This window comes from Somniosus microcephalus, unplaced genomic scaffold (assembly GCF_052327205.1).
Source record: "Somniosus microcephalus isolate GS21.2 unplaced genomic scaffold, FLI_Smic_1.0 unresolved_chr2, whole genome shotgun sequence".
In the NCBI taxonomy this organism is placed as follows: domain Eukaryota; kingdom Metazoa; phylum Chordata; class Chondrichthyes; order Squaliformes; family Somniosidae; genus Somniosus; species Somniosus microcephalus.
Window position 1 is genome coordinate 38,005,759 of NW_028225180.1, and position 72,089 is coordinate 38,077,847.

At 47.3% G+C, this 72,089-nt stretch overlaps 1 protein-coding gene and 1 pseudogene across 1 annotated transcript; one reads left to right on the plus strand and one right to left on the minus strand.

The window, feature by feature from the left end:
• Positions 1–35,806: 35,806 nt before the first annotated feature.
• Positions 35,807–45,860, plus strand: LOC147092536 (putative G protein-coupled receptor 139). The gene is made up of 2 exons (XM_085975735.1): positions 35,807–35,910; positions 42,265–45,860. Exons 1-2 carry the CDS (start codon positions 35,844–35,846, stop codon positions 43,173–43,175), a joined length of 978 nt encoding a protein of 325 aa, XP_085831861.1. The 5' UTR covers positions 35,807–35,843; the 3' UTR covers positions 43,176–45,860.
• A 2,504-nt stretch (positions 45,861–48,364) lies between these two features.
• On the minus strand, positions 48,365–61,411 carry LOC147092537 (uncharacterized; annotated as a pseudogene).
• Between the last annotated feature and the right edge of the window lie 10,678 nt (positions 61,412–72,089).

Genomic DNA, 72,089 nt, shown 5'->3' on the forward strand with positions numbered 1-72,089 from the left:
GGAAATGTCTCAGGGTGAAACAGACGCAGGGGAATTGACCCAGCTGAAAAGGGACAATGGGGAAATGAACCAGTTTTAAAGATCCAGTGGAAAAGACGGAGGGAAATTTGTCCCAGTGGAAAAGTCAAAAGGAAAATGTTCCAGGAGAAAGTACCCAGCGGAAAAGAGACACAGGAGAAAATAAATCATGGGTAAATGAACCATTGGAAAAGATCCAGGGGATAACACTCAGGTTAAGAGACTCAGGGAACAAGACACAGGGAAAAGACACACAGGGGAAAAGACCCAGGTGTAAATTTCCAGAGCAAAATAGATCCATTGGAAACGAGACCATGGGGAAATGTCCATGGGGAAAAGAGACCCAGTGGTCTATTAAGGAGACAGTAACAGGACATTTGGATAATCATAATTTAATAGGACAAAGTCAGCATGGTTTTATGAAGGGGAAGTCATGTTTGACAAATTTGCTGGAGTTCTTTGAGGAAGTAACGTATAGGGTGGATAAAGGGGAACCAGTGGACGTAGTGTATTTCGACTTCCAAAAGGCATTTGACAAGGTGCCACACAAAAGATTATTGCTTAAAATAAAAAATCACGGGATTGGGGGTAATATTCTGGCATGGATAGAGGATTGGCTATCTAACAGAAGGCAGAGAGTTGGGATAAATGGTTCATTCTCAGACTGGCAATCAGTAACTAGTGGTGTTCCGCAGGGGTCAGTGCTGGGTCCCCAACTCTTTACAATCTATATTAACGATTTGGAGGAGGGGACCGAGTGTAACATATCAAGTTTGCAGATGATACTAAGATGGGAGGGAAAGTAGTGAGTGAGGAGGACATAAAAAACCTGCAAGGGGACATCGACATGCTAAGTAAGTGGGCAGAGGTTTGGCAGATGGAATACAATACTGGAAAGTGTGAGGTTATGCACTTTGGCAGGAAAAATCGTAGAGCAAGTTATTATCTTAATGGCAAGAAACTGGAAAGTACTGAAGTACAAAGGGATCTGGGGGTCCTGGTGCACGAAACTCAAAAGGTTAGTATGCAGGTGCAGCAAGTGATTAAGAAGGGCAATGGAATGTTGGCTTTCATTGCTAGGGGGATAGAATATAAAAATAGGGAGGTATTGCTTCAGTTGTACAAGGTATTGGTGAGACCGCACCTGGAATACTGCGTACAGTTTTGGTGTCCATACTTAAGAAAGGACATACTTGCTCTCGAGTCAGTACAAAGAAGGTTCACTCGGTTAATCCCGGGGATGAGGGGATGGACATATGAGGAGAGGTTGAGTAGATTGGGACTCTACTCATTGGAGTTCAGAAGAATGAGAGGCGATCTTATTGAAACATATAAGATTGTGAAGGGGTTGGATCGGGTGGATGCGGGGAAGATGTTCCCGATGATGAGTGAAATTAGAACTAGGGGCATAGTCTTAGAATAAGGGGCTGCTCTTTCAAAACTGAGATGAGGAGGAACTACTTCACTCAGAGGGTGGTAGGTCCATGGAATATGCTGCCCCAAAAAGCTGTAGAAGTTACATCATTACATAAATTTAAAACAGTTTCCTAGAAGTAAAGGGAATTAAGGGTTACGGGGAGCGGGCAGGAATTTGGACATGAGTCTCGGTTCGGATCGGTCATGGCCCTGTGGGTAGCGGAGCGGGCCCAGGGGCTGTGTAGCCTGATCCTGCTCCTATTTCGTGTGTCTAATTCTGTTAGATTCAGGAGATGGTTCTGTGATAGTGGATTGGCGGTTAGGATCAGATCAGCCATGATCTTATTGAATGGCGGAGCAGGCTTGAGGGGCCGATTGGCCTACTCCTGCTCCTATTTCTTATGTTCTTATGTTCTTAAAAGATACCCAGGTGAAAAGTCCCAGTCGAAAAATCCCAGGTGAAATGGTCCAGTGGAAATGTCCCATGGGGAACGGTCCAGGGGGAAATTCCCAGAGGATAGAGACACATGGGAAAAATCACAGGTTAAAAGTACCAAGCAAAGAGTTCCAGGGTAAAGTCCCAGGGGAATGAGCCCACTGGAAAATCCAATGGTAAAAGGCACAGGGGAAAAGACCTACAGGGAATAACCCAGGGGTGCAGTCCCGGTGGCAAGGAAGCCAGGGGAGAAGCCCCAGAGGAAGAAACCCAGAGGAAAAGACCCAGTGTGAATGAGACCCACTTGAAATGACACATTGTTAAAGTCACATGTAAAAGTCCCAGGGGAAAGAGACCCAGGGGAAAAGTCCCAGGGGAATTTCCCAGCGGAAAGGTCCCAAAGTAAACAGTCCCAGGTGATGACAAATGGGAAAGAATCAGGGGAATAAACTGGGGGAAAAGACCCAGGGGAAAAGCCCCAGGGGAAAAGCCACAGTGTAAATGACCCAGAGGAGAGAGACCCACGGGAAAACAACTAGGGGAAAAGTCGCAAGCGGAAAGACGCAGGGGAAAAGACCCAGTCGAAAAGAGTCCCAGGGGAACAGACCCAGCGGGAAACACCCATATAAAATACCCAGTGAAATGCCCCAGTCGAAAAGACACCAGCAAAAAGACTCAGGGGAAAATTCCCAGGGGAAAATCCCCAGTGGAATAAACTGAGGTGAAAAGACCCAGTGCAAAAGTCCAAGGGGAAAAGCCCAGGGGAGGTGAACCGTGTGAAATGTTACGGGGAAATACCTAGGGAATATATTCCCAGGGGGACAAATCCAAGGTAAAGTGAACAAGGGAAATGTCCCAGGGTGAACCTGTCCCAGGGGAAAGGATCCAGCGAAAAAGGGACGATGGGGAAATGAACCAGTGTTAAAGATCCAGGGGACAAGATGGAGGGAAACATTCCAGGGGGAAAGTCACAGGGGAAAAGCCCCAGAGAAAGAACACAGTGGAAAAGACACTCAGGGGAAAAGAGACCATGTGGAAATGAACAAATGGAAAAGACCCAATGGATAACACTCCTGTTAAGAGACTCAGGCAACACGATGCAGGGAAAAGACACACTGGGGAAAAGAGACCATGTGGAAATGAACAAATGGAAAAGACCAAAGGGATAACACTCCTGTTAAGAGACTCAGGCAACACGATGCAGGGAAAAGACACACTGGGGAAAAGACCCTAGAGTAAAGTCCCAGAGGAAAATAGACCCAGTGGAAAGGAAACCCTGGGGAACGGTCCATGGGGAAAAGAGACCCAGTGGAAAAGAGACCAAGGGGGAAAGTCCCAGTGGAAAAATCCCTGGTGAAATGACTCCAGGCAAATGTCCCATAGGAATGTGACCCAGGGGAAATCTTACAGGGGAAACGTAGCAGGCAAAAAGATGCAGTGAAAAGTCCCAGGAGAAGAGACCCAGGGGAACCCAAGGGAAAAACCAAGGGACAATAACCCAGGGGGAATGTCCCAGGGGCAAAATCCAATGGGAAAAGACGCAGGGGAAAAGACCCAGGGGAACAGTCCCAGCGGCAAGGAAGCCAGGTGTAAAGCCCAAGAGGAAAAGATCCAGAGATAAAGTCTCAGGAGAAAGAGAACCTGTGTGAATGAGATCCAGTGGAAAAGACCCAGGGGTAAATTCACAGGGAAAAGTCCTAGGGGAAACAGTCCCAGGGCACGACAAATGGGAATAAGCCAGGCAAATAACCCAGGGCAAAAGGCACAGGGGAATAATCCCTGGTAAAAGATCCAGGGAAAATGTTTCATGGGAAATGGTCCAGGGGAACAGTCACAGGGGAAAGATATGCCGGGGTAATGTCACAGGTTAAAAGTACCAAGCAAAGAGATGCAGGGTGAAGTCCCCAGGGAATGAGCCCGCTGGAAAATCCAATGGTAAATGATACAGGGCAAAAGACCCAGGGGGAAACACCCAGGGGTACAGTCCCAGTGGCAAGGGAACCAAGGGAAATACCCCAGTGGAAAAGACTCAGAGGAAAAGTCCGAGGAGAAAGACAACCACTGTGAATGAGACCCAGTGGAAAAGACACAGGGCTAAAGTCACATGGGGCCCAGGGGAAAACAGACACAGTGGAAAACAAGCCCATGGCAAAAGAGACCCAGGGGAAAACAAGCCCAGGGGAAAACAGACACAGTGGAAAGCAAACCCAGGGTAAAAGAGACACAGTGGAAAAGAGACCAAGTGGAAAACAAACATGGGGAAAATAGACCCAGTGGCATACAAGCCCAGTGCAAAAGAAACCAAGGGGAAATTAGATCCAGTGGAAAAAAAACAAGTTGAAAAGAAACCCAGGGAAAACAGACACAGGGGAAAACAAACCCAGGGGAAAAGAAGCTCAGTGGCAAATCCACCCTGGGGAAAAGAAACACAGGGGAAAGGAGGCCCAGGGGAAAAGAGAACCAGTGCAAAATAATACCAGGGGAAAAGTGACCCAGGGGAAAACAGAACCAGTGGAAAACAAACCCAGGGGAAATGAGACCCAGTGGGAAAGAGACCAGTGGAAAAGAGCCCAGGGGAAAAGAGCACCAGGGGAAAAGAGCACCAGGGGAAAAGAGACCGTGTGTGAAACAACCCCAGGCGAAAAGAGACCAGGGGGAATAGAGACCCAGTGGAAATCAAGCCCAGGGGGAATGAAACCCAATGGAAAACAAGCCCAGGGAGAAAGAGACCCAGGAGAAAACAAGCACAGGGTAAAAAAGACCCAGTGGAAAATAAACCCAATGGAAAAGAGACCCAGGGCAAAAGATGCCCAGAGGAAAATATTCCCAGTGGAACACAAGCCATGGGGAAAAGTGAACACATGGAAAACAAGGCCAGGGGAAGAGTGACCCAATGGAAAACAAGCCCAGGTGAAAAGAGACCCAGTGGAAAACAAGCCCAGGTGAAAAGAGACCCAGTGGAAAACAAGCTCAGTGGAAAAGAGACCCAGTGGAAAACAAGCTCAGTGGAAAAGAGACCCAGGGGAAAAGTGATCCAGTGGAAAACAAGCTCAGGGGGAAATAGACCCAAGGGGAAAGCGGCCCAGGGAAAATGAGACCTTGTGGAAAAGAGCCCCAGGGAATACTAGCCCAATGGAAAATAGACCCAGCGGGGAATAGGGACGCAGTGGAAAAGAAGCCCAGTTGGAAAGAGACCCAATGGAAAACAAGTCCAGGGAGAAAGAGACCCAGTAGAAAAATACCAAGTGGAAAATAGACACAGCAGAAAACCAACCCAGGGGAAAGGAGACCCAGTGGAAAAGAGACCCGTAGGAAATACCCCAAGGGAATAGTCTCAGGGGAATTGGCCCAGGGGTAAAGGCCCAGGGGAATAGTACCAGCTGAAAAGTCACAGGGGACAATTCCAAGGGGAGATCTCCCAGGGGAAGAGACACAGGGGGAAAGAGAGCCAGGGGAATAGTCACATGTGAAAAGTCCCACTGGAAAACTGGCTCAGTGGAAAAGAGACCCAGTGGAAAAAGAAGCCCACGGTAAAAGTGTCCCACCTGAAAACAAGCCCAGGGGAAAAGAGACCTAGGGGAAAAGAAGCCCAGGGGAAAAGAGACCAAGTGGAATACAAGGACAGGGGAAAGGAAACCCTGGGGAAAAGCGACCCAGTGGAAAACAAGCCCAAGGGAATAGAGACCCAGGGGAAAAGAGATCCAGTGGAAAACAAACCTTGGGAAAAGAGACAAAGGGGAAAAGAGACAGAGTAGAACACAGGGCCAGGGGAAAAGATACCCAGGGGAAAAGATACCCAGGGGAAAAGAGATCCAGCTGAAATGAGATCCAGGGGAAAAGTACCCCAGTGGAAAAAAAGCCTAGTGTAAAAGAGACACAGGGGAAAAGATGCCCAGGTTAAACGAGACACAATGGAAAATAGACCCAGTCGAAAACAAGCCCAGGGGAAAAGAGGCCCAGGGGAAAAGAGAGCCAGGGGAAAAGAGACCGAGTGTGAAACAACCCCAGGCGAAAGAGGCCAGGGGGAATTGAGACCCAGTGGAAAGCCCAGGGGCAATGAGATCCAATGGAAAAAAAGCCCAGGGAGAAAGAGACCCAGGGGAAAACAAGCACAGGGTAAAAAAGACCCAGTGGAAAATAAACCTAATGGAAAAGGGACCCAGGGCAAAAGATGCCCAGAGGAAAATATTCCCAGTGGAACACAAGCCATGGGGAAAAGTGAAAACGTGGAAAACAAGGCCAGGTGAAAAGAGACCCAGTGGAAAACAGGCTCAGTGGAAAAGAGACCCAGTGGAAAACAAGACAGGGGCAAAAGGGGCACAGGGGAAGAGAGGCCCGTGGGAAAAGAAACCCAGTGGAAAAAACGCCCAGGGGAAAATGATCAAGGGGAAAGAGGCCATGGGGAAAAGAAACCCAGGGGAAAAGAGACCCAGTGGAAAATAGGCCCAGGGGAAAAGAGACCCAGTGGAAAAGGGAACCAGTGGAAGGCAAGTCCAGAGGAAAAGAGACCAAGGGGAAAATTGGCCATGGGGAAAAGAGCCCCAGGGGACGATAGGCCCAGGGATAAGACACCCAGTGGAAAGCAAACCCAGTCGAAAAGAGACCCAGGCGAAAGGAGACCCAGGGGAAAAATGCCATGGGGAAAATATGCCCAGGGGAAAAGAGATCCAGTGGAAATGAGGCCCAGTGGAAAATAGTCCCAGTGGAAAATAGTCCCAGTGGAAAACAGGCCCAGGTTAAAACAAACACAGGGGAAAAGAGGCTCAGCGGAAAAGAGACCCAGGGGAAATGAGGCACAGGGGAAAGGGGACCCAGTGGAAAAGAGGCAATGTGGAAAACAACACAGGGGAAAACAAGCCCAGGGGAAAAGGGGCCCAGGTGAAAAGAGGCCCAGGGGAAAAGGGACCCAGTGGAAAAAAGGCAAAGGATAAAAGAGACACAGTGGAAAAGAGTCCCAGGGTAAAAGGGACCCGGGGAAAAGTGATCCAGTGGAAAACAAGCCCATGGGAAAATGGACCCAAGGGGAAAGAGGCCCAGGGGAATAGAGACCTAGGGGAAAGGAGCCCCAGGGAATACTAGTCCAATGGAAAATAGACCCAGTGGAAAACAAGTCCAGGGGAAAAGAGACCCAGGGGGAAAGAGATCCAGTGGAATAGAGACACAGTGGAAAAGAGTCCGAGTGTAAAACAACCCCAGGTGAAAATATACCAGGGGGAACAGAGACACAGTGGAAAATAAGCCCAGTTGGAAAGAGACCCAATGGAAAACAAGTGCAGGGAGAAAGAGACCCAGGGGAAAAAATACCAAGAGGAAAAGAGACACAGTGGAAAACAAACCCAGGGGATAAGAGAACCAGTGGAAAAGAGATCCATAGGAAATACTCCAAGGGAATAGTCTCAGCGGAACTGGTCCAGGGGTAAAGAACCAGGGGAATAGTAACAGCTGAAAAGTCACAGGGGACTATTCAAAGAGAAACTTCCCAGGGGAAGAGATACAGGGGGAAAGAGAGCCAGGGGAATAGTCACATGTTAAAAGTCCCAGTGGAAAACAAGCACAGCAGAAAAGAGACCCAGGGGAAAAATAAGCCCAGGGGAAAAGAGACCCCGTGGAAAAGGGACCCAGTGGAAAAGAGACCCAGTGGAAAAGAGGCCGAGTGTCAAACAACCCCAGGCGAAAAGAGACAAGAGGGAATAGAGAACCAGTGAAAAACAAGCCCAGGGGGAAAGAGACCCAGGGGAAACAAGCACAGGTTAAAAAAGACTCAGTGATAAATAAACCCAGTGGAAAAGAGAACCAGGGCAAAAGATGCCCGGAGTAAAATATTCCCAGTGGAACACAAGCCATGGGGAAAAGTGAACATGTGGAAAACAAGGCCAGGGGAATAGTGACCCAATGGAAAACAAGCCCAGGTGGAAAGAGACCCAGTGGAAAATAGTCCCAGTGGAAAACAGGCCCAGGTTAAAACAAACCCAGGGGAAAAGAAGCTCAGTGGGAAAGAGGCCCAGGGGAAATGAGGCGCAGGGGAAAAGGGACCCAGTGGAAAAGAGGCCATGTTGAACACAAACCAGGGGAAAACAAGCCCAGGGGAAAAGGGGCCCAGGTGAAAAGAGGCCCAGGGGAAAAGAGACCCGGTGGAAAACAAACCCAGGGGAATAGAGAACCAGGGCAAAAGAGGCCCAGGGGGAAAAGAGACACAGGGGAAAACAGACCCAGTGGAAATCAAGCCCATGGCAAAAGAGACCCAGTGGAAAACAAGCCCAGGGGAAACGTGACACAGTGGGAAACAAACCCAGGGTAAAATAGGCCCAGGGGAAAAGAGACCGAGGGGAAAATAGGCCCCGGGGAATATAGACCCAGGGGAAAAGAGTTCAAGGGGAAAATATACCCAGGGGAAAATAGACCCAGCAAAAAACAAGACCAGGGGAAAAGAGACACAGGGGAAAAGAGACCCGGTGTAAAACAAGACTGGGGGAAAAGAGACCCAGGGGAAAGAATACCAAGGGGAAAAGAGACACAGTGGAAAACAAACCCAGGGGAAAACAAACCCAGGGGAAAAGAAGCTCACTGGAAAATCGACCCAGGTGAAAAGAAACCATGGGGAAATGTGACCGAGTTTGAAATATCCCAATGGATATCAAACCCAGGGAAAAAGAGTCCCAGGGGAAAAGAGTCCAAGTTGAAAACAAGCCCAGGGGTAAAGAGACCCAGTGGAAAGCAAGCCCAGGTGAAAAGAGACCCAAGGAGAAAGAGGCCCAGGGGAAAAGTGACCTATGGGAAAAGAGCCCCAGGGGAGTACTAGCCCAATGTAAAATAGAACCAGTGGAAAACAAGCCCAGGGGAAAAGAGATCCAGTGGAAAAGGAACCCAGTGTAAAAGAGACCCAGTGGAAAAGAGACCGAGTGTAAAACAACCCCAGGTGAAAAGATGCCAGAGGGAATAGCGACGCAGTGGAACAGAAGCCCAGTTCGAAAGAGACCCAATGGATAACAAGCCCAGGGAGATAGAGGCCTAGAAATTGAGTTTGCCTCCGCCAGGGCTGTAGCGCCCGAAATTTAGCGCCAGCGTTAATTGCCGCTGCGCCCGCCAAAAATTCAGCTGCGCCGCACCCAGACGGCTGCGGGCGCTAATGGAGGGTGTCAGCGCCTCGCAATGGGCGCTGAATGCAGGATTGCGGCACTAATCCCCCGCTGTGGCACCCGATGCGGTGTGGCAGGCTGGGGTACTGCAGGCCTCCTCCTTCTGTTAAGGAGGAGCTGCCTGCAGCCGACCGCTGGCCGATGGAATCGCACGAAAAATGAGCCCGGCACCTCGGAGAAGTGCCGGGCTCGAGGCCCACACATATCTGTGCCGCGGGGGGGTGGTGGAGGAGTCCGGGGAGGGAGGTGCGGGCAGGCGGCCGCTGGGAAAGCGGCCGGCCGCCGCGCCACCTTAATGCGCCGGCGCTAAGTCCAGCAAGAAACTTTTGAAAAATCGTTGGTTGCGGCTGCCACGAGCGAGGCGGCCGCAACTGAATTTCGGCGTCCGGCCGCGTTACCACGGCAACCGGGACGCTGCGCACACCGATGACGTCATCGGTGCCGGCGCAGCGCTACCGGCTAACGCCGATGGTGGGGCCCAAATCAATTTCCGAAGCGGCTATAATTCCGGCGCAAGGCCCTCTAGTGCCTCTAATTGGGCGCTAACCCCACTCAATTTCTAGGCCAGAGACCCAGGGGAAAACAAGAACAGGGGAAAAAAGACCAAGTGGAAAAGAGACCCAGGCAAAATATGCACAGACGATAATATTCCCAGTGGAACACAAGCCATGGGGAAAAGAGTCCCGGTGGAAAACAAGGCCGGCAGAATAGTGACCCAATGGAAAACAAACCCAGGTGAATAGAGACCAAGTGGAAAACAGGCCAAGTGGAAAATAAACCAGTGGAAAACATGCCCAGAGGAAAAGAGCACCAGGGGATAATAGACCCAGTGGAAAATAGACGTGGTGGAAAACAGGCCAGGGGAAAAGAAACCCAGGGGAAAAGAGACCCAGGGAAAAGAGACCAAGTGGAGAACAAGCCCAGGGGAAAAGAGACCCAGTGGAAAACAAGCCCAGAGGAAGAGAGACCCAGTGGAAAGCAAGCTCAGCGGAAAGGAGACCCAGTGGAAAAAAGACCAGGGGAAAACAAGCCCAGGGAAAAAGAGGCCCAGGGAAAGGAGACCCAATGGAAAACTAGCCCAGGGGAAAAGGGACCCAGGGGAATAGAGGCCCAGTGGCAAAGACACCCATAGGAAATGCCTCAAGCGAATAGTCCCAGGGGAATTGGCCCAGGAGTAAAGACCCAGGGGAATAGTACCAGCTGAAAATTCACAGGGGACTATTTCAAAGGGAAACTTCCCAGGGGAAGAGACACAGGGGTGAAGAGAGCCAGGGGAATAGTCAAATGTGAAAATTCCCAGTGGAAAACAAGCTCAGTGGAAAAGAGACCCAGGGGAAAAAGAAGCCCAGGGGAAAAGAGTCCCAGGGGAAAACAAACCTTGGGAAAAGAGACCCAGGGGAAAAGAGACCCAGCGGAACACAGTCAGAGGAGAAAAGATACCCCTGGGATAAGAGATCCAGCTGAAATGAGGCCCAGGGGAAAAGTGACCCAGTGGAAAAAAAGCCCAGGGTAAAAGACACACAGGGGAAAAGAGGCCCAGGGCAAAAGAGACCCAGGGGATAAGTGACCCAGTGGAAAACAAGCCCAGAGGTCAATGGACCCAAGGGGAAAGAGGCCCAGGGGAAAGAGACCTGGGGGGAAAGAGCCCCAGGGGAGTACTAGCCCAATGGAAATTAGACCCAGTGGAAAACAAGCCCAGGGGAAAAGAGATCCAATGGAAAAGGGACCCAGTGGCAAAGAGACCCAGGGGCAAAGAGACCGAGTGTGAAACAACGCCAGGTGAAAAGACGAGGTGGAATAGAGACCCAGTGCAAAACAAGCCCAGGGGGAAAGACACCAATGGAAAACAAGCCCAGGGTGAAAGAGACCCAGGGGAATACAAGCACAGGGTAAAAAAGACCAAGTGGTCTTGACCAACACCAGTTTGCCTATCGTGCAAACAGATCAATGGAGGATGCAATCACAACTGCTCTACACTCTGCACTAAATCACTTAGATGGTAAAGAGACCTACTTCAGAATGCTGTTCATAGACTACAGCCCAGCATTCAACACTATCGTCCCCAACAAGCTGGCCACCAAACTCCACACTCTTGGCCTGAACACTTCCCTCTGCAACTGGACCCTGGACTTCCTAACAAACAGACCCCAGTCTGTCAAATTAGGTAACCACACCTCCCCCCCCGACCCTGAACATGGGGGGCCCACAAGGATGTGTGCTGAGCCCCCTCCTCTACTCCCTCTTCACCCACGACTGTGTGGCTGTTCATGGTTCCAACACCATCATCAAGTTTGCGGATGATACCATGGTAGTAGGCCAGATCACCAACAACGATGAGTCAGCCTACAGGGAGGAGGTCCAGCATCTCGTGAAGTGGTGCGCCGACAACAACTGGCCCTTAACATCAAGAAAAACAAAGAAATCATTGTGGACTTCAGGAAGTCTAAAGGCGGAAGTCACACCCCCATTCACATCAATGGGGCTGTGGTGGAAAGGGTGGACAGCTTTAAGTTCCTCGGAGTCCAAATCACGGAAGACCTCTCCTGGTCCCTCAATACCTCCTCTCTGGTGAAGAAGGCCCAGCAGCACCTGTATTTCCTAAGGAGGCTGAAGAGATGTAACCTGTCACCCCTGATCCTCTCTAACTTTTACCGCTGCACAATAGAGAGCATCCTGACGAACTGTATCACGGTATGGTATGGCAGCTGTAGCTACTATGACCAGAAAGCCCTGCAGCGGGTAGTCAAAACTGCCTAACGCTTTACCGGCACCCGGCTACCGACCATAGAGCACATATACCAGAAACGCTGTTTACGGAGGTCATGGTCCATCATCAAAGACCCTACCCACCCCAGCCACAGTCTGTTCACCCTCCTGCCATCTGGGAGACGCTACAGATGCATTCGCCCCCGTATGAACAGATTTAGGAACAGCTTCTTTCCCAGGGCTGTCATCCTACTGAACTCCACAAATAAACTCTAAAGCCTGCACATCTGCCAATGCACTTTATTATGGTTATGTTTATGTTAATGTATTACAAGCCAAATGAATGTTGAATGTTTAAATGTCTTAATCTAAATGTACACTCTCGGGAGCCGCAAGCCTACATTTCGTTGTACTGCACTTGTGCACTAACAATGACAATAAAGTGGATTATTATTATTATTATTATTATTATTAATAAACCCAGTGGACAAGAGACCCAGGGCAAAAGATGCCCAGAGGAAAATATTCCCAGTGGAAAACAAGCCACGGGGTAAAGTGACTCCGTGGAAAACAAGGCCAGGGGAATAATGAACCAATGGAATAAAAGCCCAGGTGAAAAGAGACCCAGTGGAAAACAGGCCCAGTGTGAAAGAGACCCAGTGGAAAACAGGCCCAGTGGGAAAGAGACCCAGTGGAAAACAGGCCCAGTGGGAAAGAGACCCAGTGGAAAACAGGCCCAGTGGGAAAGAGACCCAGTGGAAAACAGGCCCAGTGGGAAAGAGACCCAGTGGAAAACAGGCCCAGTGGGAAAGAGACCCAGTGGAAAACAGGCCCAGTGGGAAAGAGACCCAGTGGAAAACAGGCCCAGTGGGAAAGAGACCCAGTGGAAAACAGGCCCAGTGGGAAAGAGACCCAGTGGAAAATATTAATTTAAAATCTCACCTATGTCTTCCGGCTCTACACACAGGTTGCTTCTTTCGTCCCTAATGGGCCCTACTCTTTCCCCGGTTCTCCTCTTGCCCTTAAAAAACTTATAAAACACCTTGGGAATATCCTTTACTTTGCCTGCCAATGTTATTTCATGCCCCCTCTTTGCTCCCCTAACTTCTTTTTAAGTGCCCCCCCTGCACTTTCTATACTCCTCTAGGGCTTCCTCTGTCTTTAGTCCTTTGTATCTGCCAAAAGCCTCCAATTTTTTCCTGATCCATTCTCGTATAGCCCTTGACATCCAGGGATCCCTGGGCTTGTTGGTCCCTCCCTTGAACTTTACGGAAACATGTTGCCATTGTACTCTCTCTATTTGCTTTCTAAAAGTCTCCCACTGCTCTGATGTAGATTTTCCTACAAGTAGCTGATCCCAGTCCATTTTGGCCATATCCTGCTTTATCATATTAAAATCGGCCTTCCACCAATTTAGAACCTTTATTTCCAGTCCATCTTAGTTCTTTTCCATGACTATATTAAATCTCAACGAATTATGTCACTGCCAACAAAATGCTCTCCTACTAACACTTCAACCACTTGTCCGGCTACATTCCTTAGATTTGGATCCAGTACAGCCCCCTCTCTTGTAGGACTTTCTACATGCTGGCTCAAAAGCTCTCCTGGATGCACTTTAATAATTCTGGACCCTCTAAGCCTTTCACACTCTGACTAACCCAGTTGAAATCCACTACTAGTACTACCCTATTCTTTCTACACTTCTCTGAGATTTCCCGACATATTTGTTCCTCTATCTCCCCCTGAATGTTTGGGGACCTATAGTACAATCCCAGCAAAGTGCTCGCCCCTGTTTTGTTTTTAAGTTCTACACATATCGGCTCATTAGAGGAACCTGCTAAGATATCATCCCCCCTTTCAGCAGTAATTGACTCCTTGATTAATATTGCAACATCCCCTTCTCTTCTATACCCACCGCTGTCTCGCCTGAAGATTCTATTCCCCGGAATATTGAGCAGCCAGTCCTGTCCCTCCCTCAACCTTGTCTCTGTGATAGCAACACTATCATAATCCCATGTGTTCATCAACACCTCAATTAATCTGCCTTACTCTCATGAAGGGTTTAACAGGGTCAGTGCGAAATTGCTGTGCTTAAGAAAAACAACTGTGAAAAGGTCCGATGATTGAATTATGTGGAAGTGGTGATATGTGACCTCTGCAGTTTTGTAGATGATTGAACAATAACAGGTCAAAGGGCTCACTTGATTTATACTGGCCGTTAGGAGATAAGGGAAATCACAAGATGAGCACCTGGTGGCTCCATTGTATAAACTTTGATGTAATATAAAGAAAGGTCATGCGAAAGTATGACAAGATGAGCACCTGGTGTCTCCATTGTATAAACGTTGATGTAATATAAAGAAAGGTCATGCGAAAGTATCACAAGATGAGCACCTGGTGGCTCCATTGTATAAACTTTGATGTAATATAAAGAAAGGTCATGCGAAAGTATCACAAGATGAGCACCTGGTGGCTCCATTGTATAAACTCTGATGTAATTTGAAGAAAGGTCATGCGAAAGTAAGAATCATTGTGGTTTGGAGTCATAAATACTGAGATTTGTAAACTTTCAGAGAGACAGCCAGGGACGAGCTCCCGGAGATCTAGCTGTACTCCCTGAACAGCCGTTCGATATCTCCGCGGACTGTTTGTATTGTACTGTTAAACAATTTTGTGTTTTAAATAAACTGCTCGGCTTTTCACCATTTACAGGCTAGTGTGCAGATTAAATTCATCACGTCTCGTACCCTGGGGCACAGGAGGGATGCCTCCCTGACGTTTGGCTGGAGTACTGAGACGAATTGGACCCCAGCCACCCTTCAACCTTCCCTCGTGGACGTAGACGGCGGTCTCCTCCACATCCCTTTCACCGCTCCCATCGATCGCTAGGGGTGCTCTATCTCCCGGACACCCGTAGATGTGGGAGTTTTGGGCATCGCCCCATCTTTCTATGCTCATCTCAATCAGGGCGAATAGGATCACGATCCCTTCCATCCTAAAAGTCTTCCTGCAAAAAGATGTAAAAACATGCAGCCAGGTCCTCAAGAGATTCTCTGGCTTAATGAAGCATGGTCGGATCCCGCGACCTCGACCAAAATATGTACTCTTAACAGATTACTTCACTTAAAACTACCCATCACCTTATTTAACCTAACTTAAAAACACTCAAACTTAAGCTAAAAAAATTGAAATTTACTTAAAATTAAACTTAAACTAAAACTATATACATCCGCCGCCCATCTCCGGGCGGCCAGGCTAATTCCTAGTCAGACTGCGGCTTGCCGCTACCCCTCGGCGTGACCGCACCATCCTTCACTTTTGGTCCCTAGCAGCCCGAGCCTGCTGGCTGAGGACCTTTGTCCTTGGACCTCTCCCTGACTCGAGGGGCAGCCCTTGATAACTTGAGGGCTGGTGACCATGGCTTCCTCGGCTGGGGCGTCCGTGGGGACCTGCTGGGGGCCTTGACGGGTGGGGCTTTCTTGGCCGATGGGCCTTTTACCCCAACCGCTGCACTCTCAGGCTTGACCTCTCCCGAACCTGGGCTAGGGGCAGGTAACACTTCGCAGCCTTCTGCTGCAAGCTGAGCGTCTCTGCAACCAGGTCCCATGGCTGGGTCCGGGGCGGGGTTTCCGACCTCAGGTCCCTCCCTGTCTACACCTGGGTATGAGGCGGGGTTTTCGCCCTCAGGTCCCTCCCCCTCGTCTGGATCCCAGAAGAGTGGGGGAGTGACCCAATCGATGGGTGGGATGGCCCCTCCCTTCAAGCAAGCCACAGCGCCTGCCTGTGCAGTCTTTGAACTCGCTCCTGCTGCAGGCTGAGGATCTTTATCCTCAGCCCTTACCGCAACTGGCTGCTTTCCCCTTTCAGGTGTAAAAAGCTTACACTGGTTGATATGGAACCATTTTGTACGCCAGGGCATCTTCACGGCGTAAACCATGGGGCTGGCTTTATCTACAATACTATAGGGCTCCATGTACAATGGTTCCAAACTACCTGCTCGGGCATAGTTTCTTACCGTAACCTGATCTGCTATCTCCCACTCGTGGTGCTTTCTTGGCTCGAGCAGCAATCGGTTACTCCGATGCTGCCTTCCCATGTTCCCAGCCACCTGCTCATGGACCTGCTTCAGGTGCTCAAAGAGGTTTCAGGCATACCTGTCCTGGTTCACCTCCCTGAGTTCAACTTCCGTGAGCACCGGAGCTAGTAAATGGGTGGGGGTCCGCATAACCCTGCCAGTCATTAGCTCGTATGGGGAATACCCCGTGCTTTTAGACTGGCTGACCCAGATCCCCATCAAAACCAACGGTAGGACCTCAGCCCATTTACGGGGCGAGACCACCGTTTCCTTTCTTATCCTTTCTTTGAGGTTCCGATTCATGCATTCTACAATCCCTGATGACTGGGGGTTGTGGGCCACGTGCCATTTCCCTTCTATGCCTAACAACCTCAGGGTGTTCTGCATCACCTGTCCGCTGAAGTGACTCCCTTGGTTGGACTCCACATACTGCGGTAGTCCCCATCTCGGGAACAGTTCCCGCACCAGGGTCCTGCAGTACCCAGAGCTGTGGCAGTTCTGCAGGGAAAGGCCTCTACCCACTTGGTAAACACGTCCACCAGGACTAGGCAGTACTTATAGCCTCCCTGGGCGGTGGGCAGGGGCCCAATGTAGTCGACTAGTATCGACTGCCATGGTCCCTCTACCCTCCTGATGTGTCCCATAGGTACCTATCTTTTTTGGGTGTCAGGGTTGTTCGCAGCGCACACAAGACAGCCTGCACAGAACTCACGGACATCGTCCCTGAGTCCCGGCCACCATCCCGCCTGTTCCACCCATTGCCAGGTGGTCTCAGGCCCGCGGTGTCCCGCTCCTGGAACTTCCTGGGCCAGTTGAAGGAATTCCCTCCGGTGCTGCTGCGGCACAACCCACTGTTCCCCCCAGAACAGCATGCCCTCTTTAATGGAGAGGGTCGCGGTGCCGTATGGACCTTCTACTCCCTTTCCCTCAGCGACTGCACTTAGGACTGCTTTTAGGATGGGGTCTTGGGCTTGACCGGCTTTAGGTCCGGGGCTATCGCTACCGCTTTTACACACCCTTGGGTCCCGCCCCTACCTCTGACCGCCGCCATGGGTCTGGACCCAAATGGCTCCCAGAAAGTGCCTGTGAGGGCAACATCCTTGGCGAGCAAGTCAGCCAGCTGGTTGCCTTGGCCGCGGAGTTCTGTGGAGCAACGGGTTTTCACCTTGTGATTGCAAATCTCCCCTTCCACCCCTTTCTGCTGCCAGGATCTTTTCCAGCAGGGGTTTTACTGTGAGGGGTCTCCCGTCAGCGGAGGTGTATCTGCAGCGGGACCAGATGGGCAGGTACTCCGTACATGAATTGCACGTGAACGTGCTGTCCGAGCAAATCATGTAGGGGGTGGGGAAAATTTTGGTGTGTTAAACAACTTACACCACCGCGGACAGTTCAGCCTGCTGGGCGCTCATGGTCCTCGGGAGCTTAATCGCCAGGGCAATGTTTGCTGCTGGGTCATAAACTCCACAGCGCGTGAGACGCTCGCCAGCAGATACCATGGTGGAACCGTCTACGTAGATTTCACGGCCTGTGGGATGTATCCCGGCCCGTAAAACTATGTTTACTTCCCATACCCCTTCAATGGAACACCGATGGGCTGTTCCAGGATATACCATATTGGCTGCGAGCTTTGGCTCACAGAGAGTCTTCACCTTCAGGTCCAACTGTGAGAAGAGCAATGTCCAGCGGGCAATGCGGGCACTGCTCACTGATCCATTCTTGATCCTCCCGTCCAGAAGCATCTGGGTGGGTGTATGATGGGTGAGGAGGGTGAAGGGAGAGGTGCCTGTGAAGATCAGTGATCATTTCAGAGCCCAAAGTTTGGCCAAAAGATGCCGCTCAGAATTGAATAGCTCCTTTCCACATCTGTGAGCATCCTGGAGGAGTAGACAACGTTGCCGCAGCCGGCTGTGCCGCTCTTGGAGCAGCATAGCACTCAGGCTGTTCCCGCTGGCTGCTACCTCCACGAAATTTCTTTCTCCTCATCTATGGCCCCTAAAGCTGGCGCGGTCTGCAAGTCTTTCTTGAGCTTGACAAATGCTGCCTGAAGCCCTCATCCCAAAGCCACTCCACTCCCTTGTGTAGGAGTCAGAGCAGAGGAGCTGCGCTGCCTGCATAGTCCTCAATAAAGTCTCTACATTAACCGGTTAGCCCTAGGAACGACGTCACACCCGTTACTGTGTTAGGGACCGTTATTTCTTGTACAGCCTCCCTCCTAGCATTATCTATGGCTCTATCTCCAGTGCGCACGTTCAGACTGAGGAATTTCCCCTCCTGCTGGCCGATTTGCGCTTTCTTGAGCTTTACCTTGATGCCCTTCTGCCCTAACAGCTCCAGCAGTTTGGCCAATAACAGGCCATGCTCCTATTTCGAATCAGTGAACAGGAGCAGGTCACCCACATATTGGACCAACTGTCTGGGCTGGCTAAGTCCTTCAAACTGTTGGCCATGCACTGATGGAAAATGCTGGGGCTGTTGTGGAAGCCCTGCGGCAAACAGTTCCACGTGTACTTTTGCCCTTTAAACATAAAGGCTTTCTTGTACTGATCCTCCCTCCTTACAGGGATGGACCAAGACCCATTTGAAATATCCAGCACCATGAAAGTGTTCGCGGATGTTGGAATACTGCTAATGAGGTAGGCAACTGCTGCTACTGTGGGTGCGCAGGCTGGGATGTATCTAAAAAGCACCCGATAGTCCCTCCAGGAATTGTCCGGCTTTCTGACCGGCCATAACGGAGAATTCACGTTAGTAGCTATCGATCTCAGAACTCCCTGCTGCACTAACGAGGACATGGCTGCTTCCATGTCCGGCTCAGCTTCCCTGGGGAAGTTATACTGTTTCTGTGGTTGGGCCAAGAGGTCCCCGTCTACGCTGACCTCAAACCCCGTGACCGTCCTGCAGTCGTGCTTGTGAGTGGCAAATGTGGCCAGGTGGGCCTGCACAAATGCCTGGAACTTCGGTGGTGTGTTGCTGACCATGAGCCCGAGGTTATAATCCTCTTTGGGCTTCATGGTGCAGAGGGTCCCCTCCCCTTCCTTTCCCGGGATTACTACGACTTCTCCGTTCTTTACTCTACCTGCCCCGCAAAGGCAGATATTCGTCAAAACCACTAGGATCCCGTGACCCACGATAAAGTCGGCCCCATGAAACCTCCTCCACCCTCCACGTCCCATTTCAACAGGACATGCGTCCACTTGGAGTGGAGCAGTCCTATCCGAATGGCGAGCTGGATGGAAAATGAGCCAGCCTGTTCCCTACCCGTGACACTATAGACTGTATGGGACCCCGCTGGAGAGGGTTAGGTGATGGGGTTAGCTGAGTAGACCACGGTGCTTGATGCCCCGGCGTCTAACAGATAGATCCTCGTCACCTTCTCCACCTCCATCTCCAAAAGGGGTCTTTTCCGCTCATCATACCAGAGAGAACACAGATAAACAGGCTGCGCTGGCTCTAGTCATGGTTGCGGGTTGGATGGGGTGGATTGGTTGAGAGCACCGGTGGCAGCTGCTACTCTCTCCTGGCCAGCCAGTAAGACCTCATTTCATGACTAGAACTCTGCCGAAGGGGTCCCTGCCCCCGCCTTTTGGGCAGGGGCTGTGGGATGCTTTCCCTTGTTATCTTTCCAAGGGTTTTGGCACTCCTTCCGCCAGTGACCATCCTACCCACACCCGTAACAATTCGTCTTTGTGTTGCGGGGGTTACTCACTTTCTGGTGCCACTCCTTCCTACCCGGTCCGGGTTTTATCTCATGCACCTTCCCCTTGGTAGGGTGTGCATCGGCTCCCCTACCGTTTTTGTAAGCAAGATTGAGCTGCCTAATTACAGTCAGTTCTGTGGTCCGGGGATCTTTGGGGTCGAACCAGGCTTTTGTCTTGGGCAGGACCTGTGGCAAGCTTTTCGTCACCAGGCAACAGAGCCAATAGGCCAGGGAATCCCTGTTTAGGAACGCTCGGTCCGGCGTCCCCGGGCAAGTCTTCCGGTACAGCGGCCACAGCCGGTCCGCAAAAGCCTGCGGGGTTTCCCCTGGGAGCTGGATCGTCTTCTCCACACGGGAGAAAGGACTTCCCTCTTCCATCCCCACGGCCTCCAGAACCGCATCTCTAAGCTCCTCGTAACCGCTCTGCCCCCTGTTACACTCGTCAGTGATGGATTGGAGGAGATCACTCTCCAGGGGGAATAGCAGCATCTTGGCCTTCTCAGCGTCATCGCAGCCGTTGATGCTGGCTGTCTGCTCTATTTCCCTGAAGTGTATCAAGGGGTCTCCCTTTTCGGACAGCTTCGGGATATGGTTGACCATAACCCTACGCTGCTGGGTGTTAAAGGGTAAAATGAACTGGTTTTGCAGGTGTCGCTCTTTGTCGCCATTGGCGGGTGGGCCGAACCTCCGATGCCGTGCTGGGCACATCGGTCCCAGCTCTGACCTCTCGGGCGGGGTTTGCTCTACCTCCGCCTCCACCTCTGGCTCCACTCCGGGTTCCACCCCAGGTTCCATCACTCCTTGCTGCCAAACCTCGCTGAGATTTGGCGCTACAGGTGGTGGCCGTGAGGTCTCCTCTCTCTCAACCGGGTCGTCCCTAAGAAGTACCGGTGACGCTGGAACTGTCCTCCCGTCGTTCCCCAGAAATTCAGCCTGGCCTGGCTTTGGGCTTATGAGGCATAGCATGCCTTTTGCCTTCCAGAGGGCCCGGCTTAAATATTCTATGCTCACTCTACTGGGGCCGTGGTCTGCCTCCTCAAACCCCTGTTCACTCGTTGGCTTGCAAGCGGCTTCTACCTCCTGCACTCTCTCTTCCTGTTCCCTAATCTGCCTTGACAAGTGGGCGTTTTTCCCCCACAACCTTAACTCACCTCACTTGGCCTCGATGACTTGACACCGTAGGTATTCCAACTGGGCCTTGTGTTCTCCCACAAGCCTGCTCCGCCATTCAATGCGATCATGGCTGATCATCCAAATACAGTACCCTGTCCCCGCCTTCTCCCCATATCCCTTGATCCCTTTAGCCTTAAGTAATATATCCAACTCCTTCTTGAATATATTTAATGAATTGTCCTCTACTGCCTTGTGTGGTAGAGAATTCCACATGCTCACCACTCTCTGGCTGAAGAAATTCCACCTCATCTCTGTCCTAAATGGCTTACCCCTTATCCTTAGACTGTGAGCCCTGGTTCTGGACTCCCCGGCCATCGGGAACATCCTTCCTGCATCTAGCCTGTCTAGTCCTGTTAGAATTTTATAAGTTTCAAAGAGATCCCCTCTCATTCTTCTGAACTCCAGCGAGTATAAGCCTAATCGACCCAATCTCTCCTCACACGCCATTCCTGCCATCTCAGGTATCAGTCTGGTGAATCATCGCTGCACTCCCTCCATCGCAAGAACATCCTTCCTCAGATAAGGCTAGGCAGATATTCTCATTGAAACATATATCATTCTTACAGGGCTTCATAGGGTAGATGCAGGGAGGCTGTTTCCCCTGGCTGATGATTCGAGAACCAAGTGTCACAGTCTCAAACTAAGGGGTTGGCCATTTAGGACTGAGGTCCGCAGAAGTTTCTTCTCTCAGATGGTGATGAATATTTGGAAAACCCTACGTCACAGGGCTGTGGAGGGTATTCTTGACAGAGATCATTAGATATTTGGATTTTTAAACATTCTTTTATGAGATATGGGCGACGCTGGGAAGGCCAACATTTATTGCCCATCCCTAGTTGCCCTTGCCCTTTTCATGGTGAGCCGTCTTACTGAACTGCTGCATTCCGTGTGGTGAAGGTACTCCCACAGTGCTGTTGGGGAGGAGTCCCAGGATGTTGACCCAGCGCCGATGAAGGATCGGCGATGTACTTCTAAGTCAGGATGGTGTGCGATTTTGAGGGGAACTTGGAGGTGGTGATGCTCCCATGCGCCTGCTGCACTTGTCATTCTAGGTGGCAGATGTCTCAGGTTTGGGAGGTGCTGCCGAAGAAGCCTTGGAGAGTTCCTGCAGTGCATCTTGTAGATGGTACACATTGCAGCCACGGTACGCTGGTGGTGGAGGGAATGAATGTTTAACGTGGTGGATGAGGTGCCAATCTAGCGGTCTGCTTTATCCTGGATGGTGACGATATTCTTGAGTGTTTTTGGAGCTGCACTCATCCAGGCAAGTGGAGAGTATTCCATCACGCTCCTTACATGTGCCTTGTAGATGGTGGGACGGCTTTGGGGAGTCAGGAGGTGAGATAATTTAAGGGAATATTAAGGGAATCACGGGATATGGGGAGAGGGCAGGAAATTGTATAAGAGGTGCATGATCAGCCATGATCTTATTGAATGGCGGAGCTAGCTCGAAGGGCCAAATGGCCGAACCCTGCTCTTATTTCTTATGTTCTTATGTTTAAAACAATGCTGGAAAATGTTTCGCATTGGCCATACCTCAAAACTTCTAACCCCTTAGAAGAACTCCTTCTCGCTGATAGATAAAGCCATGCCAAGTACAAGAATTTGACCAGTTGTATTGGAGTCATGTCCTACTCTTTGAAGACGGGGCAGGGAATACGAATTGGAAAGGAAAACGCATATGCCTTACATAGAAACATAGAAGATAGGAGCCGGAGTAGGCCATTCGGCCCCGCGAGCCTGCTCCGCCATTCAATGCGATCATGGCTGATCATCCAAACTCAGTACCCTGTCCCTGCTTTCTCTGCATATCCCTTGATCCATTTAGCCTTAAGAAATATATCTAACTCCTTCTTGAATATATTTAATGTATTGGCCTCAACTGCCATCTGTGGTAGAGAATTCCACAGGTTCACCACTCTCTGGGTGAAAAATTCCTCCTCATTTCAGTCCTAAATGGCTTACTCCTTATCCTTAGACTGTGACCCCTGGCTCTGGATTCACCTGCCATCGGGATCATTCTACCTGCATCTAGTCTGTCCAGTCCTGTTAGAATTCAATGAGATCCCCTCTCATTCTTCTAAACTCCAGCCATCGCAAGCACAATCGACCCAATCTCTCCTCATAGATCAGTACTGCCATCCCAGGTTATCAGTGTGGTGAATCTTTGCTGCACTCCCTCCATGGCAAGAACATCCTTCCTCAGATAAGACGACAGGAACTGCACACAATACTCAAGGTGTGGTCTCACCAAGGCCCTGAACAACTGCAGCAAGGCATTCTTGTTGCTGTACTCGAAACCTCTCGCTACGAAGGCCAACATAACATTTGCCCTACACTCTCCCAACCCAATTCAAACTAGCCAAACAGAAGTATCTGTATGAGCAGCAGTCACCACCACGCCAGTTCAGCTGGACATAATGAACCGCATTGAAGACTAAATGTGCAGTCAATACAAATTGAAATGACTGTAATAGAAATATTATCATTATTGCGTTCCAAGGTGATGCTGGATTTGTTCGATTTTGTTGTTTTCAGAACTTCAGGAAAAGAGTCAAACCTTAGGTAGCACCGATTTGCTCTCTCAGGAAGCCCATTCATGAAAAAGACACTCTCACTGAGGATCCGTACTTTGCGATACGACAGTGATCCAGGATACAGTAACCCCAGCCCACTGTACGGAAGCCTGATCTGAACCCGCTCCAGCTGCAGTAACGGCGGTCTGCTCTGGGCTCCGCACCTCTGGGAGGATCTATTGGCCCTGGCTGGATGGCAGCGTAGATTCAGCAGGTTGCTGCGGGAGGGCTAAAAGGTTTAAGTTAGGAGGACACTGACATGAATCAGTCATTCATGAGAGAAAGACGTATGAAATAACACTGAGCGGCCTGCGGGTGGCGCTGTCCAGGGAGAGGAGTAATACTCGGGCACGGGCCCTGCTTGCGCAGGACATTCTTTAACAGGCGCTAGTGAAGGGCACAACTATACCTCCATGTTGTAAAATACTTAATTAAAGTTTTTTTTCACACTTAGACCGAGTGCCTATTAGTTTTCTTACATCAGACACGCTGTATAAAGCTGATTGATGTCCATTTTGAGCTCAGAGTGTTGAAGGGGTAACGAAGTCGTGATGCTTTAAAATGATCAAGTGCTTCGATATTGGCCGATGTGGGTGAGTAATGTAATCTAGTGGATATGTTACTGTGATTAGCAGCCCAGTAGTCCTGGATCAATAATCCAGAGAACCTGAGCTCAATTTCCAACCAGGGCAGTTTCAGAATTATAATTCAGATTGGATGTAAAAAACTGCTATCTTATGAGTGACAAAGAAGCCGTGGGATTGTCATAAAAATCCAATTGGTTCACTAATGTCCGTCAGCGAATGAATCAGCGGTCCTTACCCGGTCTGATCCTTCAAGTGACTCCAATACCAGCTCAATGCGATTGTGTCGTAACTGCCATCTGCAGTGGCCCAGTTAGCTATGCAAATGTGCCATACCTGCTACCAACAACGGTTAAAGAAGAAGACAGATCATGCCCTTCTCTAATGTAATTGAGTTGCTTTCCATTGAGATAGCGGTGCGGCATTGAGTGTCTCCTTTCCCTTTCTACTAATTGTTTTTTCCGCTCTCTCTCTCTCTTTCTATCCCCACAGACGTGAAAGCTAAAGGTGAGACCATGGACTCGGAGTCCGCAGGGATCAGGAATAGGTCCGCCCGCCCGTGGCGGGATCCGCCGACCATTTGTCCATCTGTTCCGCCACTCTCAAAGGGGCTTCCTGAAACAGCGCCCTCTTTGGAACTCACAGAGGAAAGAGAAAACGAGGCGGGCGTGCGGCGCCTGATCAGTAAATATAGACCGGTGCCCTAACCAATTACTTCAGGAAGGTGAGGGGCTTGTTCTCCCAATCGAGAGTTGTAACCTCAAGATTATCCAGAATTTTAAAAACTCACAGACCAGCAACTCCCCCACCACACACAAAGAGATAATTTGCTACACTAATCCTGAGGAACTACTGCGTCCAACTCACGAGCCTAACCGGCGAGCCCGCCAAAAAAGATCAGACACATTCTCTACTTCCTCTTCCGTCTTGCACTCCATCTGTTTTTTGACAATGTACCTTGTCCCGTCTCCCACCCCTCCTCCCCCAGCCCGCGAATTATCTCTCAACACATCTGGGTCTATCAGATATCTCTCTATGGAGCTCCCATCTCCACAAATAGTTCCACTAAATACATCTCTGACACAGGCACCTGGGGCTGGATTTTCATTGAAGATGCGGGTAGGAGGCGGGACTACAACTTTCGGGGTTGTAGTCCCGCCTCCATCGAGTTCTAGCCAACCCACGCGATTTAGACTCGATTGACCTTGTTGAGCCAGCCCAGGGGGCTCAGCAGGCCGATTAAGGGCCACCCGGCAAAAGGTGACTTCACAGAATTGAAATTTCATCTCTCAAAACCTTTTAACAGATGAAATATCAGCGTTTCACAGCTGTTTGAAGCTGTCAAACACTGACGATCTACTCCAGGTTAATTCCTTCATCTCAGGATGATTTAGAGATCTCCCCGGAACAGAAAGCTGAAAGCTGCAGATTTTGACAGCTGGCGGCCATTCTGCTTTCTGTGCCGGTGAGATGAGGGACTCCCAAGACCTGAAGGATGGAAGGCTGTAAAGGTAAGTAGAAGTTAGTAGAACTTCTTTAAACACATTACACAGACCAAACACACTTAGCTCTGCACACATGCACCCATCACTCACCTGAAAACCGGACATCTCGACCCCTCCAAGCCCTTCAGCCCGACAGCACGCCTCGCTAATTTGGCATGGTTTGGAGCCGTCAGGAATCCAACATTTCAACAATGAAAATAGAGATTAGGCTAAAAACTGGCTGTTAATCCCCTTCCCTCCTTGGGGAAGCGGGTAACCGCCTCCTTTGAAACGGGCATGGAGGTGGGTTGGGGGCCGGATGTGTTCGGGACCCCCGATTTCGAGATTTTAACCCCCCACATGCCTCCGTATTAATGGATTATCTGATCGTTCAAAAACGTGCAAACGAATCTGCTCGGCGGCCGTGATCTTGCTCAACTGGTCTCACCTCTCCAGTCAATGAACTTCTTCGGCTCTGGAAGTAATATTAAAGGAGAATAACTTTAGAAATGTTTGGATTTCATACTTTGGTCCAGGCAGGATAAGGACAGTTTCAAAACCTGGTGTTTGATTGAATTGCAGTTTGAATCTGCACTAAGCTCATGTTGTACAGCGCAGCAGTGATACCCGCCATGCTGTATGCCTCAGAGACATGGACCATGTACAGCAGGCACCTCAAAGCACTGGAGAGGTACCACCAATCCTGTCTCCGCAAGATCCTGCAAATCCATTGGCAAGATAGGTGCACCAACGTCAGTGTCCTCGCTCAGGCCAACATCCCCAGCATTGAAGCTTTGACCACGCTCAATCAGCTCCGATGGACGGGCCACATTGTCCGCATGCCTGATACGATGCTCCCAATACAAGCGCTCTGCTCGGAGCTCCGGCACGGCAACAGAGACCCAGGTGGGCAGAGGAAACGCTTCAAGGACACCCTCCTTGAATAAGTGGAACATCTCCACTGACACCTGGGAATCCCTGGCCCAAGACGGCGCAAAGTGGATGAGAAGCATCTGGTAAGGCACCAAACGCCTCGAGTCTCTTCGCCAGGAGCAAGGGGAAGCCAAGCGCAGGAAGCGCAAGGAACGCACGTCAATCCAAGCACCGCACCCACCCGCCCCTTCAAACACCGTCTGCCCCATCTGTGACAGAGACTGTAGGTCCCGCATTTGGCTCATCAGTCAACTGAGAACTCATTGTTAACGTGGAAGCAAGTCATCCTCTGTTCCTGAGGGACTGGCTAAGAAGAAGAAGACTTAAAGGGCAGCTGGCGGGCGGCCATTTTATCGCTGCTGACGGCGAGCATTGGCCACCCACCCCTTTTTTTCTTCGGTATTACAGATTACGTGCAGTGCTAGGTACCTCCACTTTACTCAGGGGATTGGGGGCCTGCAATGCCACGGTGCCTCATGCCGCCACGCATGTCGCTGTTGCACATTGCACTGTGAACTTCATGAGTAGCTCCTTAAGAAGGAAGTGGAATGCTTCCAGTGGCGCCCCACACCCTGCTTGTGGCTCTAATACTGAATTTCCGCCATAGGAGTGCTAAATGCTTCCCTGGTGCTGAAATTCCGGGGCGATCTTAGTTCCCCAAAAGGGGTGCCACCCTTTTTCAAATTTAGAGCCCTAACAGAGGCCATACCGCATTCTCTTGCCCATCACTGGAGTTTAGAAGAATGAGAGGGGATCTCATTGATACTTATAAAATTCAAACAGGACTAGATAGACTAGATGCAGGAAGGATGTTCCCGATGGTCGGGGAGTCCAGAACCGGGGGACACAGCCTAAGGATAAGGGGTAAGCCATTTAGGGCAGAGATGAGGAGGAATTTCTTCACCCAGAGAGTGGTGAACCTGTGGAATGTTCTACCACAGAAGGCAGTTGAGGCCAATTCATTAAATATATTCAAGAAGGAGTTATATATATTTCTAATGGCTAAAGGGATCAAGGGATATGGGGAGAAGGCAGGGAGAGGGTACTGAATTTGGATGATCAGCCATGAAGTAACTCAACGGCGGAGCAGATTAAAGGGACAGAATGGCCTATTGAAGTTCCTATCTCTGTTCCTTTAAACGTGGTTTGTATTCCTGTGATTTTAGAAGATAGAGGGATGATCTTATCAATGTATTAAACATTGGTAATAGGATTATTTATGTTAGATAGGGAGCAACGACATCCTCTAGTGCTGAAATAAATGACAGGGGACCTTATCCTTTCTATTAGAGCTGATCCATTCGGGGATGATATCACAAAGAACATCGTCACAAAAACAGTGGTGGAAATCTGTCTGTATCTCTCTCGGCCAAAAGGCTTTGGATACTGAGGGATGAATTATAACTTTAGAGACTGAAGTGGATGCAATTCAAGAGAACTGCCGCGGTTCCGCTCTAACCCTGGGTTTATCTCTTTTTGTTTCTTGCAGTGACGGTGTTGCTGGACCGATACACGGCCGACACGTGCTTCACGATCTCCAAGAATGCGTCCAGCATTTGCTGGGACCGAGCCCCGGAGAGCAGGCCCCTCTCCTGGAAGAAGCACTCCGGCACTTTGTCGGTGCTGGTGTGGGAGTGATTCATGTGGGGCCGCAGGTACTGGGAGGTGGGGTTGAGCGCCGGCACGGTGTGGACCGTGGGCCTGGCCAGGCAACTCGTGAGCTTGGGCTGCTGGTACAAACCCTCGCCCCAGGACGGCTACTTTACCCTGATGCTGTGGTACATCAACGCGCCAAAGCACGGGCTCCGCAAACTGAGCACCTCTATTATCATCATCGTAATGAGCAAGTTGGGAATCTACCTGGACTACGAGGAAGGGACAGTCTCCCTCTACAACCCGGAGAACTTTTCCCACTTGCACACCTCCAATGAGAGGTTCACCACCCGACTTTACCCCGTCTTCAAGCTCTGGGTCGGTTCAGTGAAGGAGGCTACATTGACCATCCTGTAGATAATTTATCGATGATCCTGCCTTCTCCAAAGTGACTATTATCCATCCTGTGGAGCTCCATCGACCATCCTGGAAGCCCCACATTGCCCATCCTGTAGAACTCCATTGACCATCTTGTAGTCATATAAACATAGAAACATAGAAGATAGGAGCAGGAGTAGGACATTCGGCCCTTCGAGCCTGCTCTGCTATTCAATGAGATCATGGCTGATCATCCAAATTTAGTACCCTGTCCCTGCCTACTGCCCATATCCCTTGATCCTTTTAGCCTTAAGAAATATATCCAACTCCTTCTTGAATATATTTAATGAATTGGCCTCCACTGCCTTCTGTGGTAGAGAATTCCACAGGTTTACCACTCTCTGGGTGAAGAAATCCCTCCTCATCTCTGTCTTAAATGGCTTACCCCTTATCCTTAGACTGTGACCCATGGTTCTGGACTCCCCCACCATCGGAAACTTCCTTCCTGCATCTAGTCTGTCTAGTCCTGTTAGAATTTTATAATTTACAATGAGATCCCCTCTCAATCTTCTAAACTTCATCGAGTATCTCTCCATCTCTCTCTCCTGCTTTCCCTCTGCAGTTCTTTCTCTCTCATCCGCTCTCTGTCTCTTTCTAACTTACTATCTCTCTCTCTCCCTTTTGCAATCTGCTTCTCTCTCTTTCTGACATTCTATCGGGCCCCATCTCAGTATATATCGCTGTCCCCCTCTCTCTCTTAGACTCTCTCTTTCTCTCTTTCTTTCTCTCTCTCACACACAGATATTTTATCTCTTCCACTTACTCCCTCCCTTCTTCTATGCCTCTCTCTTTCTCGTTCCTTCTTCGTTTCTCTTTCTCCCGTTTTCTCTTTTCCTTCTCCATCTCTCATTGTCTCTCGTTTTCTCTCGGCTTCCCACTTTCCCAGTCAGTGCGACCTATGATCGACACACTGATGGATGGAATCGGCCACCTTACCTCTTGTTCTCATATCAATTCATCGAGTTGCACTAAAAGAGAAAAGGGACAAATGGAGGTGTCGAATGTGTCTGTAATATTTAACCGTAGATTTAAAAATCTCCCATGATTTCAAAGTGCGTGTCTGTCGTTTGTTGGTGGCGCTGACCGTCAATCATTTGAAGAGGATGTCCACCCACAGACGGAAAAACTGTAATTAGGAACTCAGCCTGAAAATTTAGCAGGGTATCCTTGGCTTTATTAGTCGACGCATGGAGTACAAAAAGCAACGAAGTTATGCTAAAACTTCGTAAAAAACTGGTTAGGACACTTCTGGAGCATTGTTTACAACAGATTCCTGGGATGGCAAGACGGTCGTATGAGGAGAGATTGAATCGACTAGGCCTGTATTCACTAGAGTTTAGAAGAACGAGAGGGGATCTCGTGGAAGTGAGGAACATTCTGACAGGGCTAGACAGACTGGATGCCGGGAGGATGTTTCCCCTGGTTGCCGGGTCTAGAACGAGGGTCACAGTCTCAGGATACGGCGTGGGATATTTAGGACTGAGATGAGGAGCAATTCCTTCTCTCAGAGGGCGGTGAATCCGTGCAATTCTATACCAGAGAAGGCTGTGGAGGCGAAGTCACTGAATATAGTTAAGAAGGAGATAGATAGATTTCTGGAAACAAAAGTCATTAAGGGGTATGGGGAGAGAGCGGGAATATGGTATTAAGATAGAGGATCAGCCATGACCATACTAATGGCCGAATGATCTACTCCTGCTCCTATTTATCTATGTTTCTATGTTTCAAATTCTGTGCGCAAACATAGAAACATAGAAGACAGGAGCCGGAGTAGGCTATTTGTCCCCTCGAGCCTGCTCCGCCATTCAATGGTTCATGGCTGATCATCCAAATTCAGTACTCGGTCCCTGCTTTCTCCCCATATCCCTTGATCCCTTTAGCCTTAAGAAATATATCTAACTCCTTCTTGAATATATTTAATGAATTGGCCTCCACTGCCTTCTGTGGTAGAGAATTCCACAGGTTCACCACTCTCTGGGTGAAGAAATTCCTCCTCATCTCTCTCCTAAATGGCCTACCCATTATCTTTAGACTGTGACCCCTGGTTCTGGACTCCCCCGCCATCGGTAATATCGTTCCTGCATCTAGTCTGTCCAGTCCTGTTAGAATTGTATAAGTTTCAATGAGATCCCCTCTCATTCTTCTAAACTCCAGCGAATCTAAGCCCAATCGACCCAATCCCTCCTCATACATCATTCCTGCCATCCCAGGTATCAGTCTGGTAAACCTTCGCTGCACTCCCTCCATGGCAAGAACTTGCTTCCTCAGATAAGGCACCAAAACTGCACACTATACTCAAGATATGGTCTCACCAAGGCCCTGTACAACTACAGCAAGACATCCTTGCTCCTGTACTCGAATCCTCTCGCTACGAAGGCCAACATACCATTTGCCTTCTTCACCGCCTGCTGCACCTGCATGCTTACCTTCAGTAACTGGTGCACAAGGACACCCAGATCTCTTTGCACTTCCCCTTTTCCCAATCTATTGCCATTCAGATAATAATCTGCCTTCCTGTTTTTGACGCCAAAGTGGATAACTTCGCTTTTATCCACGCTATACTGCACCTGTCATGCATCTCCCCAATCACCCTACCTGAACAAACCATACTGGAGTTTCTCGGCATCCTCCTCACAGCACACACGCCCACCCAGCTTTGTGTCGACTGCAAACTTGGAGATATTACATCTAGTTCCATCCTCTAGATCATTAATATATATTGTGAATGGCTGGGGTCCAAGGACCGATCCCTGCGGTACCCCACTATTCACTGCCTGCCAGTCGCAGAAATAGCCGTTTATTCCAACTCTTTGCTTTCTGTCTGCCAACCAGTTCTCTATCCAAGTCAATACCTTGCCCCCATTCCCATGTGCCTTAACATTACACGCTAATCTCTTATGCGGGACCTTATCGAAAGCCTTCTGAAAGTCCAAATACACCACATCCACTGGTTCTTCGTAATCTATTTTACCAGTTACATCCTCAAAAAATTCCAGTAGATTAGTCAAGCACGATTTACCTTTTGTAAATCCATGTTGACTTTGTCCGATCCTGTCACTGTTTTCCAAGTGCTCAGCTATTACATCTTTTATAATGCATTCACTAGAGTTTAGAAAAATGAGAGGGGATCTCGTGGAAACGTGTTACATTCTGACAGAGCTGGGCAGACTGGATGCCGGGAGGGAGTTTCCCCTGGTTGCGGGGTCTAGGAAGAAGTGTGACAGTCTCAGGATAAGGGTGAGGTCATTTGGACTGAGATGAGGAGAAATGTTTTCACTCAGAGGCCGGTGAATCTGTGGAAATCTCTATACAGAAGCTTTTGAAGGCCAAGACTTAGAATTATAAAATTCTAACAGGACTAGATGCAGGAAGGAAGTTTGCGATGGTGGGGGAGCCCAGAACCAGGGGTCACAGTCTAAAGATAAGGGGTAAGCCATTTAGGACAGAGATTAGGAGGAATTTCTTACCCAGGGAGTAGTGAAGCTTTGGAACACTCTACCACAAAAGGCAGTGGAGGCCAATTCATTAATATACACAAGAAGGAGTTAAATATATTTCTTAAGACTAAAGGGATCAATGGATATGGGGAGAAGGCAGCGACAGGGTACTGAGTTTGGATGATCAGCCATGATCTCATTGAATGGCGGAGCAGGCTCGATGGGCCGAATGGCCTACTCCTGCTCCTATCTTCTATGTTTCTAAGTGACTGAATATATTTAAGAAGGTGATAGCTCGATTTCTAGACACAACAGTCATCAAGGGGTATGGGGAGAGAGCGGGAATATGCTATTGAGATAATGGATCAGCCATGATCATATTGAATGGCGGAGCAGGCTCGAAGGGCCGAATGACCTACTCCTGCTCCTATTTTCCTATACTTCTATGTTTCTAATTCTGAGCGCAACACTTGAGAGGATGCAGAAGAGACTTACTGCTAAGGTTCCATGAATGAGGGACGTCAGTTATGTTGGGAGACAGACGAATCTGTCGATGTTCTCCTATGAGCAGTGAAGGTTAAGAGGAGATTTGATAGAGGCGTTCAAAATCAGGAATGGTTTTAATAGAATAAAGAAGGAGGAACATTTTCCATTGGCGGAATTTTCGGCACCTCACTGTAAGTAACACAGAATAAATACCCAACTGCACCATGGCTCAGAATAGATACCCCACTATCTTCTTATGCAGTCCCTTGGAACCGAGGATGACATGCTTCCACATTAAAAATGAGATTGCAGGTGAAAGATGAGCCCAATGCGGGACCTACAGTCTCTGTCACAGTTGGGGCAGATGGTGGTTGAAGGGACGGGTGGGTGTGGTACTTGGGTTGACGTGCGCCCCTTGGGCTGCCTGCGCTTGCCTTTTGCTTGCTCATGGTGAGGAGACTCGAAGTGTTCGGTGCCTTCCCGGATGCTTCTCCTCCAATTTGTGCGGTCTTGGGCCAGGGATTCCCAGGTGTCGCTGGGGATGTTGTGGGTGTCCTTGAACCATTTCCTCTGCCCACCCGGGGTTCTCTTGCCTTGTCGGAGCTCCGAATAGAGCGCTTGTTTTGGGATTCTCGTATCGGGCATGCGGACAATGTGACCCATTCATCAGAGCTGATCGAGCGTTGTCAAAGCTTCGATGCTGGGTATGTTGGCCTGAGAATGAACACTGATGTTGGTGCGCCTATCCTGCCAATGGATTAGCAGGATCTTGTGGAGGCAGCGTTGGTGGTACCTCGCCAGTGCTTTGAGGTGCCTGCTGTACATGGTCCATGCCTCTGAGGCACACAGCAGGGCGGGTATCACTGCTGCTCTGTAGACCATGAGCTTAGTGCCGGGTTTGGGGTCCTGCTCTTCAAACACTCTCTTCCGCAGGCGACCGAAGGCTGCACTGGCAAACTGAAGGTGGTGTTGGACTTCTTCCTCGACGCCTGCCCTTGTTCACAGTAGGCTCCCGAGGTATGGAAAGTGGTCCACGTTGTCCAAGGCCTTTTCGTGGATTTTGAAATCGGGGGCAGCACTGTGTGGTGGGGGCAGGCTGGTAGAGCACCTTTGTCTTACGGATGTTTAGTGTAAGGCCCATGCTCTCGTACGCTTTGGTGAAGGTGCTGACGATGGTTTGGTATTCGATCTCCATCTCGCTCACCCCACTATACCATGGCAAAGCATAGATAACCACTGCACTCTGGCTCATATTAGATGGTCTACACTAGCATGAGAGCGTGTAGGTACCCCAAGGTGCCACAGTGCTGGTAGAAACTACACAATCTCATACACCATGTTAATTATACCATTTATTAATTGGGACAAGTTAGATACCCCATTGTACCATGAATCGGGACAAATACCCCACTGCACCCTGGCTCAGGATAGATACCCACTGTAGCTCAGGATATAGGCTTCACAGCAGCCAGCATAGACATCCCACTGCACATAGCATAGATTCCCCGTTAGACACAGGATAGATACCATGCTGGAAACAGAGTAGATTCCACACAGTACACTGCTCAGAATAGATATCGAACAGCAAACAATACCATTTTACACAGAATAGATGTCTATCTGTACCATGAGTAAAAGTAGAGGTCCCAATGTTCAACAACTCAGGTTATATACCTCATTCTTCAATAATCTGGATAGATATACCACTGTACATTGGGATCAGGTAGATAGAAACATAGAAACATAGAAGGTGGGAGCAGGAGTAGTCCTTTCGGCCCCTCGAGCCCGCTCTGACATTTAATGGGATCATGGCTGATCATCCAATCTCAATACCCTGTCCCTGCCTTTTCCCCATATCCCTTGATCCCTTTAGCCTAAGAAATATATCCAAATCCGTCTTGAATATATTTAATGAATTGGCCCCAACTGCCTTCAGTGGTAGAGAATTCCACAGGTTCATTGTTGAAGAAATTCCTCCTTATCTCTGTCCTAAATGTCTTACCCATTATCTTTAGACTGTGACCCCTGGTTCCGGACTCCCCCATCATCGGGAACATCCTTCCTGCATCTCGTCTATCTAGTCCTGTTAGAATGTTATAAGTTTCAATGAGATCCCCACTCATTCTTCTAAACTCCAGCGAGTTTAAGCCCAATCGAACCAACCTCTCCTTATACGTCAATCCTGCCATCCCAGGTGTCAGCATGGTGAATCTTCGCTGCACTCCCTCCATGGCAAGAACTTCCTTATTCAGATAAGGCGAACAAAACTGCTCACAATACTCAAGATGTGATCTCACCAAGGCCCTGTACAACTGCAGCAAGTCATCCTTGTTCCTCTACTAGAATCCTCTCGCTACGAAGGCCAACATACCATTTGCCTTCTTAACCGCCTGCTGCACCTGCATGCTTACCTTCAGTGAATGGAGCACAAGGACACCCAGGTCTCGTTGCACTTCCCCTTCTCCCAATCAATTGCCGTTCAGATAATAATCTGCCTTCCTGTTTTGGCCATCAAAGTGGATAACCTCGCATTTATCCACATTATAATGCATCTGCCATGCTTCTGCCCAATCACCCAACCTGTCCAAATCATACTGGAGTTTCTCAGATCCTCCTCACAGCACACACGCCCACCCAGCTTTGTGTCGTCTGCAAACTTGGAGATATTACATCTAGTTCCCTCGCCTAGATCATTAATATATATTGTGAATAGCTGGGGTCCTAGGACCGATCCCTGCGGTACCCCACTAGTGTCTGCCTGCCACTCAGAAAAAGACCCGCTTATTCCAACTCTTTGCTACCTGTCTGCCAACCAGTTCTCTATCCATGTCAGTACCTTACCTGCAGTCCCATGTGCTTTAACATTACACACTAGTCTCTTATGCGGGACCTTATCAAAAGCCTTCTGAAAGTACAAATCCACAACATTCACTGGTTCTCCCTTATCTATTCTACCAGTTACATCCTCGATAAATTCCAGTAGATTAGTCAAGCACGATTTAACTTTTTTAAATCCATGTTGACTTTGTCCGATCCTGTCACTGTTTTCCAAGTGCTCTGCTATTACATCTTTTATAATGGACTCTAGCATTTTCCCCACTACTGATGTCAGTCGTACCGGTCTATAATTCCCCGTTTTCTCTCTACCATCTTTTTGAATAGTGGGGTAACATTAGCTGCCCTCCAATCCATGGAACTCTTCCAGAGGCTATAGAATTTTGGAAGATGACCAGCAATGCATCTATTATTTCTAGGGCCACTTCCTTACGTACCCCATGATGTAGATTATCAGGCCCTGCGGATCTATGAGACCTAGATGTGGGCCTGATAGTTTTGGAAGGAATAACATAATTTCTGGGAGAATACAACTGCCAATTTTCGTTTCTTAATTAATGTGATCAAAATGTTCCAGTCTTTGGGGTTTACAAATTAAGTCTCAGCACTATGCATATTCTATCACAACAGGGACTTAACTTGGCTGTCGTCATCTGTTTGTTCAAATTGAAAAATATCTATTTTGAATGACGTTGCAACCGCAATGTCCCCATGCAGATCACGCAGGGTATAAATTGAAGTTTCAGGGAATGTATTGCCTCAGAGTTAAATTCAGCGAGATTGCCTGCAGCATGAAAGGACACATCGCTTCACACAGAAGATGATTGAAACCTATTACAACGTCGAGAAAGTTTTCTATCCGATTCTTGCCATCTTTGGTGTTCCTGGTAAGTGACTCTAACCATTGATGTTGTGTAACACTGTGTGTGAGCTGGTCTCTGGTTTTGCACTCCCACGGATAATATTACATTCTGATCGAGTGCCGACCTTATACAGACGCTTGATCAGTGAACTCTTTTGCACAAAATTGGATGTCATAACTGTTTGCTATCCTTTTTTACCACTGGCTTATCTAAGTATAAGTTGCAGCTTAAGTCTCGTAGCCAAGTTAAATAATAAAATGATTACCTTTACTGGAAGTAAGTCAAATAACCCCCTGCTTTCAGTGCTGTAAACAGTCCTGAACTCTTTATTACTGTTTGTGTCCTTCACTTTACAATTATACTGATCTTGGGTCACAGACAGAAGTGGAGCATCTGACCCCAGTGGCCATGTATTACTGGGAGTATCTGGCACTGTAGAACATCTGTGGTTGGTAAAAAGTTGGAGTCCATTATTAAGGAAGCAGTAACAGGACATTTGGATAAGCATCATTTAATCGGCCTGAGTCAGCATGGTTTTATGAAGGGGAAATCATGTTTTACAAATGTGCTCGAATTCTTTGAGGATGTAACAAACAGGGTGGATAAACGGGAACCAGTGGATAAGGTGTATTTGGACTTCCAAAAGGCATTCGACAAGGTGCCACACAAAAGATTACTGCACAAGGTGAAAAATCACGGGATTTGGGGTAATATACTGGCATGGGTGGAAGATTGGCTTTCTAACAGAAAACAGAGAGATGGGATAAATGGTTCATTCTCGGGTTGGCAATCAGTAACTAGTGGTGTTCCACAGGGGAGAGTGCTGGGACCCCAGCTCGTTACAATCTATATTAACGATTTGGAGGAGGGGACCAGGTGCAACATATCCAAGTTTGCCGATGATACAACGATTGGAGGAAAAGCAGTGAGTGAGGAGGGCATAAAAAACCTGCAAAAGGACATAGACAGGCTAAGTGAGTGGGCAGAAATTTGGCAGATGGAATATAATGTTGGAAAGTGTGAGGTTATGCACTTTGGCAGAAAAAATCAAAGAGCAAGATATTATCTAAAGGTAGTTATGCAGGTACAGCAGGTGATCAGGTAGGCCAATGCAATCTTGGCTTTTATTGCAAGGGGGATGGAGTATAAAAGCAGGGATGTCTTGCTTCAGTTATACAGGGTACTGGTGAGGCCACACCTGGCATATTACGTACAGTTTTGGTTTCCATATTTAAGAAAATATATACTTGCTCTCGAGGCAGTTCAGAGAAGGTTCACTCGGTTGATTCCGGAGATGAGGGGGTTGACTTATGAGGAAAGGTTGAGTAGGTTGGGCCTCTACTCATTGGAATTCAGAAGAATGAGAGGCGATCTTATCGAAACATATAAGATTATGAGGGGGCTTGATCGGGTGGATGCGGTGAGGATGTTTCCACTGATGGGTGAGACTAGAACTAGGGCGCATAATTTGGAATAAGGGGCTGCAATTTCAGAACTGAGATAAGGAGAAACTTCATCACTCAGATGGTAGTAAATCTATGGAATTTGCTACCTCAGAGAGCTGTGGAAGCTGCGACATTAAATAAATTTTAAAAGGAGATAGACAGTTTCCTAGCTGATAAGGGAATTAGGGATTATGGGGAGTGGGCAGGGAAGTGGACGTGAGTCTAGGTTCGGATCAGCCATGGTCTTATTGAATGGCAGAGCAGGCCCGAGGGACCGTCTGGCCTACTCCTGCTCCTACTTCTTATATTCTTATGTTCTAACTGTACTAAGTGTGGGTCACTAACAGGAGTGGGACACCAGACCCCAGTGGCCATGTATTACTGGGAGTATCTCTCATTGCAGAATTGAACTGAGTGTGGGTCACTAAATGGAGAGGAACACCTGACCCCAGTGGCCATGTATTACTGGGAGTATCTGTCACTGTAGAATTGTACTGAGTATGGGTCACTAACTGGAGTGGAACACCTGACCCCAGCGGCCATGTATTACTGGGAGTATCTGTGATGGTAGAATTGTACTGAGTGTGGGTCAGTAACTGGACTGGAACACCTGACCCCAGTGGCCATGTATTACTGGGAGTGTCTGTGACTTTAGAATTGTACTGCGTGTGGGTCACTAACAAGAGTGGAATAACTGACCCCAGTGCCCATGTAGTACTGGAAGTATCCTTCACTGTAGAAATGTACTGAGTGTGGGTCACTAACTGGAGTGGAGCACCTGACCACAGTGCCATGTATTACTGGTAGCAACAGTCACTGCAGAATTGTACTGAGTGTGGGTCAGTTCCGAATGGATGCAATCGTTTCTACTTTGAAATCACTGGACCTGAATTCGCTGTCTGCGGCATATCTAAGGAGCACGCTGCCGAACTCCGAACGAAATCTGCACTTATATCAGGCGAACACCCTTTGAAAAGTTGTTTTCTGTAGCTGCAGAGTTGTGTGCTGCATACTGGCCCACAGATCCCAGCATCACACCGTTAGGCATGAGCATACCTACGATCATGTGGGACGGTCTCCTTTCACTTCCTGAATGTTAGCCAGTCAAGATAAAGAGGAAATGGCTACATGGCATTAGAAGACAGAACTCTTCTACTGGTATATATTTACAATCGACATAGCGTTTATTGCCACTCTTAATTGAAAATGTTGGTTGAAGTGATTTTAAAAATAGCAATATATATTTTAGTTATGGCAGATGGACAACTTATCAAACATCAAATAATCATGTTGCGTTTGTTAAATATACGGGCCAAGAAATTCGGGTCTCCACGGGTGAGTACGCCTGGGGTACTCACCCGTAAGCCCAATGGAAGTGCTGGTTTTGTGCATGCACTGTGCATGCGTGGGAAACCAGCACTTCCATTCCACTGAAAGAAGGGGTTCAGACGTGGAACGTGTGCGCTGGAGAGGCAGCGTGTGCGCATTGATCATACGTTTTTTTTGCAGGTTTTCCCGGGAGGGTAAGTCTCCAGAAGTTAGCCTTTTAAAAAGCAGTCGCAAGGCCTGCTTTTTACAAGGTAAGTTGTGAATTAATTAAAATTAAAACATTTTTTCCACAGGTTTATTATATTTAAATACTTTAAAGAAATTTAAATTTATTTTTATCCATGTTAGAAAATAAAATTATAGTTTCAAAAATGTAAATTATTGTTTAAAATAGTTATTTCATGTAATTTATAGTTTGTTTAAAAAGTGTGATTTAAAAAAAAAATTATTTGAAGATTTAGTGATGTTTTGGGGCTTATAGTATTTATAAGTTTGACAGCACTTCCTGTCAAACTTATGATTGAAGCATTTCCTGCCAACATTGGCTCTCCATGGCCCACGTGATCCCAGGGGATGCATCGAACTAACTGCGCCCCTGGGATACGCAAGCACTGCACGCCGCCAGTTGGAGCAGGCCCAGGATCGGAATCCCAAGCGGGCCCACAGCTCAACGGCCGGCGCGCTAGGTAAGTGCAGGTCGGGGGCTTCTAAACCGAATTTCTTTGCCAAGGTATATATCTACTCAACATTAGATTAGATGCTTCAATATTTAAATTGTACCATCAAATAGCAAAGATGAATAACAAATCATTCATTAAAGAAGTAGGGTTTAAGTATAAAACCGGACACTAATGTTATTCCCCACCAACCCCTGTTACAGGTAGCCATAACCCGAGGGATTTCTCAAAAGAGAGCGACCTAATCCAAACATTTTTGTGGATTTAGTTTCCTGTCTAGACCTTTGACCTTTGCCGTTACTCCCCGCAAGAGTTTGTTGTGTGACAGAAGAGCAGTTGTAAAGCCCAACAGAATATTTTTAATTAGAAAATTAAAGGATGATTTGGACAGGTTGGGTGATTGGGCAGTTGCATGGCAGATGCAGTATAATGTGGATAAATGCGAGGTTATCCACTTTGCTGGCAAAAACAGGAAGGCAGATTATTATCTGAACAGCAATAGATTGGGAGAAGGGGAAGTGCAACCAGACCTGGGTGTCCTTGTGCACCAGCCGCTGAAGGTAAGCATGCAGGTGCAGCAGGCGGTTAAGGAGGCAAATGGTATGTTGACCTTCATAGCGAGAGGATTCGAGTACATGAACAAGGATATCTCGCTGCAGCTGTACAGGGCCTTGGTGAGACCACATCTTGAGTATTGCATGCAGTTTTGGCCGCCTTATCTGAGGAAGGATGTTCTTGCCATGGAGGGAGTGTAGCGAAGATTCACAAGGCTGATACCTGGGATGGCTGGAATGATGTATGAAGAGAGATTGCGTCAATTGGGCTTATACTCACTGGAGTTTAGAAGAATGAGGGGGGATCTCATTGAAACTTATAAAATTCTAACAGGACTAGACAGACTAGATGCAGGAAGGATGTTCCCGATGGCGGGGGAGTCCAGAGCCAGTGATCACAGTCTAAGGATAAAGGGTAAGCCATTTACGACAGAGATGAGGAGGAATTTCTTCACCCAGAGAGTGGTGAACCTGTGGAATTCTCTGCCACAGAAGGCAGTGAAGGCCAATTAATTAAATATGTTCAGGAAGGAGTTAGATATATTTCTTAAGGCTAAAGGGATCAAGGGATATGGAGAGAAAGCAGGCACCGAGTACTGAGTTTGGATGATCAGCCATGCTCTCCTTGAATGGCGGAGCAGTCTCAAGGGGCCGCATGGCCTTCTCCTGCACCCATCTTCTATGTTTCTATGTTTCTCCCCTAACACATTTCTCTCTGGCTGTATCATTGCTTTAATACTGTTTGTCTCTAATATTGGCCTGAAACGTTAACGCTTTTTCTCTCTCCGCAGATGCAGCCTGCACTGCTGATTGTTTTACACATCCTCTGTTTTTGTTTAATCTAATTTACAGCAGTCTCACTATGTCGCTTTTGCACAAATACTTAGCCCTGGATATTAATGGGGCGTGTTACATAGGCGGCGTGGGCGGAGTTACGGACAGTAAGCCAGAAATCCGGGTTTCCCCGCAGGCAGGTCTGACTGATTGACAGCCCTGGCTTCCAGTCTGGCGGGAAGGACTCCGGAACAGGCCGCAGGAGCAGATAAGGCCGATCAATCAACGCCAGGGCTTGTTGATCCGGGTCCCGAGGGCTTCCAACCTTTTACCTGGGGGCGGGGCTGGCTTCCATTAAACCCGGAAGTGGTCAGTTTGTAATCACGACAGAAAACGCTGGAAAAACTCAGCAGGCGAGGCAACATCCGGGAAGAGAAAATAGAGTCAATGTTTCAGGTCAAACCCTTCGTCAGAACTGAGAAAAAAGGCAGGAAATTAAACAGATTAAAAGGCCAGTTTGCGGGCTGGGAAATGGGGGAGGGGATGAAAGAACAAAAGGGAATGTCTGAGATGTGAAGAGACATTAAGAGATATTGAAGACGAGACGAGATGGTAATAGGACAGGTAAAGAGACAAAAGAAGGCTCTAGATGAAGTGTGAAATGCGCTGGCAGAGTGAGAGACAGCTGCCATGTGGGAGAGAGAAAAGGGAAAAGGCACAAACCAAAGTTGTGGATTAAAAATATATAAAAATGTAATTGGCCGAGGTTATGATCTGAAATTGTTCAACTCGATGTTGAGTCCGGAAGGCTGCAAAGTGCCTAATCGGAAGATGAGGTGCTGTTTCTCGAGCTTGCGCTGAGCTTCCGTGGAACAATGCAAGAGGCCACGGACGCTGAGGTCTGATTGGGAATGGATTGGTGAATTAAAGTGACAGGCGACCGGAAGCTCGGGGTCCCCCTTATGGACTGAACAGAGGTGTGCCACAAAGCGGTCACCCAATCTGCGTTTGGTGTCCCCATTGTAGAGGAGACCACATTGTGAGCAGCGAATACAGTATACAAGATTGAAAGAAGTACAAGTAAATCGCTGTTTCACCTGGAAGGTGTGTTTGGGGCCCTGGACAGTGGGAAGAGTGGGGGGGGTATAAGGGCATGTGTTGCATCTCCTGCGCTTGCACGGGAAGGTGCCGGGTGAAGGGGAAGTGGTGCTGGGAGTGACAGAGGAGTGGACTAGGGTGTCTCGGAGGGAGCGGTCCCTACAGAATGCTGAAAGGGGAGGGGAGAGGAAGATGCGTTTGGTGGTGGGATCACTTTGGAGGTGGCTGAAATGGTGGAGCATAATCCGTTGAATGTGCAGGCTGGAGGGGAGAAAGGTGAGGAAAAGGGGACCCTGTTGTCGTTCCGGGAGGGAGTGGCAGGGGTGAGGGCAGAAGTGACTGGTGTGTGATTGTTGCTGAGATTTAAAAAGTTTCAAACTCTGTCCCAAACCCAACCCACGCCTCTTTGTGTGCTGAAATGTGACACTTACTGTCTCGGCTCAGACACGGAGGATGTTTGATCAGTAATTTGTAGTCTCTTTTCCCTTCTCTTTATTACAGTTAATGTATTGGCGATTGTGATCCTGTCCCGGGGGAAATGTGGGCTCTCCACTGGCATCACTCATTACCTGGTGGCCATGGCAGCGGCGGATCTACTGGTCATTATCACCGAGGTCATATTGTATCGGATCAATTATTATTATTTCCCAGTGTGTTTCCTGGACATCACCCCTGTGTGTAATGTTACCAAGGTCCTGACCTGCGCTGCCACCGACTGTTCTGTCTGGTTCACCGTCACGTTCACCTTTGATCGATTTGTGGCCATTTGTTGCCAGAAGCTCAAAACAAGGTATTGCACCGAGAAAACTGCGGCCGTGGTTCTCGCAACAAGCTGCGTTCTGCTCTGTTTAAAAAACATTCCCTTCTACTTTACACACGAACCTAGGGAGATAATCGACAATGTGCCGTGGTTCTGTCAAACAATTCCAAGCTATTATACTGAGCCCGGATGGGCGGGATTTGGCTGGTTTGATATGATATTAACCCCATTGCTCCCATTCGCTTTAATTCTGTTGCTCAACGCTCTGACAGTCAGCCACATTTTAGTGGCCAGTCGGGTCCGTAAGGGACTGAAGGTTGAGAGCAAGAGAGAGAATGGCAGAGACCCAGAGCTGGAGAGCAGAAGGAAGTCTGTGATTTTACTCTTCACCATATCCGGCAGCTTCATACTGCTGTGGTTGTTGGCTGTTGTCGATTTCTTACATTATAACATTGCAGGAACAGATCCCGCAGATTACAATGAGTCGTTACATATCTTTCAACAAGTTGGAAATATGCTGATGAATTTAAGTTGCTGCACAAACACATTTATTTATGGGGTGACCCAGTCCAAGTTCAGAGCGGAGCTCAAGAGCGCGGTGAAATATCCGGTTTCCGCTATTATACAATTAAATAAGAATCTGAGCAACTGATCGCAGTGCAGAAGTGGGTCCCAGTGTTTCCAGTCCATGAATGAAATATTTTGCCCCAGATTTCCATCAACACAATTACACCAGGGATTGTCCGTGATCTGAAATTACAACTAGCGAAGGGGCAAACATTGTGTGACGAAATAAAACTCACTACGCACTTGGTTTGAGCATAAAGCAAGGCCTTAATCAACTTGTTTCAGAACATGGAGGTCTAGTTGTACGTCACTAGTTCCTTGTCTTACAAAATGTCCCTGATTAAGCTGAGCCCACGCCCGAGTTTTTATACTCCTTGGGCGGCGCCACCAGCTGGCCGTCCAGCGTTATTTCACGAGTAGTTTCTTGATGAATGATGAGATTTATAACACTGTGTTTAGGACCCGGCACTAATTCTGACTGTCAGTTCCGACACCATCTTTCGGGACAGGACCACTAATTTGTTGCATTCAATACGAGCGCTTCTCTAAAGAGTCACTTGAGTTATTTAGTGCAACAATTCATTTGAAGCTTCCAGAGTAAGAACCCCGTTCATAGGTCGGCACACATTAGCTAGAATATAAAGCCAGCACTATACCATTCGGCCCAAGCATTCTGCGCTGGTGTTTATGCTCCGCACAAGTCTTCTCCCCTTGCATTTATCTTAGCACAGCCTAACAGTCTAGATTTCTATTCCCTTTAGAAACATAGAAGATAGGAGCAGGAGAAGGCCATTGGGCCCCTCAAGCCTGTTCTGCCATTCAATGCGATCATGGCTGATCATCCACATTCAGTACCCTGTCCCTGCTTTCTCCCCATATCCCTTGATCCCTTTAGCCTTAAGAAATATATCCAACTCCTTCTTGAATATATTTAATGAATTGGCCTCTACTGCCTTCTGTGGTAGAGAATTCCACAGATTCACCACTCTCTGGGTGAAGAAATTCCTCCTCATTTCTGTAATAAATGGCTTACCCCTTATCCTTAGACTGTGACCCCTGGTTCTGGACTCCCCGACCATTGAGAACATCCTTGTCGCATCTTGTCTGTCCAGTCCTGTCAGAATATTATAAGTTTCAATGAGATCCCCTCTCATTCTTCTAAACTGCAGTGAGTATAAGCCAAATCGACCCAATCTCTCCTCATACGTCATTCCTGCCATTCCAGGTATCAGTCTGGTGAATCTTCGCTGAACTCCCTCCATGGCAAAAACATCCTTCCTCAGATAAGGCGACCAAAACTGCACACAATACTCAAAGTGTGTTCTCACCAAGGCCCTGTACAACTGCAGCAAGACATCCTTGTTCCTGTACTCGAAACCTCTCGCTACGAAGGCCAACACACCATTGGCCTTCTTAACCGCCTGCTGCACCTGCATGCTTTCCTTCAGCGACTGGTGTACAAGGACACCCAGGTCTCGATGCACTTCCCCTTCTCCCAATCTATTGCATTTCAGATAATAACCTGCCTTCCTGTTTTTGACACGAAAGTAGATAACCTTGCATTTATCCACATTATACTGCATCTGCCATGCATCTGCCCAACCACCCAACCTGTCCAAATCATACTTTGACACCAAAGTAGATAACCTTTCTGTCATGTACTCGACTGGGTTCCATTTGAAACCTGATAAGCACTTTGCCTCCGCCAGTTCCCGTGGCAGCGAGTTCCAGATTCTAACATTCCCTGATTTAACGTGTTGGATTGCAAAAATAGGCCTGTGAACCACAACCTGAATCCTCCAGTCTCTAAATACGTAAATACATCCACCATTAGGTTGTAATACTAGAAATCATGTTTAAGGATGTTTAGCTTCAATTATTATATATATTAAAAGCGTACATGCAGCATTTAGGTAGCTGCAAAGCATGAAGGGATACTTGACCATTATATTAACCCTTTTAATTAGTACTGTAAAATAGCAGACCGCAGCACATTTGCTAGAATGTTGGTTTCCACTCCACTGACCTCCAAACATTTCGCAATGTTGTTATCAGCGTTACAGAAACATTGTTCCATAGTTTGCGCTTCTCAGAGATAAGGGGAATTCGCCACAGAATATGCAGCTTTGTGATCTTGCTTGCTCGGGAGTTAGGGGAGACACATGTCCTTTTGGAGGTACAAATCTTTAGTCATTAGCTCCGACTATAGAATTGGGCTATGCAAGATTTATAAAAGTATCTAAAATCACACAACCAGTTGTGGCCACCAAGTTAACACTAAAAGGAGCCAGCCATTCCTGATAATCCTTGCTTCAAACACCTTATCTCCTGCTGGAAAGTTTACTCGAAGCTCGTGCTGACATTTTTTATCCCAATAAGCTTCTTCGTGAGATTAATGTTGCATCTCCAGGGGTGATAAGCATGGTTGCGGCCTTGCTGAAAGCTACTGTGCGGAGTCTTAATGTCTGGAACCTATGCGCTTACTGTTAAGAAGTAACCACAACTAGAGTGAGATGCTTAGTGTCACAGGACACCTCAAGGCGGCCCCTGACAGTTGAGTGACAACCATGTCAACCAATAAGAGAGTAACTGTAGTGACGCGGATCATATGTTTACGCCCACTTTTGTAAGCGGTGGGCGTTGTCTATTGAAAGGTATATCAATGATTGTATGCTGCTTTTCCTTTGAGAGCTAGGTGCGAGTGTAAGGAGACTACCCTCTATCCCTTTGTGCACAATGCCTCCTGGCCGTTTTCTAATAAACTTTAACTTTGTTAGCAGTTCCGTCTCTCCGTCTGGTTTTTGCTCCAAAAATTCAAGTCTAACAAATGAATACCTCCTTATTTCCCTATTGGATATATTAGTAACTTTTTCTTTGGCCCCTTGTTTTGGATTCTCCTACAAGTAGAAACATTTTCTCCACATCGACCCTGTTTTAAACATTCATAACTTTTAAAGATATCTATCAGGTGACCTCTAAGGCTTCTTTGTTATAAGGAAAGAAATCACAAACTTGTTGAATCTTTCTCGATAACTGTAGTCTCTCAGTTCAGGTCCCATCCGTGTACATCTTTTTGGCACTTTCTCCAATGTGTCCTTGTCCTTTTTGTAGAATGGAGACCAGGACTATGCTCAGTACTCGAAGTGCGAACTGACGAGGATCCTGTACAAGTTTAACATAACTTCACTATTTTGAACTCTCTACCATTAGAAATAAACTCCCTTGCTGTCCTCTGCATGTTTAATTGTTTTGCTGACCAGCGGTTGTGCTTTTAATGATTTGTTTATCTGTATCTCAAAATCCCTTTGCTCCTCTACGCCATTTATTGTCTTATTTTCTAACTTTTAAGTCATGTTTCTGGTTTTCTTACCAAAGAGAATCTCCTCACATTTAACTATGTTAAAGCATTGTTGGGTTATGCTCTCCATGGCTAAAACAGCACACTATTTATAGATCATCCAGGAATGCAAAGATAAACCCAGCTTCTCTTCTACAACACAAACAGTCTTCTTGATCCTCCCTCGCCTGCATCCTCCATCCTCACTGGCAACATTAAGTGCGAGGAGCTCACGAAGATCGAGACTATCCTTTCTGCCTATTCCCTCCCTTCCCCTAGCCCATCGAGAGAAACATGTATATATGTTCCCCCCTCTGAACCCACGTCTTTCACCAGATTCCGTCCAATCCCCTGCACTGCTCTCTCTGACCTCAATTTGTTCATGAGACCCACCCACTGCTCCCCCGTTCCAATTCCGACCAAAATGTAGACCGCTCAATTTCCCTTCCTGGGGCCCATGTTTGCTGATATTGTTAACAGTTGCCTCTGCTCTGATTTTGCCCCCTTCAGATCTGCTGCCACCGCCCGTCCCCAAATTTAAACACCCTTAACTGCCCCATCCTTGAAACTAGCGCCCCATCTCCAAACTCACCTTCCTCTCCAAAGTACTTGGGCCTACCCGAATGATATCTGGAATGGCAGGACTGACGTATGAGGAGAGGTTGGGTCGATTGGGATTGTACTCGCTGGAGTTTGGGAGAATGAGAGGGGATCTCATTGAAACTTGGAAAATTTTAACAGGACTAGACAGACTAGATGCAAGAAGGATATTCCCGATGGCAGGGGAGTCCAGAACCAGGGTTCACAGACTATGGATAAGGGGTAAGCCATTTTCGACAGAGATTAGGACTTATTTCTTCAACCGGAGAATGGTGAACCTGTGGAATTCTCCAGCACAGAAGGCAGTTGAGGGCAATTCATTAAATATATTCAAGAAGGAGTTAGATATATTTCTTCAGGCTAAAGGGATCCAGGGATAAGGGGAGACGGCAGGGACAGGGTATTGAGTTTGGATGATCAGCCATGATCTCATTGAATGGCGGAGCAGGCTCGAGGGGCCGAGTGGCCTACTCCTGCTCCTATGTTCTATGTTCCTATGTTTCTATGTAGTCGCCTCCCAAATCTGCACACATCTTTCCCGCTGTTCCATGTTTGAATCCCTCCAATCAGCTTCCTGGTCCGGCCATTGTCAAATACACAAATGAGATTCATTGTGATTGGCCTTGGAAAATATCCCTTCTTAACCTTCTCGACCTATCCGCAGCCATTGAAACAGTTAACCGCTCCATCCTCCACCAACACCTCTCCTCCGTCATCAAACTGGGTGGGACTGCACTCACCTGGTCCCATTCTTATGTATCTCTGCACTCCCGCATCGTGGCCACTGAAGTCGTGCAAGGATCTACCCTTAACCTTCTCCCAATTCTCATCCAAATGCTGCCCCTCGGCCACATTATCTCAAAGCTCAACATCAGGTTCAACAGGTAGGACACTCAGGTCTGTCTCACCTCCAACACTGTGCCCCCATCCTCTGTCTCTGAATTGTCACACTGCTTGTCCAACATCCAATATTGGGTTTCAGAAACGTCCTAAACTAAATATCGAGAAAGACTTAGGGCCATTGCATTAGATCCTAGCAAGAAACTCCTTTCCCTGACCTCCGGTTACATCCCTGGCAACTGTATTAAACTGAGCAAGACCATTGGCAACTTTGGTGTCGTGTTTGACCCTGACATGAATTTCCGACCACATAGCGGCTCCAGCTCCGTAAGATCGCTCGACTCTCAAACTGCTTCAACTTATCAGCTGCTGAAAACCTCACCCTTGCATATGTTACCTCCAGAAATGTCTATAGCAAAGTTCTCCTGGCCGGCCACCCATCTTCCATCCTTCTCCCAAATTCTGCTGCCCGTATCTTAACTCCCTGAATATCTCGTTCACCCATCACCGCTGTGCTTGATGACGTTCACTGTCTCCATGTCCGGAAATGCCTTAATTATAAAATCCACATGTTTATTATCAAACATAGAAACATAGAAGATAGGAGCAGGAGTAGGCCATTCGGCCCCTCGAGCCTGCTCCGCCATTCAATGAAATCATGGCTGATCATCCAAACTCGGTACCCTGTTCCTGCCTTCTCCCCATATCCCTTGATCCCTTTAGCCTTAAGAAATAGATCTAACTCCTTCTTGAATATATTTAATGAATTGGCCTCATCTGCCTTCTGTGGTAGTGAATTCCACAGGTTTACCTGTCTCTGGGTGAAGAAATTCCTCCTCATCTCTGCCCTAAATGGATTCCCCCTTATCTTTAGACTGTGACCCCTGGTTCTGGACTCACCTGCCATCGGGAACATCCTTCCTGCATCTAGTCTGTCTAGTCCTGTTAGAATTTTATGAGTTTCCAATCCCTCCCTGCGGTCGCGCCTCCCTATCTCTGTATCCTCCTCCAGCCCACATGCATTCGAGATCTCTGCAGTCTTCCAAGTCTGGCCTAATGTGCATCCATGATTTGAATCGTTTCATCATTGGCGATCATGCCTTCAGCTGCCTCGGATCGAACCTCTGGTATTCCATCCATGAACATCACCGACTCTCTCTCTTCTTTTAAGATGTGCCTTATAGCCTACCTATTTCATCCAGCTTTTCATCATCCGTCCTGATATCCCGTTCTGTGATTCGGTGTGAAAAAGTTTTCTTATTGATATCGCTCTTGTTAATTACCTTGGGCTGTTCCGCTACAGTTAATGCACTCTATCAATTTAAGCTGCGGTTGTAAAGTTCAATTGCAATTAACTGCCCAGTCCACAAGTAGTCTGATGTATAATGTGGGATGTTTTTTGGGAAATATTTCTTCATTTCTAGAATCAACACATTAGTTAAAAAAAACTTTAAAAATTAATAAAGGCATTCATCTCCAACTGTAGTTTTTATTGGAATATCATCAGAAAAGAGGCTGGTTTATTGCAGAGTAAAAGTCTTTGCTTTTCACTTTGTGCTGCTGTTTTCGAAGAAGTCACTTACTTTACCCAAAGGAGCCGTTGTCCTCTTTGCTTCAGCCTCTTTCTGTGCCTTTCAGTATCGATTTGGCCGTTTGGCATTCTCGACACCTCATTACCCCAGCCAGCATATGCTGCTCATCCCCACCTCATCTAATAAATTCAGCTCCTCACCAACAGACCTAATATCATCAGCTCCTCCCCTCCCCACCTAATATCCTCAGCTCCTCCCCACCCCACCTAATATCCCCAGCTCCAGCAGCCCCAACCAAATATCCTCAGCTCCTCCCCACCCCACCTAATATCCTCAGCTCCTTCCCTCCCCACCCTACCTAATATCCTCAGCTCCTCCCCACCCCACCTAATATCCTCAGCTCCTCCCCACCCCACCTAATATCCTCAGCTCCTCCCCACCCCACCTAATATCCTCAGCTCCTTCCCTCCCCACCCTACCTAATATCCTCAGCTCCTCCCCACCCCACCTAATATCCTCAGCTCCTCCCAACCCCACCTAATATCCTCAGCTCCTCGCCACTCCACCTAATATCTGCAGCTTCTCCCCACCCCACCTAATATCCTCAGCTCCTCCCCGCCCCCCCTAATATCCTCCGCTCCTCCCCACCCCACCTAATATCCTCAGCTCCTCCCCGCCCCCCCTAATATCCTCCGCTCCTCCCCACCCCACCTAATATCCTCAGCTCCTTCCCTCCCCACCCTACCTAATATCCTCAGCTCCTCCCCACCCCACCTAATATCCTCAGCTCCTCCCAACCCCACCTAATATCCTCAGCTCCTCCCCACCCCCCCTAATATCTGCAGCTCCTCCCCACCCTACCTAATATCCTCAGCTCCTCCCCACCTCACCTAATATCCTCAGCTCCTCCCCACCCCACCAAATATCCTCAGCTCCTCCCCACCCCACCTAATATCCTCAGCTCCTCCCCACCCCACCAAATATCCTCAGCTCCTCCCCACTCCACCACATATCCTCAGCTCCTCGCCACCACACCTAATATCTGCAGCTTCTCCCTACCCAAGCTAATATCCTCAGCTCCTCCCCACCACACCTAATATTCTCAGCAAATCCCACACCACCTAATATCGGCAGCTGCTCCCCACCCCATCTAATATCCTCATACCTCCCCACCCCAACTAATGTCGTTAGATCCTTCAATGTTGCCTCAAATCTTTTTGTACTGAATGGCCACGAACTGCTTTGAGCACGACCTTTTCGTCCGCGGGCAAATTTTAGAACAACAAATTTTAGAGCAACTTTTAGAAAAACAACTTTTACAACAACGGCAGGAACAGCAACCAGTTAAAATCATATAGACCATAATGAGATATTGACACCCCACCATCTCAAATCATGAGACAATCAGACAAGGTTCTGCATGATTAATATAACTTCGCTGCTTTTGAAATCTATTGCTCTAGAAATGAACCCGTGCTTCATTTGCACTTTTATGGCTTTTTAACCTGCGTTGCTACTTCTGATGATTTGTGAATCTATACTCCGAGATCCCTTTGCACCTCTACCCCAGTTACAATCTTATTTTCCAAGGAGTAGCTGGGGTCCTTATTCCTGCAACCAAAATGCAACAACTCAACCTTACCCATATTGAAATTAATTTTTCATTTACATGCCCATTCTGCTAGTTTTTTTACGGTAGAATTAATTAATCGATTTTAGTTCGTCATGTACAAATTCTATTCAAATAAATCCTTGTCAGAAGTGACTGGGATATAAAAGAACTGCAGAAAAATAAATTAACAATTCAGAAACGTCACTCAGTTACACATCGACAAACAATCCAAAAGCCCAATATGAGCTGAATGATGCAGATCTATTCGTGCAATTTGTATTAATTTTAAGGTTTTCAATGCATTAGCCCATTCCTCATGTCGCTATACCCATGGTTGCATAAGCAGCAGGAGCAGCGGCTTTCCTATGTAATCAGATAATTAATCACAATGCAACCAGACAACCAACAGACATAAAGTGCTGTAGTTCTTTAGTTCACAGTATAAAAAAAAATGAACAAAAGCGGGTATCCCTATTTCCAACTTCAGGCACCTCCATTAATAAACGTGGTCTTGTTGAACCAGCACACCCTCCATATAACATGTCAGAAATGCAGCACTTATTCACAATTGCAGAAAACACAAACACTATTTGCGTCACTGAATTAAAAACAAAAAGCAGGAAAAGCTATGATTTACACAAATAAATATTCATTACTCTTCCTGGACAAGAGAACAAATCAGACTGACTTGGAACTATTAACTAATATGTTGACTTAAAGATGCTCATTTACCCTTTCGCTTCCAATGTTTTTCTCTCAAACATTCTCCACAAAATTAATCCCCGCTCTTATCAAAAAAAAATTGAATTATTTTAGGTACTTCCCAATTAAATAGCAGCAAACAAACTTCATTTTTCCCTCAAATTTCAATCTCCTAATTCAAATATTTATACAGAATAGAAATTGTACATTATCAGTTTAATAAAAGTATTTTGTGTGTCTTTCTCAATAAAGAAATAATGTTTTTTTCCAAAGAGCATCCTGCATTTTTCATGCATCTTTACAGAGTTCTTGTTTCTATTAACACTCCACTAAACAATTAAGAGAAAATCGATAACTACGTTGTTCCTGGGACTTCTTCAGACTATAGAACGACAGACAAAATGAAATCCTTCAGAGTAGCAAAATACAGCGGATTTTGGAAGCTGAAATAAAAACGGAAAATGCTGGAAATACTCAGCAGGTCAGGCAGCATCTCAGGAGAGAGAGAGAAACAGATTTAACGTTTCAGGTCTGTGACCTTTCGTCCGAACTGAAAAAAATAGTTATGTAAGCGATTTTAACCAGATGCAGAGGCCGGATTTAACAACTGCTGCCTTCCACCCTATCAGAGGCCATCCGCTTTGTTCCTTCCTCCCCTCCCGCCTTTCCCTGCCTCTGCACCTGGTTAAAATCTGTTACATCTCCAACACTTTCCAGTTCTGACGAAAGGTCACAGACCTGAAATGTTAAATCTGTTTCTCGCCCACAGATGCTGCCTGACATGCTGAGAATTTACAGCATTTTCTGTTTTAATATTATACAAAATAAAATGGTTTGTATTTTCAATGAAATTTTTAAATTCAATAAAAAGTAGTATGTAACACCTCCAAATCCTCCCCTGCCCTCTCCCTCCTCACCAGCGTGGTTGAATGTTTGTGTGAAGCTACTCACTTCAGTCGATCGTTCAAAATCAAATATTGAGAAACTTCAATGTTTAAATATTTTAAGCAATTCAGAGCCTCCTTCAAAGGGTTCGGACTTCAAGACCCGCTTGGAACTTGTTGAGGTGAGGGGAACTTTGATTTTTACTCGTTCTTTCCAAAATCATACCAGAAAATTAGGGTGAAAAAAGTGTTGTTAACGTTCATTTTTTGTGAAAAGTTCATTAAAAACCTTTAAATTCTAGTCTCATTGCAGCTTTGACAGAAGAAGTTGCTCCAAGTTTCTCTTTCCCTCTTCAATGCTGTCGTTAAACATGCAACAGTAAAACAAAATAAACTCTAACTCCAAACGGAGCTCAAATCAGCAAGTGAATAAAGTGATTAAACTTCCTAAGAAGGCGGTGAGGTTATCTCTCCCCAGTACAATAGCAAAATACTGCGGATGCTGGAAATCTGAAATAACAACAGAAAATGCAGGAAAGACTCAGCAGGTCGGGCAGCATCCGTGGAGAGAGAAACACGGTTAACGTTTCAGGTCTGTGACCCTTCGTCAGAACTGCTAAAAGTAGGAGATGTGAGCAGGTTTTAAACAGGTGCAGAGGCAGGGAAAGTGGGGGAGGGGAGGAAGGAACTAAAGTGGCAATCTGTGCTTGGAGTAGGAAGGCAAATGGTATGCTGGCCTTCATTATAAGAGGATTTGAGTACAGGAGTAAATTAGTTTTACTCCAATTATACAGGTCCTTGGTGAGACTACACCTGCAGTACTGTGTAAAATTTTGGTCTCCTTACATAAGGAAGGATATACTTGCCATAGAGTGAGTGCAGCGAAGGTTGACGAGATTGATTCCTGGATGGCGGGACTGTCTCATGAGAAGAGATTGAATAAACTCGGTCTGTATACTCTTGAATTTAGAAGAAAGAGAAGTGATCTCATTGAACAATACAAAATGATTACAGGGCTTGATAGGGTGGATGCTGGCAGAATGTTTCCCTTGGCTGGGGAGTCTAGAACCAGGGGCCACAGCCTCAGGATAAAGGGTAGACCATTCAGGACTGAGATGAGAAGAAATTTCTTCACACAGAGGTTGGTGAATATTTGTTATTCTCTAGCCCAGAGGGCTGTGGAGGCTCAGTCATTGGGTATATTCAAAACTAATGTCGATAGATTTCTGACTAGTAAGGGCATCAGGGGATATGGCGATAGGGCCGGTGAATGGAGTTGAGGCAGAAGGTCAGCCATGATCTCATTGAACGGCGGAGCAGGCTCGAGGGGCCGAATGGCCGACTCCTGCTCCTATTTCTTACGTTCTTATGTTATTATGATTAAAGGCAGGAGAGATTAAATGCTGCTAATAGGGATGCCAGAATCATCAACAGCTGCCACCTGAAAAACTCGGCGCAGGGGTTACAGTTTGAAATTGTTGAACTCCATGTTGAGTCCAGAAAGCTGTAAAGTGCCTAAACGAAAGATGAGTTCTAGTTCCTCAAGCTTACGATGAGCTTCATTGGAACAGTGTAATAGGCCGAGGACTGAGAGGTCAGGGTGGGAGTGGAGCAGAGTATTAAAGTGACAGGCAACCGGAAGCTCGGGGTCACCCTTACGGACTGATTGGAGATGTTCCACAAAGCGGTCACCCAATCTGCGTTTGGTCTCCCCAATGTAGAGGAGACCGCATCGTGAGCAGTGAATACAGTATAACAAATTACAAGAAGAACAAGTAAATCGCTGTTTCACCTGGAAGGGGTGTTTGGGCTCTGGACAGTGGGAAGGGAGGAGGTAAAAGTGCAGGTGTTGCATCTCCTGTGCTTGCACGGGAAGGTGCTGGGCGAAGGGGAAGGGGTGTTGAGGGTGATAGAGGAGTGGACTAGGATGTCTCGGAGGGAGCGGTCCCTACGGAATGCTGAAAGAGGAGGTGAGGGGAAGATGCATTTGGTGGTGGTATCATGCTGGAGGTGGCGGAAATGGTGGAGGATGATCCGTTGAATGTGGAGGCTGATGGGGTGAAAGGTGAGGACAAGGGGAACCCTATCATGGTTCTGGGTGGGAGGCGCAGGGTTGAGGGCAGAAGTGTAGGTGATAGAACGGACACGGTCGAGGGCCGTGTCAAGCACGGTAGAGGGGAATCCTTGGTTGAGGAAAAAGGAAGACATGTTGGAAGCACTGGTGTGGAAGGTGGCATCATCAGAGCAGATGCGGTGGAGATGGAGAAACTGGGAGAATGGAATAGAGTCCTTACAGGAGGCGGGGTGGGAGGAAGTGTAGTCCGGGTAGCTGTGGGAGTCAGTGGGCTGGTAGTGAATGTTAGTCAATAACCTATCATCAGAGATGGAGACGGAGAAGTCGTGGAAGGGAAGGGAAAAGTCTTAGATGGACCATGTGAAGGTGAGGGAAGGGTGGAAATTGGAAGCAAAATGAATGAAATGTTCTAGTTCAGCGCGAGAGCAGGAGACGGCACCAATACAGTCATCAATGTATCAGAAAAAGAGGTGATAGAGGGGACCTGAGTAGGACTGGAACAAATAATTTTCCACATATCCCACGAGAAGGCAGGCATAGCTAGGACCCATGCAGGTTCCCATAGCAACACCTTTGATTTGGAGGAAATGAGTGGAGCCAAAGGAGAAGTTCTTCAATATGAGCACAAGTTCAGCCAGGCGGAGGAGGGTCGTGGTGGATGGGGACTGGTCGGGCCTCTCTTTGAGGAAGAAGAGGATCGCCCTCAGGCCATCCTGGTGCGGGATGGAGGTGTAGAGGGATGGTACGTCCATAGTGAAAAAAGGCGATTGGGGCCGGGAAACTGGAAACTGGCGGAGGGTGTCAGAAGAGCCCCGGATGTAATTGGGAACAGACTGGACAAGGGGAGAAAGATAGAGTCGAGATAGGAAGAGATAAGTTCAGTGGGGCAAGGACAGGCTGAAAAGATGGGTCTGCCAGGGCAGTCATGTTTGTGGATCTTGGGAAGGAGGTAGAAGCAGACTGTGCGGGGTTGGGGAACTATGAGGTTGGCGGCCGTGGGAGGAAGATCTCCAGAAGAGACGAGGTCAGTGACAGTATTGGAAACGGTTCTTTGATGTTCGGTAGTGGGTTCATGGTCCAGGTGGAGGTAGGAGGAGGGTAAGGAGAGTTGGCATTCAGCTTCCGCTAGGTAGAGGTCGGATCGCCGAACAACAACAGCACCACACTTGTCAGCTGGTTTAATGACAATGTCAGGGATGGATCTGAGAGAAAGGAGTGCTGCAAGTTCAGAGGGAGGTAAGTTGGAATGAGCGAGGGGAGCAGATAAATGGAGAAGGCCGATGTCACGACGGCAGCTAGCAAAGAAGAGATCTAGAGAGGGTGAGATGCCAGAGGGAGGGGTCCAGGTAAAACGAGAATTCTGAAAGCGGGAGAAAGGGTCAGCCATGCGGGTGGAAGATGCCTGGCCAAAGAAGTGTGCACTGAGGCGAAGGCGGTGGAAAAAGAGCTCAGCATCATGCGGAGCTCGAAATTCATTGAGGTGTGGGCATAAGGGTATGAAGCTCAGGCTTTCGCTGAGGATTGATCGTTCAGAGCCAGAGAGGGGAAGGTCAGTAGGGATAGTGAAAACTCGGCACGGTGTGAGATTGGGAGAAGGGGCGTCAGGGGAAAGTGAAGGGGAAGAGTTGTTCAAGAGTTGATGAAACTTGCGATCCTTGACATCAGAAAGGAAAAACAAAAGTTTTTTGTTGAAGCGTCGGATGAGTCGAAGGATGAAATGGAACTTTGGTAGATTAGGCACTCAACAGCCCTCTGGTCTCAAAATCGAGTCAACAATTTCAAATCATAACCTCGGCCCCTATCACATATATATATTTGCTTCTAGTTTTTTTATCCACAATTTTTGTTTGGCCCCTTTTTTTCTTCTTCCCTCCCACATGACAGCTGTCCTTCATTCTGCCAGCGCAATTCACACCCCATCTAGAGCCAGCCTTTGTTCCCTAACCTGTCCCATTACCACCTCCTCTCGCCTTGAATATCTCTTAATGTCTCTCAATGTCTCTTAGTCTCTCCTGCTTTCTATCCTATCACTGACCTTCAATTTTGATCTTTCATCCCCTGCCCCTTTTCCCAGCCCCTAAACCTGCTTTCCATTTCCTGCATTTTTCCAGTTTTGACGAAGGGTCCTAGACCTGAAACGTTAACTCTTTTTCTCTCTCCACGGATGCTGCCCTAGCCTGCTGAGTTTTTCCAGCGCTTTCTGTTGTTACACTGGATTACTAATCCAGTAACATAACCACTATGCTACCATTGCTGAACTCATGGCCAGTTTGCCGTGATTAGAGAGGGGTCAAAATGGAGCAGCAACGTTGAAATTGCCATCTACTGCGACAAATCAGCGTTTACAATCATTGACATCACGATCTGCCTCATCTAAATATCTGGAGCGAGCGCAGGTAGTGGCAGCACTACTGACCTTCCCAAAATGGCGGCGGCCACAGGATGCAGCGGAAGTGTGGCGGCCGCCATTTACACAGCATAAACTGGCCTTAACGGCTGGCGCTAAACCTCCGGATTTGGCTGCCACAGAGTTCAATATTTTTGCCAATTGGTGGGGGGAGGAATTCTAGCGAGGGATTTGCCTCAGAGAGGTTCTGGGGTGAGAATGCCGCCTCAGCTGGGGGCAGGGGGTGGCAGAGATTTAATATATAGTTTGGAGGGGTAGGGAGACTGATTTAGCCTCAGCAGTGTGAAAGGATTTTTGTCTGTGCTATTTTTCTCTCAGCACTAACACTATCAGCTGTGGGGAAGGTGCTGTGAACTTTGATACACCTTTGGTCACAGTGGGGTGAGAGGGTTTTTGTCTGTATGGAGAGTGTGATTTTTCTCTCAGCTCTAACACTATGAGCTGTGGGGAAGGTGCTGTGAACTTTGATACACCTTTGGTCACAGTGGGGTGAGAGGGTTTTTGTCTGTGTGGAGAGTGTGATTTTTCTCTCAGCACTGACACTATGAGCTGTGGGGAAGGTGCTGTGAACTTTGATACACCTTTGGTCACAGTGGGGTGAGAGGGTTTCTGTCTGTGTGGAGAGTGTGATTTTTCTCTCAGCACTGAGTCGATGAGCTGTGGGGAAGGTGCTGTGAACTTTGATACACCTTTGGTCTCAGTGGGGTGAGAGGGTTTTGTCTGTGTGGAGAGTGTGATTTTTCTCTCAGCACTGACACTATGAGCTGTGGGAAAGGTGCTGTGAACTTTGATACACCTTTGGTCACAGTAGGGTGAGAGGGTTTTTGTCTGTGTGGAGAGTGTGATTTTTCTCTCAGCACTAACACTATCAGCTGTGGGGAAGGTGCTGTGAACTTTGATACACCTTTGGTCACAGTGGGGTGAGAGGGTTTTTGTCTGTGTGGAGAGTGTGATTTTTCTCTCAGCACTAACACTATCCGCTGTGGGGAAGGTGCTGTGAACTTTGATACACCTTTGGTCACAGTGGGGTGAGAGGGTTTTTGTCTGTGTGGCGAGTGTGATTTTTCTCTCAGCACTGACACTATGAGCTGTGGGGAAGGTGCTGTGAACTTTGATACACCTTTGGTCACAGTGGGGTGAGAGGGTTTTTGTCTGTGTGGAGAGTGTGATTTTTCTCACAGCACTGAGACTGTGAGCTGTGGGGAAGGTGCTGTGAACTTTGATACACCTTTGGTCACAGTGGGGTGAGAGGGTTTTTGTCTGTGTGGAGAGTGTGATTTTTCTCTCAGCACTGACACTATGAGCTGTGGGGAAGGTGCTGTGAACTTTGATACACCTTTGGTCACAGTGGGTTGAGAGGGTTTTTGTCTGTGTGGAGAGTGTGATTTTTCTCACAGCACTGAGACTATCAGCTGTGGGGAAGGTGCTGTGAACTTTGATACACCTTTGGTCACAGTGGGGTGAGAGGCACCTGATACACAGCACTGAGACTATCAGCTGTGGGGAAGGTGCTGTGAACTTTGATACACATTTGATCTCAGTGGGGTGAATTGCAACTGTTTCCTCTGTGGTGGTGTTTGGTGGGTTTCAGTCCGATAGATGCATGTTTGCTTTCTCGCTTCCTGATGGTGGTGAGTCATGTTCGGGTAGTTCCGTGGCTGCTCCCAGCCCTACAATAATGCACCCAGTAACCCATTCTTCATTTGTGAACATTTCCATGTGTTGATGGGCTAGTTGAAGACAAGAGGCTTCACAGCAAAGACTAATTCAGACATCACTCGCTGTCTACTTACCAGTAAGACTCACTGATTAGCAACCAGGAATGGGGAGCTTGGATAATTTATAAAAAATAAATACCAATAAGTCCTGACCCTTTATTTTATACAATAAGGAATTTGATAGCAACAGTAGTCAATTACCACCCACGAATACCCACTGACAGCAGCTGCTTCTTCATTTGATACTACTCATTATAGTGTCCAAAGTGAACACCGTTGGGAATAACCTGCCCTTCATTCCATACACCAAGACCAGCTTTTCGAATTTTTGAAGTTGCTATGCTGAGATCCTCCAGAAGGGTTAAACGTGCTCTGTCTGGCTGACTGAATTCTACCACCGTGTCCTTTATGAACACTGGAGCACCATGCACAGGGTATTCTTCAATAAAAAATGTCTCGCAGTCTTCACAAACTAACTCATAAAGTACAAATTAAAGATGGATCAGGATCTCAGTTCATTATTCAGTGTCCATGAAGAAGAAGGGAGCTCATACTGAGAAAGGTAGATTACCTATCGTAGCTTTGATCTTCCTCATTGTTTGATTGCAATTCAGTCTGCACACACAAGTATGCTATTTCTGGAAACTATCAGCTGGTGAAAACACTTGGGGCATCTTCCCTCTATGAAAATTACACCCAGTGTCAGTCTAATCTTTCCCCACTCTGTTGTATACAAGGGCTTTTTCTGGGCGACATGTTCGGTTCTTTAATCCCAGAATGCAGTACTGAACACAATTTACAACAACATTGTAAAAACTGGCAACAGTCTCTCCAAGCCGTGCCAAACCTAATAAGATTAGGAGAGGGCAGGAAGGGAATTTTGCGCATGGAGGCTGAATTTAAAACAGTGGTGAAAATCATACATATATTAGACAATTGGACATTGCTTCCTATAGTTGAAAGCTTCCTCATTTTTTGAATGAAGTTCAGCAGGCATATCCAGTTAGAAAAGTCCCTCTAAAGCATCAGGCAAATCACTCTTGGGGGCAGTGCCACTTCTCAAATGTGCCCTTTCAGTTATGACATCAACTTCTCCCCACATCCCTTCCCAAACCATGTTGATTCGCAAATTAATTCTGGCTGCATCATCAGTTCTTTGGAGACGGTCATTGCTTGCCCTTCATAAGTTTGACTGTTAGCTGCTACTTGTCAGCTCAAGCCTGGATGTTGTCCAGGTCCTGTTGTAGGCTGGCATACGATGCTTCAATAACTTAGACAAGCTGCTGCTATACCCTGTAAACAGGGGCCATTATGTTACGATTACTGAAAGTCCTTGTTCTTGCCATGGAAGGAGTTCAGCGAAGATTCACCTGGGATGGCAGGAATGACATATGAGGAGAGATTGGGTCGATTGGGCTTTTACTCACTGGTGTTTAGAAGAATGATTGGGGATCTCATTGAAATTATAACATTCTGACAGGACTGGACAGACTAGATAAAGGAAGGATGTTCCTGATGTTTGGGGACTCCAGAATCAGGGGTCACAGTCTAAGTATAAGGGGTAAGCCATTTAGGACAGAAATGCGGAGGAATTTTTTCACCCAGTGAGTGGTGAGCCTGTGGAATTCTCTACCACAGAAGGCAGTAGAGGCCAATATATTAAACATATTCAAGAATGAGTTGGATATATTTCTTAAGGCTAAAGGGTTTAAGGGGTATGGGGAGAAAGCAGGGACCTGGTACTGAATTTGGATGATCAGCCATGATCGCATTGAATGGTGGAGCAGACTCGAGCGGCCGAATGGCCTACTCCTGCTCCTATCTTCTATGTTTCTATGTTTTATTACAAGCTTCCAGAATTATTATGAATAGTTTGGCGATCATATTTGTGAATGATTTTCCTCAATGAATAAGAACAATCAGTACCTGTTTGTGGGCAAACACAGGCCTGCACTCCTGTCCCACCACTCTGACATGCTGTATTTCTCGACCAATCCCCTGGCTTACCGAGGCTCCTGTGTTATCACACCAAAATGCCCAATAAATTATTTCTGCCCTGAGGAAATGGATAGGTTGCTTTGGACATACACAGGTAATTATTCGTCACAAAGTTCCCTTTCTTCAGTGTAAACTTTTCTCTCTCTATTTCTCAAACAGTATCTTCTGCTTTCAGTCTCTTTGGTTGTTTCTTCATTTGCTGACCCCAAGATCTTTCCAGTACAGACAACTGTGGAAAAAAATCAAAAAGTTCATGAACAAAAATTGAACCAATTAATTGTAATATTCTTGCATGTAATGTTTGTTTTTGGTTGAACAGGAGCTGCTGAAGACATTTACATAATAATGCAAGGCATTGTGTTAATCCGATTTGAATGACTACGGTAGTGGGCACGTTATCAACACAGAGCATCTCTTGCACATTAAAGCACCCTCAAATATTCAATATAGAATTACTTTACTGAAATCCTTTATTCCAGGACAAATACCTTTGTTGAATTCACTATGAGCTTCAATTTCACAAACCAAGGTACTCGTTTCTCTGTTGATATTTTAAACTGAAACTGTCTCTTCCATAGCTGAGGCAGTGTCCTCATTGAAGCCCCTGCAAACTTCATCTTTATCCTCTTCTGAATTGGACGCCATCTGTGATGGGGCTTTTTGGTTCTGAAATGCAGAATGTGATGGTAAAACTGTACCTCACCGCTCCTGAATTAAAGAATAGCTGCCTCAAGACTGCCTGTATTACTAAAGAGATTATGTACGAGTCGAAGTGTTTGTCTATTTTTCTTCACCAATAGTTATTTCAGAATATTTAACTAAACAAAGCTACCCAACTGCACGTTGGATAGAAGCAGTCCCTCGAAAGAGTAGCATCCAGCAAAACATATCAGAAAGTTCCCATGTTCGATACTGTACTCCTGTGTTGAGTTCGCTGATCTCAACAAATGTGGTAAACTTAATACAATTAACCTCAGCACACTTTTGCAAGGGGGGGATAAAATTAGCCAGGATTACAACTGATTGCTCACGAATCATCATTTCTGGAAAGGATTGTGCGTGCGTGTATATGAAAACAAGATTAACCTTCTCCAACAATTAAGAACCTAACACATGAAGAACAGCCATTCAGCCAATACCAGCAGTGCTTCTCAATAAGTCAGCACAGACTAAGGAAACATATGTACACATGATACAGTGCCTTCAGGAAAATAGGAGAGGAGGAGATTTGATACATAGTTTTACTGCTTCACCTTTGGTCTTCCCACACCACACAGAATCCCGAAAAGAGAGGTAATATTTGACCGTGCCTAAAAACTAACATTGAATTACAGCTGATGTACACAAGCGACTGGAAACAATGATCTTCATTCTGTGGAACATGGAATTATCTTTCCGAACTTTGGCACATCCACTCAATCAGCTGTGTTTGTGAAGGCTGTACACAGGAATTTAGAATACAAAAACAGAACGTGAGATACGGTACTGATTGTATGAATAAGTACCTATCAGCAACGGTACTTGCTTTCTTTGTTTTCTCCTCGCTCTCCTGAAGGAACTGAATTACAGTTAATAAGTGTTATTTGTCCTCCTGTGCCTTGTCCAAGTGTCTGGATAGCTAGTATTTGCAGGCAACTCAAGATTCAGGAGGCACCAAAGCACAGCTTGTCCTTGGTCTCCTCTAACACTACACACACACACAAACATTTTAAACAGAGCTCCAAACACAGCAATCAATGGCAGGCCTATTTTTTCTGGGAACCCTGAAGCCCAGTGGAGTTGCCCCACTGCCAAATCTCAGCACAGAGCCAGAATCAAACTTGAATATTTCTTGGCTTATCATACCACACCTAAAGAAAATGACGAGAAGCGGATAAGATTTCCTTTAAAGTATCTGCCCTGCTTGACACCAAAATTAAGTCGAATCTTTCTGCAGCACTGCATCACTGGAAATGTTGCCCCCCAACTCTAGTTTGCAACATGGGAATTGCAATTCTTGACTACGACGACAGGAAGAGGAACCTTGTGATGTTAGTACTGTGAAGGAATAGCCATGATTCAGAGAAATACACGATACTATGAACAGAATTCTGATATTATTTATACAGAATATACTGGGTTTAAGAATCTATAGCCTCCAAGACACAAGCCTCAGCAGACACAGGCTGCAAAAAGAAATAAAGGACTCTGAGAAAAGATCAGTTGATAACAAAGTTGTAAACAAGCTTTGAAATGGGAATTAGTTAAATATACTAAAACAATGAAAGATTGAAGCAAACCATTGGTGCTTCCGAAAGGTCTAGAGTTTGGAAGTAACACAATGAGAATGCCCAGTTTAAAGTGTGAAGAGCTAACACTAAAACAGAAATACAAACATTAAAAGAGGCATGTGCCTTTGAAACATGACATCAAGTAAAGAAACCTGCTGGTCAAATAGTTTTATGTCAAACTTGGAAAACAGGAACCATAAAATTAAATATGCAACCAATTGAGATAGCTAGAAAACAAGTAAACACAGAGTTAAAGTGGTTTTGATTTACATACTGTAAATATAATACCTTATGCAAATTTGCTCGTGGCTCAGGTAGTAATCCAGCGATAATTACCTTTGTGACCATCTTCAAGAAAGGTGAGAAGTCCGATTGCGGTAATGATATAGGAAGTTTCCCTGCTGCTTGCCACTGGGAAAGTCATTGCAAGAATCCTCCTAAATCGCCTTCTCCCAGTGGCCGAAGAGCACCTCCCCGAGTTGCAATGTGGATTCTGCCCACTAAGGGGCACAATGGACATGATCTTCACTGCGCGTCAATTACAAGAGAAATGCAGGAAAGAGCACCAACTGCTGTACATGGCCTTCTTTGAACTCACAAAGGCCTTCGACACTGTCAAATGTGAGGGATTCTGGAGTCTCCTCCTCAAATTCGGCTGCCCTCAAAAGTTTTTCACCTTCCTCCGCCTGCTTCACGACGACATGCAAGACGTGATCCTGGCCAACGGTTCCACCACAGATCCAGTTCAACTTCGGACCGGAGTCAAGCAAGGCTGTGCCATCGCACTAACTCGCTTCTCGATCTTCCTTGCTGCAATGCTCCATCTTACCCTCAGTAAGCTCCCCGCTGGAGTGGAGCTAAATTAATAAAATGGGAAACGGTTCAGTCTCCGTCACCTCCAGTCCAGATCCAAGTTTGTCCCATTCTCTTTCATCGAATTACAGTATGCAGACGATGCTTGTGACTGCGCTAACTCAGAGGTCGAACTCCAAACCATTGTCAACACCTTCAACGAAGCGTATGAGAGCATGGCCCTTACATAAAACATCTGTAACACAAAGGTCCTTTACCAACCTGCCGAAGCTACACAGTACTGCCCCCCCCCGATTATCAAAATCCACGACAAGGCCTTGGACAAGGTGGGCCACTTTCCATACGTCGGGAGCCTGTGTCAACAAGGGCCGATGTCGATGACGAAGTCGAACACCGACTTCAGTGTGCCAGTGCAGCCTTCAGTCGTCTGAGGAAGAGAGTGTTTGAAGACCAGGACCTCAAACACAGCACCAAGCTTATGGTCTACAGAGCAGTAGTGATTCCCGCCCTGCTGTATGCCTGAGAGAGATGAACCATGTACAGCTAGTCGCTCAAAGAACTGGAAAGGTACCAGCAACGCTGCCTCCGCAAGATCCTGCAAATCCATGGTAGAATAGGGGCACCAGCGTCATTGTTCTTGCTCAGGCCAACATCCTCAGTATCGAAGCTTTGACCACACTCGATCAGCTCCGATGGACGCATCACATCGTCTGCATGCCCGATATGAGACTACCAAAACAAGCGATCTACTAGGAGCTCCGAAACGGCAAGATCGCCGCAGGTGGGAAGAGAAGACGCTCCAAGGAAACACTCAAAGCCTCCTTGAAAAAGTGCAACATCCCATTCGACACCTGGGAATCCCTGGCCCAAGACTGCACAAAGTGAAGGAGAAGCATCCGGGAAAGCGCAAAATGCCTCGAGTCTCTTCGCCGGGAGCAAGCAGATGCCAAATGCAAACAGTGGAAGGAGTGCACGTCAACCCAATACCCCACCCACCCTCCCATTCAAATACCGTCTGCCCCACCTGGGACAGAGACTGTTGGTCCTGCATTGGACTCATCAGTCACCTGAGAACTCATCTTTAGTGTGGAAGCAAGTCATCCTCGGTTCCCAGGGACTGCCTCAGAAGAGAAGAGAAGAGTCTACCTCTGTCTGGCTCTGTCAGTGTGAGTCTATTTATTTTTCTGTATCTCTATCTCTGTCTGTCTCTGTCTTTCTATGTATCTGTCTCTCTCTCCATGTCCGTCTGACTATCTCAGTCTGTCTGTCATTGCCTGCAGGTTTCTGTCTCTTTTTTGCCACTGTCACTTAGTTTGTCTCTGTCTGTCTTTATCTCTCTGCCTGCTTGCATAACTCTGTCTCGCTGTCTGTGTCTGTTTGTCTGTGCCTCTCCATCTGTCTCTGTATATCTCTGTGGGTCTCAGTCTGCCTGTTTCTCTGTCTTTATCTCTCTCTCTGTTTCTCTATGTCTCTATCTCTCAGCCTCTCTCTGTCTGTATCACTGCGTGTTTCTCCGGCTTTTTATGTCTCTCTGTCTCCGTCTGTTTATCTGTCTCTGTCTGATAGTCTGTCTCATTTTGCCTCAGTCTCCGTCATTCTCAGTAAGTCAATTCAACAGTATTCTGCTGTCTGTCTCTTCTGTCTGGCTCAGTCTGCCTCTGTCTGGCACAATCTGTCTGTTTCTCTGTGATGGTCTCATTCTGCGTGTGTGTCTCTGTCTGTCTGTCTGTCTGGCACAGCCTGCCTGTTTAAATGTCTTTCTGTGTCTGCCTGCCTCAGTCTGTCTGGCTCTGTCTGTCTGTCTCTCCATCTGTTTCTGTGTTTTGGCGTGTGTGCATGTGTGTTTATGTATGTGAGACAGACAGAGGCCGGCAGCCAGAGAAAGACATAGAAACAGACAGATTGTGCCAACCAGACAGACAGAGAAAGACACGCAGAAAGAGACCGACAGAGAGAAACAGAGAGACTCTGCCTGACAGAGGCAGGCTGAGAGAGGAACTATTAAGGGGCATAGCAGCTTTGAAAGTGGATAAATCCCCAGGCCCGGATTAAATGTATCCCAGGCTCTTAAGAGAAGCAAAAGAGGAAATAGCAGAGACTCTGACCATCATGTTCCAATCCACTCTGGCTACACGTGTGGTGCTGGAGAACTGGAGGACTGCTAACCTAGTACATGTTTTTCAAAATGGGAGAAAGCAGTAGATCAAGAAATGGCTTCCTTCTGTGCTGTAAGTTTCGATGATTCTATGTATGTGTGTCCCTTTGTATGTGTGTCCCTTTGTATGTGTGTCCCTTTGTATGTGTGTCCCTTTGTATGTCTCTCTCTGTCTGAATTTGTTGTTCAGTCTATGTTTGTCTGTCAGTCTTTCACTCTCCACCTGTGCTCTGCCTGTCTGAGTCTGTCTGTCTCAGTTCATCTGTCTGTCTCTTTATATCTATTTCCATCGGTCTGCCTCTGTCTGTCTCTGTCTCTCTCTCTCTCTCTGTCTGGCTCTGTTTGTCTATCTGTCGCCTGCTCTCTGTCCTGTTTGCTATCTCTCTGTCTCAGGCTGGCTGTCTAACTGTCAGTCTGTGTCCCTCTCTCTCTGTTTGTCTGACCATATATATCTGTCTGACTCTCCGACTCTCTCTGTCCATCTCTCTCTCTTTCTCTGTCTATTTGTCTCATTCTGACTATGTGCCTGTGTCTCTGTCTGTCACTCTCTCTCTCCTTCAGTTTCTGTTGCTGTCTGTTTCTCATCAGCCTGTGTCCCTGTCTATGTCATTCTGCCTTTATATGTCTATTTCTTTCACTGCCTACCTCTGTCAGTGTCCTTGTCTCTCTGTTTGTCTGTCTGTTTCTGTTTGCCTCTCTGTGTGTGTCTCTCTGTCTGTCTCTCTGTTTCTCTCTGTCTGTCTTTATCTTTTCGACTATGTATCTGTCTCTGTCTCTGTCTCTGCCACTGTCTCTGTCTGTCTCTCTCTGGTACTCTCCCTCTGTTGCCCCTGTCTTTCTGTGTCTCATCCTGCCTATCTTTCTGTCTCGGCATATATGTCCCTGGCTGTCTGTCCATGTCTGTGGGTCTGTTTCTGTTGGTCTGCCACTGTACATCTTTGTCTCTGTCAGTCTATCTCCTCCTGTCTGTCTTGCGCTGTCCCTCTCTATCTGGCTCTGACTGTCTTTGTGTCTCTATCTGTTTACCTGTTACTGTCTGTCTATGTCCCCGTCTTAATGTGTCTGTGTCGCCTGTCTGTAACTGTCTGTCAGTCTGTCCATCTGAATCCATATGTCTGTCTGTGTCTCTATGTTTGTATCTCTGTCTCTGTCTGTCTGTCTCTGTCTGTATGTCAGTCTGCCTTTCTCCATCCCTCTCTCTGGCTCAGTCTTTGTCTTTGTCTTTCACTCTGTCAGTTTCTGTCACAGTCTTTGTCTGCTGTCTGCCTGTCTCATTATGTCTCTCTGTGACTGTGACTATTTCTGTCTGTCTCTGTTTCCCTTTCTCCAGCTCTGGCTGTCTATGTCTCTCTCTGTCTCTCTCTGTTAGTTTCTGTTGCTGAATGTGTCGCTGTCTGGCTGTGCCCTTCTCTCTGTTTGTCTGTCTGTCTGTTCCTCTGGCTGGTTCTGTCTGTCTTCGTCTATTTTTCTTTTTGCTTCTCTAAATCTGCATTTCTGTGTCTCTGTCTGCCGGTCTCTCTGTATGTATCTGTTTCTCTATCTATGTCCGTCTGACTACCTCAGTCTGTCTCTCACTGCCTGTCTGTCTCTGTCTCTTTGTTTGGCTCTGTCTGTCTCTAACTCTCTGCCTGTCTTATTTTAATTTGTTTCTGGGATGAGGGTTTCGCTGGCAAGGCCAACATTTATTGCACATCCCTAATTGCCCCTTGAGAAGGTGGAGGTGAGCCGACATCTTGAACCGCTGCAGTCTGTGTAGTGAAAGTACTCCCACAGTGCTGCAAAGGAAGGAGTTCCAGGATTTTGCCCCAGCGACGCTGAAAGTTCTGTGATATACTTCTAAGTCAGGATGCCGTGTGACTTGGAAGGGAACTTGGAGATGGTGGTGTTCCCATGCACGTGCTGCCCTTGTCTTTCTAGATGGAAGATGGAACGTGTTTGGGAGGTGCAGCCGAAGAAGCCTAGGTGAGATGCTGCAGTGCATCTTGTAGATGGTACGCACCACAGCCACAGTACGCCGGTGGTGGATAGAGTTAATTTTTAAGGTAATGGATGCGGTGCCATTCAAGCGGGCACCTTTGTCGTGGGTGGTGTTGAGCTTCTTGAGTGTTGTTGGAGCTGCACTCGGTCAGGCAAGTGAAGAGTATTCCATCACACTCCTTACTTGTGCCTTGTAGATGGTGGAAAATCTTTGGGGAGTGAGGAGGTGAGACACTCGCCGCAGAATACCCAGCCTCTGACCTTCTCTTGTTGCTACAGTATTTATGTGGCTGGTCCAGTTAAGTTTCTGGTCAATGGTGACCCCCAGGATGTTGTTGGTGGGGGATTCGGCGATGGTAATGCCGTTGAATGTTAAGGGACGATGGTTAGACTCTCGCTTGTTGGAGATAATCATTGCATGCCACTTCTGTGGTGCCAATGTTACCTGCCACTTATAAGCCCACGCTTGAAAGTCGTCCAGGTCTTGTTGCATATGGGTATTGACTGCTTCCTTATCTGAGGAGTTGAGAATGGAACTGAACACTGAGCAGTCATCAGCGAACATCCCCACTTCTGACCTTATGATGGAGTGAAGGTCATTGATGAAGCAGCTGAAGATGTTTGGGCCTTGGACACTGCCCTGAGGAACACCTGCAGCGATGTCCTGGGCCTGAGATGATTGACTTCCATCAACCACAAGCATCTTCTTATGCTAGTTATAACTCCAGCCAGTGGAGAGTTTTCACCCTGATTCCCATTAACTTCAATTTTGCTCGGGATCCTTGATGCCACACTCAGTTATATTCTGTCACTCTTGCCTCACATCTTTCAGCTCTTTCGTCTATGTTTGGACCAAGGCAGTACTGAGCTCTGGAGCCGAGTGGCCCTGTCAGAGCCTGAACTGAGTAATGGTGAGCAGCTTATTGCTGAGTAAGTGCTGCTTGATAGCAATGTCCATAACACCTTCCATCACATTGCTGTTGATTGAGAGTAGACTGATGGGGCGGTAATTGGTCGGATTGGATTTCTCCTGCTTTTTGCGGAGAAGACATATCTGGGCAGGTTTCCACTTTGTCGGGTAGATGCAAATATTGTAGCTGTACTGGAACAGCTTGGCTAGAGTCACGGTTAGTTCAGGACCTCATGTCTTCAGTGCTACAGCCGGGATGTTGTCAGGGCCCATAACCTTTGCCATGTCCAGTGCGCTCAGCCTTTTCTTGTGATCACGTGGGGTGAATCGAATTGGCTCAAGACTGGCTACTGTGATGGTGGGACCCCAGAAGAAGGCCAATATGGATATCCACTTGGCACTTCTGGCTGGAGATGGTGGCAACTGCTTCAGTCTTGTCTTTTGCATTTCATTGAGGTTTGGGATATTCCTGGAGCCTCCTCCTCCCGTTAGTTTTTTAATTGTCTACCACCATTCACCACTGGATGTGGCAAGACTGCAGAGCTTTGATCTGATCCGTGGATTGTGGGACCGCCTGGCCCTGTCTATAGCATTCTGCTTCCGCTGCTTAGCAAGTTTGCTCCTCTATACCTTTCCCACTAGTTGGTGGCCTATAAAATGCACCTAGTTGTGTATTTGAACCTCTATTATTTCTTAACTCTAAACAAATAGATTCTCCAGGACATCCTGTCTCTCCAGCACTGTAACATTCTCCTTAATCAATACTGCCACACATCCTCCTTTCTTTCCTTCCCTTTCTTTCCTGAACACATTCTCCCCAGGAATATTTAGTACCCGAACTTGCCCTATTTTGAGCCAGGTCTCCGTTATCACCACGGCATCAAATTTACATGTGGCTATTTGTGCCTGCAGCTCAACAACCTTATTTACCACACTTTATACATCTACCCACATGCACTGTAAACCTGTCTTGTATTCTCTTAGTCTGATCACACATAATATCTTATTCTTTATTACTCGTGCTATCCGTCTTTCCCAATAATTTGTGCACCTTGATCGCACCATGCTAAATTAGTTTAAAACCTCCCCAACACTCCGAGCAACCCAGCCCCCTCCCCGTCGAGGCCATTGTTTGCGGCCCTGTTGAGGTGCAAACTCTCCAGCCTATACAGGCCCCACCTCCCCGAGAACCAGTACCAATGTCCCAGGACACTAATGCCCTTCCTCCTGCACCATCGCTCCAGCCACGCATTCATCTGCTCTATCCTCCGATTTCTAAACTCACCAGCACAGGCACCGGGAGTATCCGAAGGTTACTGATTTTGAGATCCTGATTTTAATCTCTTTACTAGCTCCCTAAAATCTGCCTGCAGATCCTCATCGCTCTTGCTACATATGTCATTGGTACCGATATGGACCACGACCGCTGGTTGTTCTACCTCCCCTCACAGAATGTTCTTCAGCAGCTCAGTGGCATGCTTGACCCTCGCACCAAGGAGGCTACTTACTATCATGGATTCACGTCTTCGGCCGCAGAAACGCTTGACTATTTCCCTAACTATTGAATCCCCTATCACTATTGCATTCCTGATCTTTCTCCCCCCCACACCGCACTGTATAGCTGATCTACCCGTGGTGCTCTGGTTTTGGTTCTGGTTGTATTCGCAAGAAAAACCATCGCCTTCTCCAGTACTTAGAACTGAATACCGGTTATAGAGTGCTATGCACTCAGGTGTCTCCTGCACTAGCTGCCTGACCCTCCTTGTTGGACTGGCAGTCACCCATTCCCTCTCTGCCTGCACACTCTTAAGCTGCGTGGTGACCACCTCCTGAAACGTGCTATCCACGTAGCTCTCAGCCTCATGGATGCACCGCAGTGACGCCAGTTGCTGCTCAAGCACCAAGACTCGGTGTTGGAGCTCCTCCAGCTGACGACACCTCCTGCACATGTGGTTGTCCAGGATCCGGGTAGCGTACTAGAGTACCCACATGGCACAAGATGTGCATTCCACGGGAATGAGGTGCCCTGCTAAACCTTTATTTAATAGACCATTACAAAATTAACAGAAATAAACTCAAGACTTTTATATATATATTTAGAATTCGCATTGGTAAACAATTCAAATAATCTGTACAATCAGTTCTTGTTAGCCTGGTAAGGACGTCATGGTGTCTGGCAAGTGAGATCCCGTGCACTGTAAGTTTGTGGGAACACGAGATTGCAGGACTTTTGAAAAGAGATGTGGTGGGCGTGCCTGGCTAGTAGTTTGAGAAAGTGTATTAGTTTGAGGGTGCTGTATTAGTTTGAGGTAATCTATTAGTTTTACGGGCTGTATTAGTTTGTGATAATGTATTAGTTTGAGGGGTGGTATTAGTTGACGGGGTGTATTAGTTTGATGTGCTGTATTAGTTTGATGGGGTATATTAGTTTCAGGGTCTGTATTAGTTTGAGGGGCTGTATTAGTTTGATGTGCTGTATTAGTTTGATGTGCTGTTTAGTTTGAGGGGGTTTATTTGTTTGAGGTATTGTATTAGTTAAAGGGGCTCTATTAGTTTGAGGGGCTATATAATTTTGATGTACTGTATTAGTTTGAGGGGCTGTGTTCGCATGATGATCCTTCGACACAAATTCCCCACTTTAATTGTTTAACCAAATGGCCATAGTTAAGGTGGACAGGCCCATCGCAGATTGCAGTAGAGCAGCCCTGAGAAGACAATCTAACATTTGGAATTTTAATCACTGAATGGCCACAGCAGAGTGAAGGACATTACCGAAACAATATGAGATCTAGTGATGGGCCTGGTGCTGTTTGAAACAACAACCCCATTGCTGGGAGAATACAGCTGGCAATTTTCATTAGTTTATTCATGTGATGAGAATTGTCCGGTCTTTGGAGTTTTCAATTTCAATCTCAGCACTAAATATACTCCATCACAACAGGGAATTCACTCGGCTGTCATCCTCTGTTTGTTCAAATGTTTTTTTTAAACACTATTTTCAGCGATGTTGCAACCTTATTGTCCCACCTCAGAATTTAATTCAGAGAGATTGCCTGCAGCACGAAGGGACACGTTGCTTCACACAGAAAATGACTGGCACATATTATAGTGTGGAGAAAATATACTACATGATCATTGCCGCCATTGGTGTTCCTGGTAAGTGAGTATAA

Bases quoted from the DNA above. Each gene is read 5' to 3' on its own strand.
- LOC147092536 (XM_085975735.1), top strand. From the start codon at position 35,844: ATGATTGAAACCTATTACAACGTCGAGAAAGTTTTCTATCCGATTCTT. The intron at 35,911-42,264 runs GTAAGTGACTCT...TCTTTATTACAG, and splicing joins TGCCATCTTTGGTGTTCCTG to TTAATGTATTGGCGATTGTG.